This window comes from Pelophylax lessonae, assembly GCF_965119305.1.
Source record: "Pelophylax lessonae genome assembly, chromosome: 3".
Lineage (NCBI taxonomy): Eukaryota > Metazoa > Chordata > Amphibia > Anura > Ranidae > Pelophylax > Pelophylax lessonae.
This window is the reverse complement of record NC_138770.1, coordinates 181,399,442-181,471,530: the sequence shown is the minus strand read 5'-3', so window position 1 is coordinate 181,471,530 and position 72,089 is coordinate 181,399,442. Positions and strand designations below refer to the sequence as shown.

Here is a 72,089-nt window from a genome sequence, read left to right as displayed (position 1 = left end):
AACCATCATGGTTGGGGGTTACAAAGTCATATTTCCCTCGTATATGTTCCTTTTTGGAGAGTTTCTTGGGTCTAGTTCCCTGTGTATCCCCTTGATGGTAATGGCCTTTTCTATTCTGACCTTGGGAGTAGTGTTCACCGGATACAAAGTCCAACGCCCCCCGTCTCCAATTAAGTTCCCGCCCTTGTGCATAGTCACATTTATCCCTTTCAAATTTTGTGGATTTCTTGCCGATAAGGTCAGTCTCGTACTCTATCATCTGCTCATTGACCATGGTATCCCATGTGTCAAATGAGGTCAGATCAGTAAAGGATGCAAGTTCTTCTTGCAAACTGACAATATCTGCTCTAATGTCCACAAGAAATCTCTCCCTCTGTAGAATAATTAATTGTAGCCATGTTTTATTGAACTGGCGCATTTCCTCTATCCATCTATCTCGAAGATCTTTATCAAGGAAGTCACAGACTTTAGTTATTCTCAAACCTCTCGGTATTCTGTTCACTTCCATATATTTTTGTAGGATAGTAATGTCCCACCATTGGGTCATCTCTTTTTCTAACAAGTGTTTCAGACGATAGAAGGCCGAGACCATTCTATCTTCCCTATCCAACACGACTGGATCCAAATTCTGCTCATTCTCATTAGTGTCACATGTCTCATATGAGTCAATACTGCTTAAAAAACCTTTGGCTAAAGACGAACGTCTCAACAGTCTTTCTTCAATAGATAAAACCATTTTCCTTGGAAAAACACAGTACCTCAATCTTCTTTCCAAAGATGCGTACTCAGCTGCTGGAGTCCCCAAGAGAAAAAAGTATGTATTCAAGTAAAAAACAAAACCTCCTGCGCTTAAGTGCTGTCTGATGGAGTAGAAAGAGGTGCACTACAAACTCAGATGTAAAGAGAGCTGTTTGGTCTTGCTGCCCCCTTCAGGATCAAGGGTATCCAGAACCACTGGTAGAGAAGACAAAAAAAGAAAAAAGAGGGGCGCACCGACCTAGTGCATTACCATAAAAACTTTTATTAAAATATTAAAAGGTGTACAATATACTCACAAGACTGGTGTGGTACAACACACATCAAGAATAGCATATACAGTCTCCAAGGTAGCCAGGTCCCAATAGTGACAAATGGGCATACAGATAGTCGCATGGGGCTGCTGTGGCTAGGCTGACGCGTTTCAGGGGCGAGCCCCCTTCCTCAGAGCCAGAAAAGATGCTGCTAGATCACAAGCCGAACGGTCAAAGACTAAATGGAAGTAGGCCCCACCTCTTCCTGCTCCACCCCAACCCTAAGGGCGGGACAGAGGGGAGGGGGGAAGTGAGAAAAGGGAAGAAGAGGGGAGAAGAGAAAGGAGAAGAATAAAACGGACACAGCAGCAAGAAGGAGAAGGGGGGGGAAAAGAAAAATGGGGATGCTGGGACAGGGAAAGAACATGGAAGGGGGGAGGGGGAGGGGAAGAGGGGAGGACAGAGAGGACACTTGTCCAGTCCGAGCCAAAACACACCCACCTTCCAAGGCCAGCTCGGACTATGTGATCAGCGGCAAAAGAAATATAATAGATAAAATAAATATACAGCAAATGAAACACTTGTTCGAACAAGAAAGGAGATAACAAATCAAATGTGACGGGTAATGCATTGTGGTCAGAAGTGGTATACATATATACGTATATACATATACACATGTAATAACTACACACGTATATATATACATGCACACATACATACATATACATATACATGCACACATATACACTCACATCAACAGTCAGTACTTTAGGTCTCTATTGGATCAGATGAGAACTCCACTGCTTATCCTGTGCATATCCACTAGCAAGCAGAGCAGTGTCAGCCACCCCTGGCCTACAGCCATGCAGGGGGGACACTACCCGTAGGAGCAGAGCGTATACAGCTAGCCTGGCATGGTGCAAGAGGATCTCGCTGGCCTCCACACACAAATAGTACCTGTGATCATGATGTGAGGAGGGTGCCGCTGGCCGGGACTAAAAGGGGTCTGCTGTATGTTGAAACATCCCTATTTGGATGGCTGCGTCCCTTCTCTGGGACGCACGCCAACCCGTACCCGGAAGTGAGAAACCGGAAGTGCGGGTGGATGCGTTTCACCCGCATCACTTCCGCCATCACTACGGGGCGCCGCTCGGACCATTTCTCTGCAAGTCATTAGCTGTGCCAGCCAGCAGTGGACATGGACAGAGCGGCGCTTACCCGACTCCGCCCTCCTCCTTGCGTCTCTAAGCAAGTGGCTACAAGTGCATATGTATATATATAAAATGTCCGTGGTGAACAGGCAGGCTGTTCAAAAATAAGGGCAATGATGGCACCATTTGCATAAGCTTGCAAGGTACATATAGCATGATCAGGACATATTGACAAAAGAATATATATAATAATAGTAGTGATAATAATAAATAGAGGTAAATGATTGATTGATTGATAACATGATGCAATAATACAACAATACCACTGAAAGATAATACTACATAAAGGAGATTTTTTGGGGGGGGGGGTGGATGAGAGTGAACCACATCTGAAAAATATATATAGTATAATACATTATAATGTAATATAACATAATAATGGTGCCAACAAGCACAAACGCATATAGATTTATGCATACGTTTATGTTTAGGCATATACCTTCTATCTATATCTCTATCTATATTTGTTTTTTGTTTTTTGTGTGTGTCCCGCTCAAAATACATATACGGTGCAAGAAAAAAGTGCCAATGTGCCATCACTGTCTATAAGCAGGCCGCAGAAGGAAAACAGTTCCCCATGCGGACATGCATAATGTGGGAAGCATGCACTCAAACCAATACCAGCTGGTCTTTGTGTACATATGTCAATGCTAATACTAATGGCCAAAAATGGGCTGTTACAGCCATCCAACCCAAGAGGCTGTACCACAGAGGAACAAGGGAGCAAAGGAGGGGGGGGGGGGGGTTTAGGGGGGTGGATAAAAGGAGGGAAGAGATTTTATCACACCACTGTGTGCAGCTCAATCTCCTCATTTAACCCTTTCGGGGCTAAAGACCCCAGGGTGAATATCCAATAGGCCTCTCTGGTGCAGAGCCTTTGGTACTTGAGGCCACCATCCAAATCTTTGTTGATGGCCTCTATCCCAAAAACCCTCAAGCCCTCAACGCTACTATTGTGTGCATCCAGAAAGTGCCGAGGAACAGAATATTTGTCTTTCTGCAGAGTAATGCCACTTTTATGCTCACTAATTCTTACTCTCAAAGGTCTAGTGGTGCGGCCGACATAGAGGAGGCCACAGGGACAGAGCATCCCATAGACCACATGGGTGGTGCTGCAATTGATGAACTGATTGATTTTGTAGGTCTTTCCATCAATAGCTGCAATATCTTTTTTCCTGTGGCACATGTGTACGCACGTGCCACAGTTGTTGACACCACATCTGTAGCACCCCTTTTGGTCAAAAATTCTGCCCCAGGCCCCATTTAGCCCATTGGTCTTCCTATCTCTTCTAACCCTACTAGGGGCCACCATGCTTCTAAGGTCCCTGGGTTTCCTAAATATAAGGTTTGGGTGTGGGGGTAAATGGTCTTTTAGCACAGGGTCCTGTTGGAGGATTTTCCAGTTCCTCTTCAGGACTCTCTTAATCCCCCAGGCAGGCCCATCATCGCCGGCATTGATAGCCTATCTAGCAACCTGGGTTGTTATGTGGATCATTTCCTACAAGATCTAGTCACCACACTACCTTCGTATGTCAAAGACTCTGGTCATATGCTGGACATCCTGTCATCATACAAATGGCAGGATGGTTACAGATGGCTGTCTCTGGATGTCACGTCCTTGTATACGAGTATAGGACATGTCTTTGGCCTGCAGGCGGTGCAGCACTTTCTAACTAAGGACCAAGCATTCCATCATGCCCAAATTCAGTTTCTGTATAGTGGCATTGAATATATGCTCACGCATAATTATTTCACGTTCCTTGGGAGCCACTACAGACAAATCAAGGGCACAGCCATGGGGGCCAGGTTTGCCCCAAGCTATGCCAACTTATTTATGGGATATTGGGAAAGCCAATTCATTTGGGCCAACAATCCCTTTGGGGCAAACCTGGTCCTGTTCGCACGCTACATAGATGACATCCTAGTCATCTGGGATGGATCCGATGAACAGCTGCAGCAATTTTTGCTTTACTGTTCGGATAATCCCTATGGCATTGCTTTCACTCATGTGCTGGATGATGAGTGTTTGATATTTCTGGATCTTGAGCTTCGGGTGGACAACGAAGGCTTGATCTATTCAAAAACACACTTCAAGCCTAGTGCTGGGAACTCGTTTCTCCATGCCCGTAGTCATCATCACCCCAAGTGGATCAGAAATGTCCCTTTCGGCCAGTTCTGCAGACTTAAGCGGACATGCACACGTAAGGTTGATTATGAGGAACAGGGAGCCATTTTAAGTAAGAAATTTGAGGAAAAGGGATACAAAGCCGAACACATAAAGGAGGCCTATAGAAAGTACTTGTCCTTGTATGACGCTTTCCCGGTGGATACAGCGAAAGTGGGAAATCATGGAACAGAAGGGGTGTTACAAGTTAGATTCTGCACTAGGTTTAATAACCAAGCCCCTGTTATACAGAAAGTCCTGAAGAGGAACTGGAAAATCCTCCAACAGGACCCTGTGCTAAAAGACCATTTACCCCCACACCCAAACCTTATATTTAGGAAACCCAGGGACCTTAGAAGCATGGTGGCCCCTAGTAGGGTTAGAAGAGATAGGAAGACCAATGGGCTAAATGGGGCCTGGGGCAGAATTTTTGACCAAAAGGGGTGCTACAGATGTGGTGTCAACAACTGTGGCACGTGCGTACACATGTGCCACAGGAAAAAAGATATTGCAGCTATTGATGGAAAGACCTACAAAATCAATCAGTTCATCAATTGCAGCACCACCCATGTGGTCTATGGGATGCTCTGTCCCTGTGGCCTCCTCTATGTCGGCCGCACCACTAGACCTTTGAGAGTAAGAATTAGTGAGCATAAAAGTGGCATTACTCTGCAGAAAGACAAATATTCTGTTCCTCGGCACTTTCTGGATGCACACAATAGTAGCGTTGAGGGCTTGAGGGTTTTTGGGATAGAGGCCATCAACAAAGATTTGGATGGTGGCCTCAAGTACCAAAGGCTCTGCACCAGAGAGGCCTATTGGATATTCACCCTGGGGTCTTTAGCCCCGAAAGGGTTAAATGAGGAGATTGAGCTGCACACAGTGGTGTGATAAAATCTCTTCCCTCCTTTTATCCACCCCCCTAAACCCCCCCCCCCCCTCCTTTGCTCCCTTGTTCCTCTGTGGTACAGCCTCTTGGGTTGGATGGCTGTAACAGCCCATTTTTGGCCATTAGTATTAGCATTGACATATGTACACAAAGACCAGCTGGTATTGGTTTGAGTGCATGCTTCCCACATTATGCATGTCCGCATGGGGAACTGTTTTCCTTCTGCGGCCTGCTTATAGACAGTGATGGCACATTGGCACTTTTTTCTTGCACCGTATATGTATTTTGAGCGGGACACACACAAAAAACAAAAAACAAATATAGATAGAGATATAGATAGAAGGTATATGCCTAAACATAAACGTATGCATAAATCTATATGCGTTTGTGCTTGTTGGCACCATTATTATGTTATATTACATTATAATGTATTATACTATATATATTTTTCAGATGTGGTTCACTCTCATCCACCCCCCCCCCCAAAAAATCTCCTTTATGTAGTATTATCTTTCAGTGGTATTGTTGTATTATTGCATCATGTTATCAATCAATCAATCATTTACCTCTATTTATTATTATCACTACTATTATTATATATATTCTTTTGTCAATATGTCCTGATCATGCTATATGTACCTTGCAAGCTTATGCAAATGGTGCCATCATTGCCCTTATTTTTGAACAGCCTGCCTGTTCACCACGGACATTTTATATATATACATATGCACTTGTAGCCACTTGCTTAGAGACGCAAGGAGGAGGGCGGAGTCGGGTAAGCGCCGCTCTGTCCATGTCCACTGCTGGCTGGCACAGCTAATGACTTGCAGAGAAATGGTCCGAGCGGCGCCCCGTAGTGATGGCGGAAGTGATGCGGGTGAAACGCATCCACCCGCACTTCCGGTTTCTCACTTCCGGGTACGGGTTGGCGTGCGTCCCAGAGAAGGGACGCAGCCATCCAAATAGGGATGTTTCAACATACAGCAGACCCCTTTTAGTCCCGGCCAGCGGCACCCTCCTCACATCATGATCACAGGTACTATTTGTGTGTGGAGGCCAGCGAGATCCTCTTGCACCATGCCAGGCTAGCTGTATACGCTCTGCTCCTACGGGTAGTGTCCCCCCTGCATGGCTGTAGGCCAGGGGTGGCTGACACTGCTCTGCTTGCTAGTGGATATGCACAGGATAAGCAGTGGAGTTCTCATCTGATCCAATAGAGACCTAAAGTACTGACTGTTGATGTGAGTGTATATGTGTGCATGTATATGTATATGTATGTATGTGTGCATGTATATATATACGTGTGTAGTTATTACATGTGTATATGTATATACGTATATATGTATACCACTTCTGACCACAATGCATTACCCGTCACATTTGATTTGTTATCTCCTTTCTTGTTCGAACAAGTGTTTCATTTGCTGTATATTTATTTTATCTATTATATTTCTTTTGCCGCTGATCACATAGTCCGAGCTGGCCTTGGAAGGTGGGTGTGTTTTGGCTCGGACTGGACAAGTGTCCTCTCTGTCCTCCCCTCTTCCCCTCCCCCTCCCCCCTTCCATGTTCTTTCCCTGTCCCAGCATCCCCATTTTTCTTTTCCCCCCCCTTCTCCTTCTTGCTGCTGTGTCCGTTTTATTCTTCTCCTTTCTCTTCTCCCCTCTTCTTCCCTTTTCTCACTTCCCCCCTCCCCTCTGTCCCGCCCTTAGGGTTGGGGTGGAGCAGGAAGAGGTGGGGCCTACTTCCATTTAGTCTTTGACCGTTCGGCTTGTGATCTAGCAGCATCTTTTCTGGCTCTGAGGAAGGGGGCTCGCCCCTGAAACGCGTCAGCCTAGCCACAGCAGCCCCATGCGACTATCTGTATGCCCATTTGTCACTATTGGGACCTGGCTACCTTGGAGACTGTATATGCTATTCTTGATGTGTGTTGTACCACACCAGTCTTGTGAGTATATTGTACACCTTTTAATATTTTAATAAAAGTTTTTATGGTAATGCACTAGGTCGGTGCGCCCCTCTTTTTTCTTTTTTTGTCTTCTCTACCAGTGGTTCTGGATACCCTTGATCCTGAAGGGGGCAGCAAGACCAAACAGCTCTCTTTACATCTGAGTTTGTAGTGCACCTCTTTCTACTCCATCAGACAGCACTTAAGCGCAGGAGGTTTTGTTTTTTACTTGAATACATACTTTTTTCTCTTGGGGACTCCAGCAGCTGAGTACGCATCTTTGGAAAGAAGATTGAGGTACTGTGTTTTTCCAAGGAAAATGGTTTTATCTATTGAAGAAAGACTGTTGAGACGTTCGTCTTTAGCCAAAGGTTTTTTAAGCAGTATTGACTCATATGAGACATGTGACACTAATGAGAATGAGCAGAATTTGGATCCAGTCGTGTTGGATAGGGAAGATAGAATGGTCTCGGCCTTCTATCGTCTGAAACACTTGTTAGAAAAAGAGATGACCCAATGGTGGGACATTACTATCCTACAAAAATATATGGAAGTGAACAGAATACCGAGAGGTTTGAGAATAACTAAAGTCTGTGACTTCCTTGATAAAGATCTTCGAGATAGATGGATAGAGGAAATGCGCCAGTTCAATAAAACATGGCTACAATTAATTATTCTACAGAGGGAGAGATTTCTTGTGGACATTAGAGCAGATATTGTCAGTTTGCAAGAAGAACTTGCATCCTTTACTGATCTGACCTCATTTGACACATGGGATACCATGGTCAATGAGCAGATGATAGAGTACGAGACTGACCTTATCGGCAAGAAATCCACAAAATTTGAAAGGGATAAATGTGACTATGCACAAGGGCGGGAACTTAATTGGAGACGGGGGGCGTTGGACTTTGTATCCGGTGAACACTACTCCCAAGGTCAGAATAGAAAAGGCCATTACCATCAAGGGGATACACAGGGAACTAGACCCAAGAAACTCTCCAAAAAGGAACATATACGAGGGAAATATGACTTTGTAACCCCCAACCATGATGGTTGGGCCAATGACGAGGTCAGCATGAGACAAAACAGTGTGCCTGATGACAACCAGCCCCGAAAAGGGCAAAGAAACAACAATAATAACAGGGATCAGGGAAGTCGAGGACAACCCAGTAGGGCTAAAGTTACCCAAGCCCCTCAGAAGGTTCCCCATCCCCAGTCTACTACTCCATCAGGAGACAATCTGTCAGAGAGCCCTGATATGCCTAGCAGTAGTTTGGGAGGGGGCCCCGGGTTAGTGGCTCCAGATACCCCAAAAGGCGATGAGGCATCCACCAAAACTGTCTCAGGTCCTTTTTTAGGGAGAGGAGCTGCGGGGAACCGAGTACCCGCAGCGAGGAGAACAATACCAACAAGGAGCACAACAAGAAATGGTCAGAGCACACGAGGCGGGGGAGAAGAGGTGGGAAGAAACACAAAAGGAAGGAGAAGACACTAGATGCATATTCCACAATTAAAATTTTCAATCTTTCACAATCAGTGTTTTCTGATGCAGAGTTGGATCTACTTAGGAAAGGTCTAAATTTTGCTCCAGAAAACCCTCCAAACCTGTTCGAACTATTCATTGATTTGAACAGATTTGTGAGAAATTTAACCATCAAACGCTTTTTTGCGCTTAAGGATAAAGATGGGAATGGAAGGGAAGTTATTTCATCAACCCCTCCCCCTCTTCCCCCCTCCATCATGCCTCCCCCCTCCCCCCTCTATTGTGGCCCTGATGATGTTTCAGCTCTCGCTGCTTTAGAAGCACTGTACGACGAGGGCGCCATAGAGGGTTTGGAGAACTTAGAGTCATTATATACTATGGACAATGCAAGAATTGTCCAGACCACCTTTAGACCACAGTCTAAGTTCTATCCACATTGGACAAAAGGGAATTTCATCTCCACCTTCTATGAGCTCGTCCTTAGTGAATTTAGGTCTTTGTGTGGAAATCTCCCCAAGAAAAAATCTATGGGTAAGACACAATCGAACCTTGATCTTAAAGGCCCTCTGTCAGCACTTAAAGATAGAACGGAGGTTGTCATCAGACAGGCGGATAAAGGAGGAAGTCTGGTTATTCAAGACAGGGAAGTCTACATAAAGGAAGCTGAGAGGCTCTTGAATGACACCACCACTTATGAAAGACTCCCCTGTGATCCCACTACGAGGTATAAACAAGAACTCCAGGTGCTCCTGGAAGAAGCTCTAAAGAGTGAAGTTATCACTAAAGATGAGTATTTATTCCTGTTTCGCAAATATCCAGTCACCCCTCACTTCTATCATATCCCTAAAATCCACAAAGACCCTCTTAATCCCCCAGGCAGGCCCATCATCGCCGGCATTGATAGCCTATCTAGCAACCTGGGTTGTTATGTGGATCATTTCCTACAAGATCTAGTCACCACACTACCTTCGTATGTCAAAGACTCTGGTCATATGCTGGACATCCTGTCATCATACAAATGGCAGGATGGTTACAGATGGCTGTCTCTGGATGTCACGTCCTTGTATACGAGTATAGGACATGTCTTTGGCCTGCAGGCGGTGCAGCACTTTCTAACTAAGGACCAAGCATTCCATCATGCCCAAATTCAGTTTCTGTATAGTGGCATTGAATATATGCTCACGCATAATTATTTCACGTTCCTTGGGAGCCACTACAGACAAATCAAGGGCACAGCCATGGGGGCCAGGTTTGCCCCAAGCTATGCCAACTTATTTATGGGATATTGGGAAAGCCAATTCATTTGGGCCAACAATCCCTTTGGGGCAAACCTGGTCCTGTTCGCACGCTACATAGATGACATCCTAGTCATCTGGGATGGATCCGATGAACAGCTGCAGCAATTTTTGCTTTACTGTTCGGATAATCCCTATGGCATTGCTTTCACTCATGTGCTGGATGATGAGTGTTTGATATTTCTGGATCTTGAGCTTCGGGTGGACAACGAAGGCTTGATCTATTCAAAAACACACTTCAAGCCTAGTGCTGGGAACTCGTTTCTCCATGCCCGTAGTCATCATCACCCCAAGTGGATCAGAAATGTCCCTTTCGGCCAGTTCTGCAGACTTAAGCGGACATGCACACGTAAGGTTGATTATGAGGAACAGGGAGCCATTTTAAGTAAGAAATTTGAGGAAAAGGGATACAAAGCCGAACACATAAAGGAGGCCTATAGAAAGTACTTGTCCTTGTATGACGCTTTCCCGGTGGATACAGCGAAAGTGGGAAATCATGGAACAGAAGGGGTGTTACAAGTTAGATTCTGCACTAGGTTTAATAACCAAGCCCCTGTTATACAGAAAGTCCTGAAGAGGAACTGGAAAATCCTCCAACAGGACCCTGTGCTAAAAGACCATTTACCCCCACACCCAAACCTTATATTTAGGAAACCCAGGGACCTTAGAAGCATGGTGGCCCCTAGTAGGGTTAGAAGAGATAGGAAGACCAATGGGCTAAATGGGGCCTGGGGCAGAATTTTTGACCAAAAGGGGTGCTACAGATGTGGTGTCAACAACTGTGGCACGTGCGTACACATGTGCCACAGGAAAAAAGATATTGCAGCTATTGATGGAAAGACCTACAAAATCAATCAGTTCATCAATTGCAGCACCACCCATGTGGTCTATGGGATGCTCTGTCCCTGTGGCCTCCTCTATGTCGGCCGCACCACTAGACCTTTGAGAGTAAGAATTAGTGAGCATAAAAGTGGCATTACTCTGCAGAAAGACAAATATTCTGTTCCTCGGCACTTTCTGGATGCACACAATAGTAGCGTTGAGGGCTTGAGGGTTTTTGGGATAGAGGCCATCAACAAAGATTTGGATGGTGGCCTCAAGTACCAAAGGCTCTGCACCAGAGAGGCCTATTGGATATTCACCCTGGGGTCTTTAGCCCCGAAAGGGTTAAATGAGGAGATTGAGCTGCACACAGTGGTGTGATAAAATCTCTTCCCTCCTTTTATCCACCCCCCTAAACCCCCCCCCCCCCCTCCTTTGCTCCCTTGTTCCTCTGTGGTACAGCCTCTTGGGTTGGATGGCTGTAACAGCCCATTTTTGGCCATTAGTATTAGCATTGACATATGTACACAAAGACCAGCTGGTATTGGTTTGAGTGCATGCTTCCCACATTATGCATGTCCGCATGGGGAACTGTTTTCCTTCTGCGGCCTGCTTATAGACAGTGATGGCACATTGGCACTTTTTTCTTGCACCGTATATGTATTTTGAGCGGGACACACACAAAAAACAAAAAACAAATATAGATAGAGATATAGATAGAAGGTATATGCCTAAACATAAACGTATGCATAAATCTATATGCGTTTGTGCTTGTTGGCACCATTATTATGTTATATTACATTATAATGTATTATACTATATATATTTTTCAGATGTGGTTCACTCTCATCCACCCCCCCCCCCAAAAAATCTCCTTTATGTAGTATTATCTTTCAGTGGTATTGTTGTATTATTGCATCATGTTATCAATCAATCAATCATTTACCTCTATTTATTATTATCACTACTATTATTATATATATTCTTTTGTCAATATGTCCTGATCATGCTATATGTACCTTGCAAGCTTATGCAAATGGTGCCATCATTGCCCTTATTTTTGAACAGCCTGCCTGTTCACCACGGACATTTTATATATATACATATGCACTTGTAGCCACTTGCTTAGAGACGCAAGGAGGAGGGCGGAGTCGGGTAAGCGCCGCTCTGTCCATGTCCACTGCTGGCTGGCACAGCTAATGACTTGCAGAGAAATGGTCCGAGCGGCGCCCCGTAGTGATGGCGGAAGTGATGCGGGTGAAACGCATCCACCCGCACTTCCGGTTTCTCACTTCCGGGTACGGGTTGGCGTGCGTCCCAGAGAAGGGACGCAGCCATCCAAATAGGGATGTTTCAACATACAGCAGACCCCTTTTAGTCCCGGCCAGCGGCACCCTCCTCACATCATGATCACAGGTACTATTTGTGTGTGGAGGCCAGCGAGATCCTCTTGCACCATGCCAGGCTAGCTGTATACGCTCTGCTCCTACGGGTAGTGTCCCCCCTGCATGGCTGTAGGCCAGGGGTGGCTGACACTGCTCTGCTTGCTAGTGGATATGCACAGGATAAGCAGTGGAGTTCTCATCTGATCCAATAGAGACCTAAAGTACTGACTGTTGATGTGAGTGTATATGTGTGCATGTATATGTATATGTATGTATGTGTGCATGTATATATATACGTGTGTAGTTATTACATGTGTATATGTATATACGTATATATGTATACCACTTCTGACCACAATGCATTACCCGTCACATTTGATTTGTTATCTCCTTTCTTGTTCGAACAAGTGTTTCATTTGCTGTATATTTATTTTATCTATTATATTTCTTTTGCCGCTGATCACATAGTCCGAGCTGGCCTTGGAAGGTGGGTGTGTTTTGGCTCGGACTGGACAAGTGTCCTCTCTGTCCTCCCCTCTTCCCCTCCCCCTCCCCCCTTCCATGTTCTTTCCCTGTCCCAGCATCCCCATTTTTCTTTTCCCCCCCCTTCTCCTTCTTGCTGCTGTGTCCGTTTTATTCTTCTCCTTTCTCTTCTCCCCTCTTCTTCCCTTTTCTCACTTCCCCCCTCCCCTCTGTCCCGCCCTTAGGGTTGGGGTGGAGCAGGAAGAGGTGGGGCCTACTTCCATTTAGTCTTTGACCGTTCGGCTTGTGATCTAGCAGCATCTTTTCTGGCTCTGAGGAAGGGGGCTCGCCCCTGAAACGCGTCAGCCTAGCCACAGCAGCCCCATGCGACTATCTGTATGCCCATTTGTCACTATTGGGACCTGGCTACCTTGGAGACTGTATATGCTATTCTTGATGTGTGTTGTACCACACCAGTCTTGTGAGTATATTGTACACCTTTTAATATTTTAATAAAAGTTTTTATGGTAATGCACTAGGTCGGTGCGCCCCTCTTTTTTCTTTTTTCTTTTTTTGTCTTCTCTACTATGTGACCAGCCCTGATTGGACACGGATGGTCACATGGTAAAGAGCCTACGTCAGTAGGCTCTTTACCGAGATCGGAGATGCAGGGGCTCAGACTGACTCCTCGCATCACCGATCGCCGCTCTACGCGTCCCCGGGGGGCACGCAGAGCTGTATTATCCTGCCGCCGTCATATGACGTCCGGTCAGGATAATACAACCACATTCCCGCCGTCATGCAGGCGGCGGGAAGTGGTTAAGCATTTCTTTCTTTTAATTTTGATGATTATAGCTTACAACTAGTGAAAACCCAAAATTCAGTATTCCAGAAAATTCGAATATTACATAAAAATTACAAAAAAAAAAAAAAAAAAAAGGACTTTTAATACAGAAATGTTGGCTTACTGAAAAGTATGTCCATGTACAGTATAGTATGCACTCAATACTTGTTTGGGCTCCCTTTGCATGAATTAATGTATCAATGTGACATGGAGGTGATAAGCTTGTGGCACTACTGAGGTATACTGGAAGTCCAGGTTCCTTTGATAATGGCCTTCTCTCCTCGTCTGCATTGTTGGGTCTGGTGTTGTTCATCTACTCTTCACAATACCTCACAGATTCTCTATGGGGTTTAGGTCAGGTGACTTTGCTGGCCAATCAAGCTATTGATACTATGATCATTAAACCAGGTATTGGTAATTTTGGCAGTGTGGCCAGGTGTCAAGTCCTGCTGGAAAATTAAATCAGCATCTCCATAAAGCTGGTCAGCAGAGGGAAGCATGAAGTGATCTAGAATTTCCTAGTAGAGGGCTGAGCTGACTTTGGACTTGATAAAACACTGTGAACCAACATCAGCAGATGACATGGCTCCCCAAATCATCACAGACTGTGGAAAATGTAGCATTTCATTTGAAAATCAAGGTCCCAGAGTCTGGAGGAAGAATGGAGAGGCACAGAATCCAAGTTGCGTAAGGTCTAGTGTAAAGTTTCCACAGTCCATAATGATTTGGGGAGCCATGTTGTCTGATGTTGTCCCTGAAATATGATGCTAAAAATGTCACCTACTAATTTTAATATGTACTAGATAGTGGTGTGTTGCTGTAATTGTCTGCTGCACATTAGACAGTCATGGACCCTCGTGGCATTATGCAATCTTTGGAGTTGTTGGTGCGTAGGGTATTCTTTTGTGATGAACATAAATTGCATAACAATTCCCTTTGTTTAACCTTTAGAAATGTAGCAAACGCTTTTCCTGCTTTTTATTTCATTACACTTTTTTTTTTTTTTCTTTAGGAAGAGTTGGTATGGTGGGTGACATTGTCACTCGCCTGCAGTGAGTCAACTACCGGTTGCTGCCCACTGGCCTGAGACTTATGCATTTATAGTCACATGTACCATTCTCCTGCAACTCTATGATCGGAAAAAGAACAAAGTCCAGTGCTTAGTTTAGAAAAAATTAAAAAAACAGGAAGGAAAGAAGAATTGCTGTCATTTTAGTCATCATTTAGGGTAAAGTTTCACAACATTCCCATAAGAGAGAACTAGAAATGCATCTTGCTTCCAAGATCAATGTATATGCCAAACTATGCACTAAGAGGAAATATGAAACCCTTGTTAATAAGAACTTTTACGTCCACAATAACTCCTGCTTAGTTGAGTCATAATGACAAGTGTACAGTGCTTTATGTTCACGCGTGCACTGATCACCTAAAGAAAAGATGTGGCATTTATAGAGCAGTTGTTGGGAACAGTGATTAAGAAGATACAAGATCATTTTTTACCTCATTGTTCGAACCTCTGTGTTTTAAAATGCTTTCTAAAAAAAAACTCAAATTGTATACTAAACGCAAAGACGTGAATGGTGCCTTTATTTGTTTTTTGGGAGGTTTTTTTTTTTTGAACCTCTATTAACCAGTTGTAAAATAATTTTGCATTGCCTTACTTTAAAGTGACTTTATCCCTTCTGAAAATAATGAAAGCCAGGCTGATGAAAGTCCTCAGTTATGCCTCGTACACAGGCACCGATTGTTGACGACCGATCGGCCGTCTTTTGTCCAGTGTTGTTGTGTTGGTTGAAATGTGCTCTAGACTGCACACGAATTTTGTCGGCCAACAACAACCAACTGCAGAAGTGAAGAAAACTGGAAATTCCCCTAGAGGTGGGATTTTTAAGGCAGAAACCAGGACTCGAGTCATTCAAAAATTGCTTTATTTTAAGGAAAGATTGACATAACATATAATGACAATAATCCGAAGGACATAACATATAATGACAATAATCAAAGGACACATGGAACAGTATAAAAGAATGAAAGATATGGTCATAAATACGTCTTGACAGAGGAGGATTGTCTGAGATGGCTGAAGAGGATCAGACGCGTTTCGGTTTTTCCTTTTTCAAAAGTCCAATACTAAGAGCCAGATCTCAGACTAGGAAATGCAAAAGATGGTAATTAGCACTCCAAAATTGACATTCATGAGAGTTAATTTTTCACAATAGTAAAAAGAATAAGCACATATATCTGTTTACATACACATATTATCCATAATATTTGCTTTGTCAATACATCAGAAAAACAAGGGAGTCAATGGAGTAAAAAAATAATGAAGAAATGCATACCTAGATGAGCTGTTCTCTGTAGAATGATTATGACTGACCATGTGGAGAGTTAAAATCCTATCAGGAGTGTGGGCACATTCGTGCCAGAAGACCACCATTTAAAAAAACATACTTGTTTGTAGTTGTCTAGTATAAGATTTGTTTGGCGGAATCACCCCAAAAACTTAAATTTGCTGAGTAAGAGATACAAGGAAAACAGTAGGGGGAAAAGATGGAAGCCCCCACCACGGAGTGGTCTCCCAATATTTCGGTCCTCGATCACCACAAGGATCCCATATAAAAGGAGGTCCGCAAAATGGGGTATCTAAATAGAAAGATTTAGAAAAAATTGTATAGCACCAAATAGGAGTAATTCATCAATAGTGGTGAAACAGTATTACAGGAAGAGTTGGTATGATTTACCGTATTAGTAGAGGGAGTAATGCTTGTCTTCCCGTGACTTAAGATGGTATGTTGCTCATACTGGTGATCCCCAAAAATGGGGGCACGTGTTCTATAAATAGTCAAGAAGGAGAAGCACTCTTAAGGTGTAGTTTAACTCCTAGAAGTTCTAATAATAAAAATAAAATCACCTCCAATGGTGCCATATACATAAAACAAAGAGTGATGAATAAATGGTCCCCAAAATATGGGAATCAATGTTGAAAGGAATAGTGATACCCCAGATACCTGTAGGTAGTGTCAACGATCAAAGAACAAGAATGCCACCAAAGAGTAAAAAATATAGAATATGGAAAGTGCATGGACATACATATAGTTAGATAAAGTATGGGAAAGGTCCCTAGTATGCTTGAATAAGGAGGAATCCAAGACGATCATTGTCATCCGAAAGAAAAGGAGGCAGACTTACCCCTGTGATCCTCAATATGCTGGTAATGGCGGTGCGCTCTGTCATGTTGAGCATCCGCCATTAAGTACGCCCGCGCCTGCGCCGTGGACCACTGCAGAAGTGATGTCATGTTCTGGTTTACTTTTCTTGTGTTTTTTCTTCTCTGAGCATGCCCAGTCTTGCTCATCCTATTTTTGTCTGCTGAAATCTGTACTGACTGAAGAACAATCGGCCGTTCTGGTGACGGCCAACAAAAATTTTATAGCATGCACACCAGATTTTTTTCGGCCAAAAAGTCGCAGTCGGTTGTCGGAAGCATCATACTAACAAGCCGACAATCGGCCGATCGGACGTTGGCCGAAAATTCGCGGCCAACAATCGGTGCGTGTGTACGAGGCTTAAGGCCCCTTTCACACATATGGTCCGTTCAGTTCAGTCACGTCAAAATGTATCAGTTTTTCATCCATTTTTCATTTTTTTTTTTTTTACATCCAGTACCAATGAAAAAACGGATGAAAAACAGACCGTTTTGTTTACATCCGTTTTTCGTCCAATCCGAATCGGATGAAAAGTAGGACATTCATCCGTTTAAAAAAACGGACATTGACGGAAGCGGATGTTAACGGATGATCATCCGTTTTTCCATAGAGATGCATTGATGTCCGTCTTTCATCGGTCAACGGATGGATGAAAAACTGACCTATGTTTTAAAGGGGCCTAAATGCTTACCTATCCCCTTGTTTCTGCCACCAGTCTCTACTCTCGATTGGGGTCTAGGAATCATCTGCCTCCTTAATCATGCTTTCAGGTGTGTCTGATGCTCAGTCCTGTGGATCCTTTTGCCAGCCGCTATATAACGAATGTGGATTGTAGTGACATAAGACTGGTTGCTTGGGCAGTGGGACAGGTAAGCATTACCGGGCAACAGCTATAATAAGATCCCATGTAATCATCATCATTGTAGGTAGTAGGGGCTGAGATGTTAGTAGACTGGAGTGGTCTACAAAACTAATGGGTAAGTCAATCCTATGGCTAATGGACTGCCTACTTGCTCCTGGTCAGTAATATAACTGGCAATGAAGGTTCATTTTGCACTTGTGCAGAATTTTCGTTTTAAAGGAATTTCTTTATTTAGAGCAAAAACAGTGTAAACTTTTATATTCATTTGAGTCTTCTCTTCTCATCTGGTGCTCTGAAGTTCCTTAGGCAACTTCTTACCTTTACTAATCTACCTTTTCTCTTTGTTTGTTTAACGTATATCTAAACTCAAAAACTCAAAGCTTAGTTTTTTTTTTTTTATTTATTTATTCAAAAGGAACAATGAAGATATTCCATTACATGGTTTCAAATACAGTCCACGTTATATAACATTTGACAGATGGTTATTTCTAACATCCTCTATCATATCAGTTTTAATCAAATTTACTGGACTTAATTATTTCAGTTAACTAAGGTCATCGGAACTCTCCCTTGTCCCTAATATTTTCTATTTTTTTAAACAAAGAAGAAAAAGCAAAAAAGGGGAAAAGAAGAGAAAAAAAAAAAGGGGGGGGGGGACTTTGTGAGTTTGTGAAAATTAAATCCAATTGTGACTTCCACACCTTCTTGTGAAATAAAAAAAAAACCCCATTTGTGAGGAAAGGAAAAAAAAAAAAAAAAAAATTTTTCTCTTTTTTTTTTTTTTTCTTTTTTTTTTTAAAAAGGGGAGGGGGGTACTCATTAATGTAATTATTATGCTCTTCTTGCTGTCACAGTGTCATATACATGTCTCTCCCTGTGGGTTTCATATCCCCCAAAGCTTAGTTTTTTAGCAGGGAGCATCGATAGTTTAAAAAAACTATTAGATGGGCACCTTAAAGACCACAACATACAGGGGGTATACAATGTACGGTTAATTGCTTGGTACGTCTAGGGTGGTTACCGAAGGCTCTATCAGTCTCCTGATTCCTCACTGCCATCTTTATTGCTCTCCTCCTCCACCAGAAGCATCAGTTTGTGGACAGAGCCTCAGTGTCATCACAAACAAATGAGGGACAGAAGTGGTCCAGGGGTGGGACCATGTACTGAAGCCTGTTGAACGATTAAAGTTTTGCCTTTGAACACATCGGTGTGTGGCTTTTACTTTGGATTATACTGAGCTACGTGTGGACTTATGGACTCCAAGCCAGCACCTGACCCCAGCATATAAGGGGAGCACTCAGAGCAATATATTTTTCTTTGACTTTACAAACTGTTTCAGAAAACAGCTCAGAATAAAGCATGAAGACAATTGTTTGGCTAGATAGAGGAGTCAATTCCTTCCTAGATACTCATACTGTGCAAATTCACAAATTACTGTATATTACATATGACAAATTACAAAACCATATGTGCTCTGTTGGAATAACACCTGTTTTTGATGTATAAAAATATAAGAAAAATATTTAAAAAATCTTTAGCTGGTAAACATCATTACCGTGAATACCCAATTTAGTTTTGGTGCAGCCTAAATAGGGCAAAAAGAGTGTAAACTTTTACATTCATTGGAGTCTTCTCTACTCATCTGGTGCTCTGAAGTTCCTTAGGCAACTTCTTCCCTTTACTAATCTACCTTTTCTCTTTGTTTGTTTAACGTATATCTAAACTCAAAAACTCAAAGCTTAGTTTTTAGATGTGAATAGTGTAGGCAATGTTTAAAATCCCTTTTTTTTTCTCCTGGCGGTGCTCCATTAGGGAGTGTTCTCTTCACTTCCTGTCCAAGATATATAACAGAAAGTGAGGGATCTCTCCCTGAAGTGAAGGGATTCCCTTTTTCGAGAGCTGTAGCCCCTGTGCCTATGTGAGAGCCCTCCTTCACCTACTGTTCTATGACCACTTTAAAATTTTAGATTTTTGTCTTGGGATAGAAGTCACCAGAACATATAGAAGGTGAACCAACCCAGCAGACAGAAAAAAATAAATAAATCTGTTGATTTGGGATTTTGAGTAGGTAACATTCCCTCCACCTATTCCAGAACAAAAATGTAGTTAAAGTGGTAGTAAACTCACCCTCATAAACTTTCCTTTTTTAAATCAGTAGTAAACACTGTACAAGTCGCTGTGTGTAGATGTCTCTTAAACTGCTTTGTTTCCTTGTAATCTGTCTAGTTAATTTTCTTGAAGTCAGCGGCGTATGCGCTCGCATAATTCCCTCTTTTCAAGCTGCGCTCATTGTGCTGTCAGTCCATTCAATACTATGCAGTGGCTCCATCATTCCCTCTTTGCGGCACTGCACTGAGATTCCGCGACATTTGCGGGACTTGCAACGTCACAGGGTGTGCAAACATCAGGATAGCATGGCACACAGGAGTGGAGATCAGCTGCATCTGCATCACACAACAGACTGCACATGCGTGAGATTACAGCAAGGAAACACAGAAAGGGTGAAAGTATAAGGCAGTGTGGACTCTGAAGGCCTTACTTAACATGGCACTGGCTTCTCCTGGTAAGCAAGAATGAGTTGGAATGTTTTTTTTTTTTTACACTGGCTTTATTAAGAAGCAGTATTTGAGGGACAGAGTTTTTCTACCGCATTAAATGCACAGACCAAGATTAACCCTATGAAATATAACCGCATGCGATTCTAATCCTTCCTTACTCGACCTAAAAAAATAAATGCAGCTAAGCAAATTGGGGAGCAATTTTGAAAGGGGATCAATAAAGGGACACTCCGTTTATTCCCAAAGAAGGTTCGCCAGGATAAGTTTCATTACCTGTCCACTGCTTGATGACTGAAACTGTTGCTCCACTATCAATTAAAAAATACTCTTCCCTATACCTCGGTGGGTGTCTATCATCTGCTAAAATCACTTTTATCATGGGCTTTTCTTCTGCAGTGTAGGTTAAATCATACATGGCGACGGAGTTTGGGCACCTTCATTGTGGGTTAGCTGTATTCATTCCCCACTGAATGGGATACTTTGCCTGTGTTTGCTGGGTCTGGGCATTGGCTGGACCTGATCTGGGGGCGGGCGGGGGTAATCTCTAACGAAATGCCCTGGTTGTTTGCACCTGAAACAGACGCGTGGACTTTGTCTAGGCCCGGTGTGCTGCTGAAAGCTGCGCTTGTCTGTGTATCTACCCCGATTTTCATAGTGGGGACGGGACTGGGAATAATGTATACCTTGAGCTGAATACTTGGTGGTCTGCTTGTGGATCTCAAAACATCCTGCAGAGTCCTTTGCTATGGCTTGCTTCATGGTTTGTGCTGAGGTTAATTCTGGCTACTTATCAACGATCATTTTGTAAATTCTAGCAACTTCAGGCAGCAAATTTGCAACAAATGTCTGTGTATACACCAACCCCATTTCATCAGCAGTTGCTAAACCTGCCTCTTCTACCCAAGTCTTCCTAAATCTTTTTGCAAAATCTGACACACTTTCTCCAGTTTTTTGTTTACAAGTTGTGGCTATTCCAATGTCTTTACGATCACCATGCATCCTTTTAAATTCTGCCAATACCTGTGTCCACATTTTGTCTATCTGGTCAGAGGTCCTTAAGGGATAATCGACAGGTGTGATATCTGCAATGGGTATTTTAAGAGTGTCACATTTTCCAAAGTCAAAACCTCCTTCTGCTGAATCCTGATACCCTGTGACCCCTTCCAGGATTAATCTATAATCCTCTACAGTAAACTGTTGGCCTTTACACATTCTTTTCAAATATGATACAGTCGCAGCAGGTGTTTTCCTGGGGTCAGGGGAATTATTAATAATATCATTTAAAACAGTAGACGACAGTGGCTTCATTATCATTTGATTTCACATTATAACAAACGGAAATGCTTCAGTTGCTATGGGGGCGGTATTTGTTTTCACTGCACGTGGATACATTACTCTACTGGGCTTTTCAGGCTGGACAATAGGTTGATTAACATACTCAGAGACATCCTGCATTTCAGGTTCTGTAGAACCGGAATTTCGTGGGACAATTACCTCTGAGCATATTTCATCATCTGATTCTGGTGTTAATTTAATTAAGACAGGGTATAATGGCACATAAGGAGGGGGAGCGAGAGCTGGGGACACAATGGGGGCTCTGACCTGCTGTTTCTCATTTACACTGCTAAGATCAGTCCAGAAAGTTTGCACTGATAACCATGCCTGTCCACATTTTCTCATATATGCTTTGTCCCACTTTGGGTCTCCCTGGTACCATGGAAAAACATCTATCTCATTTATACATAACCCTTTTATCATAGCAACATGAAATTCTGAAAAGGATCCTTCCCTTGGAAATGGATCACTACATCTCATTCCCTCAGTCCACATTGACATATTTTCTACCGTGTTTCCCCGAAAATAAGACCGGGTCTTATAATAATTTTGGCTAAAAAAAACACACTAGGGCTTATTTTAGGGGATGTCTTATTTATTTACGGTATGTAAAAAGACTATCTTAAAACGATTGTAACCCTAAAATGAATAAATATCCTGATCCTTTAAAGCATGGTAGACAGCACAGTGCTTGTGTTGTGTCATTAACCCCTCTTTATGTTCTAAAAAACCTGGAACAAAATAATAAAATTAAAAAAAAAGTTCTCTCCCCCTCTCTCCTTGTCAGCTCAGGAGTCAGCATTATGACATTCTGTAATCCCAAAAATAAACCTTGGATAAAGTCATTGTAAAAACATGTAATCGATTTTGTAAAAAGATTATGTAATGTGCAGTGTGTCTCCTTTTGTAACTTTATTGTGGAAAATACCTTATTTACAGCGCCGCTGGGCGCTCACGTGACCCTCCGGAGCTCTACTTTCCTTCTCCGAATACTGCAGAGGGAAGGGCTGATATCAAGGATTTTACTAGGGCTTATTTTCAGGGTAGGGCTTATATTGGAGCCATCCCTGAAAATCATGCTAGGTCTTATTTTTGGGGTAGGGCTTATTTTCAGAGAAACAGGGTACTCAGGGGTCAGTATAAAATGAACCTAAACACCTCCGGACAAACATTTTTGGTGTTTCCCCCAATTCATTTTTGGGGGTCACTTCCACCATAGAGTGGTTTGCAGCAGACTTAGGAACATGACTTTCAGTTCTAAACTTATATTTCATTTTTCCCTTGGGATTCTATTTACCTTGAGAATTGCCCATTATTCTAGGCTCAGAATATAAAGTGAGATTAGCTGAGTTTGAAGGTTTATATATACAGTGGGTACGGAAAGTATTCAGACCCCCTTAAATTTTTCACTCTTTGTTATATTGCAGCCATTTGCTAAAATCATTTAAGTTCATTCTTCTTCCTCATGCATGTACACATAGCACCCCATACTGACAGAAAAACACAGAATTGTTGACATTGTTGCAGATTTATTAAAAAAGAAAAACTGAAATATCACATGGTCCTAAGTATTCAGACCCTTTGCTGTGACACTCATATATTTAACTCAGGTGCTTTCCATTTCTTCTGATCATCCTTGAGATGGTTCTACACCTTCATTTGAGTCCAGCTGTGTTTGATTATACTGATTGGACTTGATTAGGGAAGCCACACACCTGTCTATATAAGACCTTCCAGATCACAATGCATGTCAGAGCAAATGAGAATCATGAGGTCAAAGGAACTGCCTGAAGAGCTCAGAGACAGAATTGTGGCAAGGCACAGATCTGGCCAAGGTTATAAAAAGATTTCTGCTGCACTTAAGGTTCCTAAGAGCACAGTGGCCTCCATAATCCTCAAATGGAAGACGTTTGGGACGACCAGAACCCTTCCTAGAGCTGGCCGTCTGGCCAAACTGAGCTATCGGGGGAGAAGAGCCTTGGTGAGAGAGGTAAAGAAGAACCCAAAGATCACTGTGGCTGAGCTCCAGAGATGCAGTCAGGAGATGGGAGAAAGTTGTAGAAAGTCAACCATCACTGCAGCCCTCCACCAGTCGGGGCTTTATGGCAGAGTGGCCCGACGGAAGCCTCTCCTCGGTGTAAGACACATGAAAGCCCGCATGGAGTTTGCTAAAAAACACCTGAAGGACTCCAAGATGGTGAGAAATAAGATTCTCTGGTCTGATGAGACCAAAATAGAACTTTTTGGCCTTAATTCTAAGCGGTATCTGTGAAGAAAACCAGGCATTGCTCATCATCTGTCCAATACAGTCCCAACAGTGAAGCATGGTGGTGGCAGCATCATGCTGTGGGGGTGTTTTTCAGCTGCAGGGACAGGACGACTGGTTGCAATCGAGGGAAAGATGAATGCGGCCAAGTACAGGGATATCCTGGACAAAAACCTTCTCCAGAGTGCTCTGGACCTCAGACTGGGCCGAAGGTTTACCTTCCAACAAGACAATGACCCTAAGCACACAGCTAAAATAACGAAGGAGTGGCTTCACAACAACTCCGTGACTGTTCTTGAATAACCCAGCCAGAGCCCTGACTTAAACCCAATTGAGCATCTCTGGAGAGACCTAAAAATGGCTGTCCACCAACGTTTACCATCCAACCTGACAGAACTGGAGAGGATCTGCAAGGAGGAATGGCAGAGGATCCCCAAATCCAGGTGTGAAAGACTTGTTGCATCTTTCCCAAAAAGACTCCTGGCTGTATTAGATCAAAAGGGGGCTTCTACTAAATACTGAGCAAAGGGTCTGAATACTTAGGATCGTGTGATATTTCAGTTTTTCTTTTTTAATAAATCTGCAACAATGTCAACAATTCTGTGTTTTTCTGTCAGTATGGGGTGCTATGTGTACATTCATGAGGAAGAAGAATGAGCTTAAATGATTTTAGCAAATGGCTGCAATATAACAAAGAGTGAAAAATTTAAGGGGGTCTGAATACTTTCCGTACCTACTGTATATAGGGATGGGGAGGTCAGTATTTAGACTTTATTGGAAAACCTAGTTTCCAACTTATGTGGTTTCCTGCGTCTTTATAATCAGATTTATATACACCCAATTTATGGTTTGCTGTTAACTATCCTTGATGGGCAAGTTTATACCTTCAAGCTCAGCTTAATATCACATACAATCTACATATACATCTATACAATGGCATGCAATCATATATAACGACTAAATACACTTAAGTGTCTATACAGCAAATATACAAGGTTTAGAGGGAGAATTCACTATCGCACACAGTACTGCTTTGTAACCGGGTATTAGACCCTGGGCATCAGACCCCTTATTTTCTTTAGGAATATCAGATTCCTGGGAGGCGCTAAAAATAGCGCTAACCGGGTGCCGTTAATCCGCTTTGACAGTATAAGGTGGCAATAATAATAATAAAAAATAGAAATGCTCACCCAATACTGTGTTATGGCAGATCCCAACTTCTTGACACCAAACTGTTAGCTCGTCCACGTCAAGAGACAGGTATAAGATGATTTACGACCCTTCAGTTGCTAACTCCCCCTGTGTAGTGAATTCTCCTTCTGCTGGCCAGGAGATGCGACGACACATAGCAACTTAAGCTTAGCGTAGACACATCTGATTTATTTCAACTTTCGCTCACATTTAAAGGAAGTTTGAGCGGCAACTGCTTTAAACCGGTTACAATTCATGGGTCAACATAACAATAGAACATATCTCCACCAAAAACAATACATGAAAAGGCCCTTGTGTTCCCCATACATCTGTGTCAATGTGGAGTCTCGTGTCTGAAATTGTGTTTTGTGGGAAAGCCTCTCCGTCTGTGTTCAGCTGTCTGATGTGTTAATGTAAGCAATTGTCAATTGTGTTTAGGTGTTGTCTGTAATCTCTATGTGAAGCCTAACTTGTTAAGTGCCCAAAAATGAATGAATGAAAAGGTGTTTAAAATGTAAACACCTATCAATGTCTTGTCGTCTATATGCAAAATACAACTGCCAAGTGTCCAGGGTGTATGAATGAGGTGTGTTAGTCTGACTCGTTAATATGTAATTGCAAGGGACCACATTCCATTGGAAAGTGGGCATGAGCTAAAATTTATTATGAAATATAATATTTCAGTAAGGCACGTTGATACACTCTTTCAAATGCCAATCAGGAATTTAGGGGAGATTCAAAAGGAGTGGACTACAGCTAATGTCAGTGCTTCAAGAGCCACCACACACAGAGGTATCCAGGACATGGGCTACAACTGTCACATTCCTTGTGTTCTACCTAAGCTAAGGAGAAAAAGGACTGGACTGTTGCTCAGTAGTCTAAAGTCCTCTTTTTGGGTGAAAGTAAATTTTGCATTTCATTTGGAAATTGAGGTACCAGAGCCTGGAGGAAGAGTGGAGAGGTACAGAATCCAAGTTGCACGAGGTCCAGTGTGAAGTTTCCACAGTCAGTGATGATTTGGGGAGCCCTGCCATCTGCTGGTGCTGGTCCACTGTGTTTTAGCAAGTCCAAACTCAGCGCAGCCTTCTACAAGGAAATTCTAGAGCGCTTCATGCTTCCCTCTGCTGACCAGCTTCATGGAGATGCTGATTTCATTTTCCAGCAGGACTTGGCACCTGCCCACACTGCCAAATGTACCAATACCTGGTTTAATGATCATGGTATCACTGTGCTAGATTGACCAGCAAATTCGCCTGACCTAAACCCCATAGAGAATCTGTGGGATATTTTCAAGAGGAAGATGAAAGACACCAGACCCAACAATGTGTAGATGAGCTAAAGGCAACTATCAAAACAACCTGGGCTTCCATAACACCTTAGCAGTGCCACAAGCTGATCGCCTCAATGCCACACGCCAACATTTCTGTATTAAAAATCCTTTTTTTTTATTGGTCTTATGCAATATTCTAATTTTCTGAGATACTGAATTTTGGTTTTTCACTAGCTGTAAGCTATAATCATCAAAATTAAAAGAAAGAAATGCTTGAAATATATCACCCTGTGTGTAATGAACCTATATAATATATGGGTTTCACTTTTTGAATTGAATTACTAAAATAAATTAACTTTTTGATGATATTCTTTTTTTTTTTTCTTAAGATGCACAAGTATGTGCAGAATTGCTGATCCTGACTCAGCAACAGAGGAATGCTCTGTTTACCTACTGATGAGTATTACCTATTATGACACTCCACTTGCGTTAGAGTGACATATTATTGCATTGGTATTCTTTAAGCATCACTTGAACCTTTCTTCGTTGGGGATAACTGAGGTATTAGACAAAATATAGTTCACTTTTCACTGGTGCTATAAGACAACAAATCATTTGTTTAAAAAAAGGTGCAAATGGAGGAAGCCATATTTTGACAACATGCTTTGTTTGGTCTTACATTCTACACGTCATTTTCATGTTATTATTTTTTTTTGTTTTTTAATTAAAAATGCCAACTTTTTTTCTGATAGATATAATGTGCTCTTGTGTGAAAGCAGTGACATTACTGTCAGAAATTACTTGGATTGTTCCTGCCATATTTAGATGTAGTGTTCCATGTGCATAATCTATAAAGAGAGACCAAAAAGAATTGTTGCCTCATTTTAGCTGCAGCATTTTTATATTTGTTAATGGCTCGTGTGTTTGACTATTCTATAATAAAAGGGATTCCTTATGTTCTTTGGCCTGATTTTTTTTTTTTTTTTTTTTCAAAACAAAACCCTAATGATTGTGGAAGTGTGTTGCAAATGCTCCAAGCTGAACTTCTTGTAGCTTGATAAGTGCACACCTTACATTTAGGCTCCATTCACACCAAGTAGGATAGAACCGCGGCAAAATATGTGATGTGTTTGCGATGCCCTTATTTCTTAATGGCACCCCACACACGGTGCAATTTTGCATGGATTGTTGAGCAACAAAACACGCTAAGATCAAACGCTCCTGGTCCTGTGCCAAGATTTGGTACCTCAGCTTCTTTGGAGCGGAGGGAGGCCCATTCAAATAAATGGTGCCTCTCCAAAAACACTCCACAAAAAAACGAAATAAAACACGATGCAGCAGCTGTCCTTTGCTACACTCAGGTGTGAATTTGAGCCTTATATACTGTACATGAACTGGTTTACCTGCCAGAAGATTTATAATTGTGTTCAGTCAGTCTTGTGATCCAGGCACTATAGTCTGGCTTGTGACCTCACTTTTCTTCAGTGTAGTTAACCCAACCAACTTGGTCACTGAACTACCCTCAGCTTTAAATTGGACAATTAAAGGAGAAGTAGCACAGTGATAAGATACACACACTACACACAAAAAAGTAGAGGTATAAAGACAAGTTTATTCATAGGACACATAAAACTGTAGATAGACTTGTTTATTTTCCTAATGTGATTTACTATATAATTATGCTTAACTTTTTAGAATGGAGGTCCTTCTGCATCCCTAAGTTTACTTACTGTGAGGAGACGAAGCACATTTTTGTATCAGTATCAGCCTAAAGAAAAAGCTAAAGATAGACACTCTAAGATATACCCTTAATATGACATGATTATGTGAGAAAAATGGCTTAAAAGAGGTGGGAGTATGCCGGTAAAGTGACTAATGGAAACACTGAGATAAAAACCTGATTTATACTCAACCACCCTACATAACAGATATTAACTATGAATGTACCAATACTCACTGGGCTGCAAAAAATTAATCTTTAATAATCAAAACATCACAGGACAAAGAGTCTGTGCAATAATGCAAATCATTAAGATGGTGCCAAAACTCACATCACACATACCTAAAAATATACACACAACCACCCCTAGCATTCCATATATTCCAATGGGCCCATGTGCATAAATGTGAAAAAACAAACAAGGACAAATAGTAGAGTGTTCAATGAATTGGTGATGGTATCCCCATACTAGGGAGAGGGGAGCCTCGTATGCCTCCAATCAGTTTGTCCCTTATCATCATTAAGTTCCTCCCCTCTCCCTAGTATAGGTATACTATCACCAATTCATTGAACATTCTACTATTTTTTCTTTGTTTGTTTTTTCACATTTATGCACATGGGCCCATTGGAATATATGGAGTGCCAGGGGTGGTTGAGTGTATGTTTTTAGGTGTGTGTGATGTGAGTTTTGGTACCATTTTAATGATTTGCATTTTTGCACAGACTCTTTGTCCTGTGATTTTTTGATTATTAAAGTTACATTTTTTGCAGCCCAGTGAGTATTGGTTATATTCATACACACTATCTGTTATGTTGGGTGGTTGAGTATAAATCAGGTTTTTATCTCAGTGTTTCCATCAGTATCAGCCTGCAATCAGATATTAGAAAAAATGGTAGCCTATAGGATTTATTACATAGCAGCACATGGTTTTATTTTAACTGTTATCTTCCAGTAGGACCAAGTGAAAGATCATGGCGGATAATATACTGTAACTCATTCTAGTATAGAAGTGCTGAGAGCTTAAACTGTGCTAAAACCCCAAATTCGAATAAGGAAATTGTACAGAAATTGTAGTTGGTAGCAAGTAATTATTTTGTGTTACATTAAAACAAACCTACAACAAGAAATATACAGTGAGGGAAAAAAGTATTTAATCTCCTGCTGATTTTGTACATTTGCTAACTAACAGAAATGATCAGTCTATAATTTTAATGGTAGGTTTATTTTAACAGTGAGGGACAGAACAACAACAAAAATATCCAGAAAAACACATTTCAAAAAAGTTATAAATTGATTTGCATTTTAAATAAGCGAATAACTGCATGAGTGATGTAACTACAGAGACATAGGATCCTACATAGCAGGATCGTATAGTTTCTGCCCTTACATCAGGGAGAATGACAGATGGCTGTGTTTACATCAGCCGCCTGCCCTTCTCCCTCTCCTGAACGAGATCGCGAGTCACCGGCGGCCATCGGAGCTGCCGGTCACTCGCACGGGGAAGCCCGTGAACGAGCGGGGGCGGGAGCACGCCTCCGGCGGCGTGCGCTCGCCCACCACAGGCTCCTGGGCGAGCGACGTAGTACTACTTCGGCTTGCCCAGAAGTGGCTAACTGCTGCAGTAAATATACTGACGGCAGTCGGCAAGTGGTTACTTATCAAAATACCAAATTTTTATACAGGTCCCTCTCAAAAAATTAGCATATTGTGATAAAGTTCATTATTTTCTGTAATGTACTGATAAACATTAGACTTTCATATATTTTAGATTCATTACACACAACTGAAGTAGTGCAAGCCTTTTATTGTTTTAACATTGATGATTTTGGCATACAGCTCATGAAAACCCAAAATTCCTATCTCAAAAAATTAGCATATCATGGAAAGGTTCTCTAAACGAGCTATTAACCTAATCATCTGAATCAACTAATTAACTCTAAACACCTGCAAAAGATTCCTGAGGCTTTTAAAAACTCCCAGCCTGGTTCATTACTCAAAACCGCAATCATGGGTAAGACTGCCGACCTGACTGCTGTCCAGAAGGCCATCATTGACACCCTCAAGTAAGAGGGTAAGACACAGAAAGAAATTTCTGAACGAATAGGCTGTTCCCAGAGTGCTGTATCAAGGCACCTCAGTGGGAAGTCTGTGGGAAGGAAAAAGTGTGGCAGAAAACGCTGCACAACGAGAAGAGGTGACCGGACCCTGAGGAAGACTGGGGAGAGGGAAATGCCAAAATGCCTGAAGTCCAGTGTCAAATACCCACAGTCAGTGATGGTCTGGGGTGCCATGTCAGCTGCTGGTGTTGGTCCACTGTGTTTTATCAAGGGCAGGGTCAATGCAGCTAGCTATCAGGAGATTTTGGAGCACTTCATGCTTCCATCTGCTGAAAAGCTTTATGGAGATGAAGATTAAATTTTTCAGCACAACCTGGCACCTGCTCACAGTGCCAAAACCACTGGTAAATGGTTTACTGACCATGGTATTACTGTGCTCAATTGGCCTGCCAACTCTCCTGACCTGAACCCCATAGAGAATCTGTGGGATGTTGTGAAGAGAAAGTTGAGACGCAAGACCCAACACTCTGGATGAGCTCAAGGCCGCTATCGAAGCATCCTGGGCCTCCATAACACCTCAGCAGTGCCACAGGCTGATTGCCTCCATGCCACGCCGCATTGAAGCAGTCATTTCTGCAAAAGGATTCCCGACCAAGTATTGAGTGCATAACTGAACATAATTTTTTGAAGGTTGACTTTTTTTGTATTAAAAACACTTTTCTTTTATTGGTCGGGTGAAATATGCTAATTTTTTGAGATAGGAATTTTGGGTTTTCATGAGCTGTATGCCAAAATCATCAATATTAAAACAATAAAAGGCTTGCACTACTTCAGTTGTGTGTAATGAATCTAAAATATATGAAAGTCTAATGTTTATCAGTACATTACAGAAAATAATGAACTTTATCACAATATGCTAATTTTTTGAGAGGGACCTGTATTTGTGATCTTTTAAGCATTTCTGGTTCATAAATGGAACTATAAATATCTGTCTTATCAGTTTTTAGCTGAGGAGACAATCTTTGATTTTTTACAGCAGGGGTCTCCAAACCTTCTAAATAAAGGGCCAGTTTACTCTCCTTCAGAATTTAGGGGGGCCGGACTGTGGTCAGTGGGAGTAGAAAATGTCCTGGCATAAGTGGGAGCAAACAATGCCCCATCATTGATGTCAGTGGGAGGCATTGTGCCACATCGTTGGTGTCATTGGGAGAAAAAGTTTCCCATCAATGTTGCCATTGTGAAGAATAGTGTTAAATTCATGTTAAGCTTGAGCCATGAAATAATCCACGCCAATCAGGTTTGCATTCGTCTCCATATGTTTACTCAGAATATATGCCATACAGCGGTTCACACCATCCTTCAATGGATGTGTGACACAGATTAAATTTGCTACAGAGTTTTTATAATACATAAATGGGCACAAGCCCAAGTTACAGATTATACAAAGTTTCACAATATTGCACAAGATTTCATAATACAGTCTAATTACACATACGGTCATCCTGACATTATAATGACGTCGAGTGAAAAGTTAGTCTAACAATTAAAAATTATTGATTGGGGGCTTTTTACATTTTACGGTAATAAGGGGCTTGTTTTCATAAACATCTCTTTCCGGGAATCTTATCATTTTTGGAAGAACATTTCATGTTATACTTGACACATATTCATAATAAAGACAACATAACAAACAGACTCAGACTGAAATCCTAAAACGTATTATTTTGAAAGTATATTCAAGGATTAAGAGGGGACTCTAGACTGCCATACTGAATATGGATATATGAACATATAATATAAAAGTCTTTAAGAGTCCTCAATATGTTCTCATCTTGACAGTCCCTCCTGAGTTTAGAATTCATCTGTGTCTTTTCTTTTATACTTTTAAACTTCTTCTGTGTCTTTAAGTTGGTTTTCGGGTATGCGGGTAACCATCTCATGGGCCGTCTTTATGTGAGACCTCGAGAGCTCAAAAGAACCAGTATTAGTAAGAGCAGTAGCCATTTTCATACAACATTTGCATAGCATTGGTACACATTTAACTACCAGTATAATCAATACTATAACTCCAACAATATACAGGATACCATGCAATATACCTGCGAACCACCCTCCAATACCAGTAAACCAGTTGGCAGGATTTAGCCAAGAAAGCCAGCTTTCCCAGCTACCTCCAATCCAAGCGGTTTCGGTATGTTCCTTACAAAAATAAAGCTTTAATTGCTGCGCCCTTTATACATGTGAAATGATTGCATCTTCAGCTTTCGTATCATTTCCTATGTAATTGCAGCATGAGGTTCCCACTACGGTACACATTCCTCCCTGACTAGCAGTAAGGTAATCCAACACCAGCCGGTGTTGCAAAACCTCCTTTTCAATCATTTTTAATTCAGTGGCCATTAATATGAAATTTCTGTTATACAGAGCAGTTATGTTAAACCATTAAATCAGCTAAATCTATAATAAAACTGAAAGCCTTTTTAATACAACATCTATTCACCCAAGGTATAGAAAATATTGGTCTTATCTCTCTATCATGGGACTCAATATTAATATCATCATCATTTCTTTCTGGGCCTTCATTCTGGGTTGGAATAGGTGTTAGTATTTCAAGATTAGTCTCTTTTTCAGTGTCATCTGCCATTTGTCCGAGGGTAGCCTGTACTGGAATATCCTGTTCAGTGAGGGCTCTTTTGAAGAAATGGGCAGGGATTTTATGCAGTTGTGTCTCTTTAAACTCATTGTGACTCATGTACCATGTAGCAGGCACATTAATAACTTCAAATTATTCTTGGCGATGTGTGAAATCATGCAATTCCTGATATCGATCTGTACTCCACATAAAATCTTTACCATCAAACCAATACCTGACATCCGCATTATCCATGCACTGAGAGTCTCCAATTGCTCGATCAGTATTCTTGAAACCTTTCTCAAGTAGTTCTGGCGGATAAATACGGGTAAAGTTAATACATACTGCTGGTATTCTCATTGGGGCCTTGGTAAATAGTAGCAGTGAAATGGCCTTGTCAACCATCTTAGCACTGATATTGCTGAAGTGAGCACCATCCTCTATCTCAGCTAGGGTACTGGGTATACCTAGTAAGGGCAAAGTCTTGTGTGAGATAGGTGAATGTGTGCATATCCAACACTTAGTGATTTCCAACTTCTTGGCAGCTTGCAACTGCATAGCCACAAAGGAATTATAGAAGGGTTGTCTCAACTTAGCATGTGAGTCTCTCTTCAGCCTTTGATCAAATCCAGACTCTGGGGTAATGTGTAACTTTTTAGTCATTACAGTAGCATTGAGGAAAATGGTATCATGCGTCTCACCTTTTTTTATCATGTGAGTCCATTCATACATCATGACCGTGATCCACACCAAGGCTCCTCCACTTAGGATAATTCCTCAGAAATGCATATCAGCTCTAGGTACTGTAAGAGACATTCTTCTGTATTCGTAGTCTTCTGGCTCGAGCCTGAGTCAATGATGGAGATGATCTAGAAGGTAAAGGTACAGAAAAGTCCTTGCCAGCAGTACACTGGCCTGTATGTTTGTTCAAAGCCACTGCTTTCTTACAATGGGAACCATGCACCCAATACTTGTAGTCTCTTAGCTTTACAACTGTGGGAAACACAAGAATAATCTGGAACGGTCCCTTCCACTTAGGGGACAGAGTAGTCTTTGGGGTGTGATTCTTGATGTACACCCACTCTCCAGAATTTAGTCCATGAGTCTTTTCACTTAGGTCCACTGGTTGTCCTGCTTTGGAAAAAGTATCAGAAAACACATTTGTGTTAAAGTCACTGTTTCTGATGTTACAGAAGCTGTAGGAAGTCTTTTAGGAGGGCGCCCAAACAATACATCTTCTCCTTAGGGGTAGTCCTGATAGTTGCTAGGGCTATAGGCAATGCTTCTACCCATGTGCTCTTTCCATTAGTAGTCATCTTGGCCAGATACCTCTTGGGAGGAATAGTGCCCCATCATTGGTTTTAGAGAAAGGAATTTGTGCCCCATCATTGGTGTTAGTGGGAGGAATAGTGCCCCATCATTGGTGTCAGTGGATGGAATTGTGCCCCATCATTGGTGTCAGTGGAAAGAATTGTGCCCCATCATTGGTGTCAGTGGATGGAATTGTGCCCCATCATTGGTGTCAGTGGAAAGAATTGTGCCCCATCATTGGTGTTAGTGGATGGAATTGGGCCCAATCATTGGTGTTAGTGGATGGAATTGTGCCCCATCATTGGTGTCATTGGAAGGAATAGTGCCCCCTCATTGGTGTCAGTGGAAAGAATTGTGACCCATCATTAGTGTTAGTGGATGGAATTGTGCCCCATCATTGGTGTTAGTGGTTGGAATTGTGCCCCATCATTGGTGTCATTGGAAGGAATAATGCCCCATCATTGATATAAGTAGATGAAATTGTACTCCAAGGGGCAGATAAAAACAAAAAGCAAAGGGCCGCATGTGGCCCCTGGGCCACAGTTTGGAGACCACTGCTTTTTCAGCTTGAGGAAGACTGTGTTAGGCATACAGGGTTCATTTCATTGCTGGCCAGGATGACCAGAAGCTCGGAGGGCAATACATCTACACTACAGAAACAGATAAAGACATTTCCCTTACTGCATAGGCTGCAAAGGGCATCTGCAGCTACTGATAGCAATTCTGAAGTTTCCTCATGCACATCTGGAATCAGCTGTTCTTGAATGTCATTGGCGGGGGGGGGGGGGGGGGTTTAAAATAGAAATGAAAGGCAAAACATTCTTGTATAGATAATAATAATAAAAAAAACTAATAAATAAATACCTTTTTCCCTTATTTTAAAAGTGATCATACTCCCACTGTTCTCTGAATGGTTGTGCAGTGGGGTGGTGTCAGGACAAGTCTGATCATTGGAGGAGAGTACATAGCATAGCTAGAGAACTGACCATGGTGTGTTCTCCTGCTTAGTGTGGTCAGTTTTTAATAGGAACGTAAGGGGACTGGCAGGAGCAAAAGGAGTTTGACACAAAGGAAGCAATAATACAAAGAGAATTGGAGACTTTCTCAAACAAGTACATGGTACAGCAGGCACATATGAGGAACAGGAAGTGTTGGGGTCCGGCCCCATAGCATGACTATTGCCACTGCTCATCCCTGCACAGCTTCTGGGCATGCCCAGAAGCTGTTTAGCAGGGAATGACGCGCCTGCACCGGAACTGACGAGCGGGGCCGGTGCAGGCGCATTGACTCCTCAGCTCCCAGGAGTCAACGCAAGCAGGAAGTGACGGTGTGGACTGCGGCCGCAGAGGGAGGAAGTAGAAGGATGGTAAGTATGCTTTCTTCAAAAACAAGGTAAGTAAAGGAAAAAAAATCGGCACTATCCATTTGTTTTTTAGGGGATTTAAAGCAAGCGGATGGCCCAAAGGTGTTTTTGAGGCCGGAACTCTGCTTTAAGAATTTACAATGTCCCCGAAGCACAGCACAACTATTGTCCAGCAAGCTGGTTCTGTCACTGCACTTGAACTGGTTACTTACTGTAGGGACCGGCTGAATTTCTGTCAGTGTGTGACCGTTCTTGCTTGGCAGAAGTCAATCGTTTGATCCACTTCTGTCTAAGGGACATGTTAGAAAACTTTTGTCAACTCAGTGGCTGCAGCCAATTGATCAGTGTATACGGTCAGTGCTGGGTCCCACTGTCAGAATACATTGTCCCAGTGGGGAAGAATTCCTCCATCTACCTTGTTTGTGTGGATAGAGAAATCCAATAGTTTTTTCACTCAGTCCACTGGCTGCTAGACCGCTAGTTACCCCCTGATTTAGAGGGACCATTAGAAGTTCTATATGACCAAATAAAAGAAAACGTTCCACCAAATTCTAAAGCATTCAATGATTTACTTTATATAGGCATATAATTCTCATTCAGTCTCGTGACTTTTTTACAGTCCCGTCGTTTACTTGTGTACAGTGTAAGATTCCTCTTTTTTGGCTAAATTTGGCTGTTGTGGTCAAGTCTCAATGCATATATGAAGGAGGTAGAGGGAAGTTATTGAACACACTGTGATTCTCTGGGATTTTAAAAGCTTCCAGACTAATACTTTCCAGACGGTCCATGCTGACAATTAGTATTGAAGAAGCTTCATAGCAAGTCCTTATCAAGAGGTAAGAAAAAATATATTTGTTGGTATACCATTTTGTGCTTACTATTAAATAACATTAAGCACTACCTGTCCTTCTCAAACCATATACAGTACAAACCAATGTTTAGTAACTAACGCTTGATGTGGCTTGTCTTATCTCAGCTATGCCTTGGAAAACCAAAACCATCTAGAGGGCTTCGTTCACACTTGTGGTTAGAGAGCAGGAAAAGCAAGTGGTTAAGCTGTGGTTTTGGAGAGTTTGATTTCTCTCACCTACCTCTGGAAGAAGCCTCCAGAATATAGGGCAGGGAGATACAAATAGCCAGCATGAATACCTATCATGCTGCAGCCAGTCCCTGGACGGAGGCACCCAGAAGGTGGCTGGTAAGGTGATAAATGTTCAGGAAGCCCTGCCGAGGATTCTTTCCTCTTCAGGAAGGGGTCCTTTCCACTTTGGGGGGGCTGGAGCCCCTGGGAGATAGACAGAGAGACAAGAAATTGCAGTCTGGGCATCAGTAGCTTCTGGGCTGAGGGCTTGGAGAAGATTGCTAGAGAAATATTTGCTGGAGAAACTACCTGTGGGTGATGGGTGGCAGACAGCTCCTGGGACACTGTGAGTAAAGACCCTGCTAGGGACTATTGGTTGTACAAGTGCCAGAGGTTACTATATGGATTGGGACTGCTACTATAGGGTCCTAGATATACTGGCCATTCCCTGTTATCGCCAGGAAAAGCTGCTATTAGAAGATTACAGAGACAATTGTTATCCTATTACTTGCTAATCTATTAGAGCAGTGGTCTCCAAACTGTTGCCCAGGGGCCAGATGTGGCCCTTGCTCTTGCTTTTATCTGGCCCTTGGGGCACTGTTTAATCCACTGATACCAACAATAGGACATAATTCCTCCCCACTGACACCATTGAAGGGACACAATTCCTCCCAATTACACAGACGATGGGGCACTATTACTACCAATGACACCAACAATGGGGCACAATTTCTCCAAATGACACCAACAATGGGGCCCAGTAACACCAACAATGAGGCACAATTTCTCCCACTGATACCATTGATGAGGCAATATTCCTCCCACTAATACCAATAAAGGGGCACATTTACTCCTACTGAAAAAACGTTGAGGCTCAGAATGAACACTTAAAGCGGTAATAAAATGGTGCGTTTTTTTTTTTTTTCGTACCCTGAAAGGTAATATCATACTGTGCTAGTGTGCATCGCACATTATGATAAACTTACCCGAAAACAAAGTTTTCCAGTACACATGGGCCGAATATCGGGCAGCATTAGCAGGTTCAATAGAAACTGTGCGACATTTGGCCAGTGTGTACAGCAGCCAGTCCCACAGAAGCCGGCCTGTCAAAGGAGAATGACTGGAAAAGGTCTGTCGATCGGCATCCAATCAGCACTTTCAGCCAGCCAGGGTGTTCTGGTGGGGGTGTCCCCTTGTCAGAACACAATAGCACAACAGGGGAGGTCGCTGCACTAACATCGGATTGTTAGTACAGTGGCTCTTCCCAAGCTCTTCAGTTTATTTTCTGTTCAACTCAGCCCATTGATTTAAATGGCACCCGTTCCAATCTATGCGACTTTAAAAAGGTGCCTGCACTACATTGATGCGACTTTTGATGCAATTTTGATCTAGAAAGTGTAAAGCTGCACTCAAAGTCGCACTCTGAATCGCGCAACTTTGGGGTCGCAATAGTGGTAAGGTAGAATTAGGCCACAGCTCTAAACACTACTTACACATAAATGAGGGTGGGAAAAGGTTGGTAATGGCGCTAACTGTTGTGAAAGGAATAGCACTAGATCCTATCGGTGTGTAAAGGTAGTGACCATACAATAAAAAATCCAAATGATGTTAAAGTGCAAGTGCCAAGTGACAGGATCTATATTGGGCTGGGAATATATAATGCCCACAAAGTGCTCAGTGCTGTAAATAAACGTGCGGCGTATCAAATATAGGTGCAAATCTATTTATTAAAGTGCAATATTGTGCAAAAATACAATCAAAGTAGGAGTGTTGTCCAAAAAATATATCAAGGTAAAAACTCTAAACACTACTGTGCTGAGAGCAGTGCTAGTGTAAAAGAAAAAAGGGTGGTGGATAAACTAAGGTAAGTGACAAAGTGCTGGTACCCGTGAAACCACCAGGTAACGCACTCACCCTTTTATTTTAACCCTCAAAATGGGGTATTGAATGCAGGCAGGAATGGTCTCTCCACATGCAGCGGATATGAAAAACTTCGGGGTTCAGTCTTTGATGGTTGGTCAACCCTTATGAGGATTTACCGGTCAGTGCTGTATTTTGGCCTAGGCTGACAAGGCCCAGGCCTAGGACGGCACTTTGCAGGGGGGCAGCAAAATAGCCACCCTCGCCTCCATCTGAGACTCCATTAGCCACTGGTTTCTAGAGCTGCCTGGCATCTAGCAATCAGTGATGTTACACCTTCTCCCACCCCCCTCCCTCTCTCTCTCTCCCCCACCTCCTCTCTCTCTCTCTCTCACCATCGCTCTCTCTCCATCGCTCTCTCTCTATTCCCCCCTCTCTCTCTATTCCCCCCTCTCTCTCTCTCTTCCACTCCCTCTCTCTCTCTCACCCCCCTCTCCCTCTCTCATCCCCCTCTTTCTCTCTCATCCCCCCTCTCTCTTTCCGAACACTCCCTCTTGCTCTCCCCCTCCAACACCCCCTCTCTATCTCCCAACAACCCCCCTCTCTCTCTCTCACCACCTCTCTCATACCCCTCACCCTCCCTTACCCACCCCCCTCTCTCTCTCCCCCCCCCCTCTCGTGAGATCTCAGGGGTTCTTGCTGGGACTTTTAGTCCTTCAATTTTGGAGGGAGTCACATCTGTTAAACAGGAAGGGGTGGGGGCAAATTTACATAGGAGGGGAGGGGGGCGCCCAATTTTAGTTTTGCCTAGGGCAGCTCAAAACCAAAATACACCACTGCCTCCGGTGGTGGGTCCGTTCTGGGTGTTGCTGCGTATCTCTCCCACACTGTGAAGTTTTTCATATCCGCTGCATGTGGAGAGACCATTCCTGCCTGCATTCAATACCCCATTTTGAGGGTTAAAATAAAAGGGTGAGTGCGTTACCTGGTGGTTTCACGGGTACCAGCACTTTATCACTTACCTTAGTTTATCCACCACCCTTTTTTATCTTTTACACCAGCACTGCTCTCAGCACAGTAGTGTTTAGAGTTTTTACCTTGATATATTTTTTGGACAACACTCCTACTTTGATTGTATTTTTGCACTTTAATAAATAGATTTGCACCTATATTTGATACGCCGCGCGTTTATTTACAGCACTGAGCACTTTGTGGGCATTATATATTCCTAGCCCAATATAGATCCTATCACTTGGCGCTTGCACTTTAACATCATTTGGATTTTATATTGTATGGTCACTACTTATACACACCAATAGGATCTAGTGCTATTCCTTTCTACCAACCTTTTCCCACCCCTTTCTTTAGGGGTTGGTCGGAGGCAGCTTTACACCTGTATACAAATAGATTTCTTATATACCCCTTAGCGCGGGTCATTCCATTTTGTCATTCAACTACTTACACATAGTGTGCGTTAACAGTGGCGACTGTACTCTGCACAAATCAATGGCTGGCATCCCTGCTGTTCACACGTAACCTCTCATCTGAGCAGTTACATGTCTGTGAATAGACCATCCCACAGACCCCGGATGCGGACTGTGAGCCTCCAGGGTCAGCGTTTCTGTGGGATTCTGGCTGTACACAAATGGACCGCAGTAAATTTGCCAGCTTGTATGCGGCCATAGCACACAGTGTTGCTGCTACCCAGGCTGTCTTTGTGAATATAGCCTTACTGTGTGAGTCACTAGACAGTGCATTTCAGGGTTGTGCTTCTTTCCCAAGCCTAAGATCTCAGACCGTGCAAGGCTCTGTTTACACGGGGATGCAGAAGTGTTCTGTTCCTTCCTGCGTAGGCAGTCCTTTCGGATGTCAATAAGGACGCAGTGGCTACTTATCGTTGTAGGTGCAGGTACATGTGAGTGCGGGTCCTCAAACACAGACAGTGTAAATTAGGGGACACGCACCCACAAAGGTGTCAATTTGGAGTAGCAGCTGGCACTATGCAGCCGCTGCATTCCAACTGACATGAATAGGACCATTCACACAGCGACGTACAGAGCATCTATTCATCCCTAGGTAGGTAAAAGGGGCCTCGCACAGGCCTAATGGGTGGATGGGCTAGACAGATTTAAATACTGAGGGAGGAGTGGGAGTACAGGTGGGTTCAGGAACACGGTAATTGCCATGAAGCATTCGCACAATAATGTCTTGTGTCTCCAGTAAAATATAACTGTAAGGGAATAGTAAGCAAAAATATATGTATCATTTTAACCACTTCTGGACCAGAAGATTTTCCCCCTTAATGACCAGGCCATATTTTGTGATTCGGCACTGCGTTAATATAACGAACAATTGGGCGGTTGTGCAACGCTGTACCTAAATAAAATTGATGTCCTTTTTTCCCACAAATAGAGCTTGCTTTCTTTTGGTGGTATTTGATCACCTGTGCGATTTTTATTTTTTGCGCTATAAAGAAAAAAAGAGCGACAATTCTAAACAAAATAAAATATTTTTCACATTCTGCTATATAACATTCCCCCCAAAAAATTTGAATTACAAAATTTTTTAACATTTTAGGCCAATTTGTTTTCTGCTACATATTTTCGGTCAAAAAAATCACAAAAATGGCGCTTTTCCACTGCATGGAACTGTACCGGTTCGGCACGCTTTTGTGCTTTTCCACTGCTGGTACCTCATGGTATAGGGTCGGAACGGTTCGGTACGGTACGGTATAGGTTTGCTTTTCCACTGCATGGAACCGAACGGTACGGTACGGTACGGCTCTGAAAAAACATTACCTACTCGATTGTGGTTCCAACAGGTACCAAACTGGTACCATATCCCACAATCCTTTGCATGCAGTCACTACTAGCCACTGATTGGTCAGAGAATCCCACCCACCCTGTTGTTATCCCACCCACTTAACTTTAGTACTACTTTAGTGGAAAAGCAAACCTATACCGTACCGTACCGAACCGTTCCGACACTATACCATGCGGTACCTGCAGTGGAAAAGCAAACCGGGCCAAGCAGGGCCGAGTAGAGCCGAGCCGGTACGAGCCGGTACTTGCAGTGGAAAAGTGCCATAAGTGTATTTTGATTGGTTTGTTCAAAAGTTATCGCGTCTACTAATTACGGGAAAGATTTATGTTATTTTTTTTTTTTTTTTTTACTAGTAATGGCGGCGATCTGCGATCGCTAAAAATATGCACTGTTACTATCATAATGAAACTGGCAGGGAAGGGGCTAACAGTGTGGGTGATTAAGGTGTTAAATGTGTACCTAGGGGCATGTTTCTAACTGTGGGGGGGCGTGGCTTGTGAAATGATTATAGAGACCTGTGATCCTATATAGAAGGATCACATGAGCTCTGTGATCATTCCAGGGAGAAGAACGGTCAGCTGTGTTTACAACAGCTGACTGTCCTTCTCTCTCAGCGGGGAACGTTCGCTGGTGTCAGGTGGCAATCGGAGCTGCCTGCCCTGTGAATCGGCTTCCCCGCTGCAGGAGCGCGACCGACGTATACGTACGGCGGTTTGCGCAGGAGCGGCGGGCAATCATAAAGTGGTTAAAAAAAGGTTTACTGTGCAGAAATTATAAATAAAAAAAAGTTTACTAATCCATATCTAAGTAGTAAGTTAAAGTGATTGTAAAGTCTCTTTTTTTCTCCTAAAAAAATAACAAACATGTTATACTTTCTTCCTCTGTGCAGTTGTGTTTGCACAGAGTGGCCCCAATCGTCCTCTTCTCGGGTCTCTCTTCTGCGATCCCGGGCCCCTCCCTCCTGTTGGGTGCCCCTACAGCAAGCAGCTTGCTATGGGGGCACCCGAACTGAGTCACAGCTCCCTGTGTCCATTCAGACACAGAGCCCCGACCCGGCCCTGCCCGCTCTCTCACCTGATTGGCTAGCTGACTTTGATTGATAGCAGTGGCAGCCAAATCTCAGCCAATTAAGAAGGAGAATCTCGGATGGCTCAGACACACGTGGACATTGCTGGACAGAGAGGGGGCACAGGTAAGTATTAGGGGGGCTGAGGGGGGCTGCTGCACACAGAAGGCTTTTATCTTAATGCATAGAATGCATTAAGATAGAAAAACTTTCTGACTTTACAACCACTTTAAAATAAACTTAATAAAGCTAATAAACTAATAAAGCCGGTAGTGTCCATTATTGGCCAAAAGAGGGTGATGTGGCAGCAGTGATTCAGAAACACTTTAGATACAGTGAAGCCATAATAGCCATACAAAAAAAAATATAAGAAGTAACTTTTAGACCCCTATTTATTTTTGTGGAGCATCTGATGGTGTTTTTATCAATAGTTAGATGCTCCATAATCTATCTGAAAGAAAAAGAAAAATGTTGCTAAAAAGATTTAAAAAAGTATGTACTATCCCGGGAAGGACATGGGCTCTAATCACAATATAATAACGTCCCCAAGCCTATGGTATTACTATGTTAAAGTGGTTGTAAACCTCAAACATGAAATATGAACAAAGCATATCCCTCTATAGTGTGTACTTGTCTCAATTGAGAGCACTAAGTGTCATTTCTGTTCTCTGCTATCAGCATGACTCCCATCTGATAAGTTTTCCTGACACCAAGAGAAAAAAAGGTGACAGGGGAGGGGCCACCTGCACACAGCCTGTGATTGACATCCTCAGCTCTGCTCCTGTGTGCTGTGTGAGGGGGTGTGTGTCCCTTCCCTCCAATCAGCTCTCAGAGCTCTCCCAACTGAACTCTGCAGCGTGTAACTTCAGGTCTCTGCCCTTTTTTCTGACAGCTCTGACAAGCTTTAAAAAATCCTTTACTTTGGACAGATGAGAAGACTGCAGATAAACAGGTATAACTTACGTAGGAGGATTTGTCTCATCTCTGTGTATCACCTGAGGCCAGTCACTGGGTAAATGTAAGGGTTTACAACCACTTTAAGACCCCATTCACACTAGCGCGACTTGTCAGGCGACTTGGTCACCTGACAAGTCGCGGTGGGTCGCCTGCCATTGATTAGCACAGGACCCGTTCTAATAGGAGCGACACAAGTCGCTCCGACTTAGAAAAAGGGTCCTGTACTACTTTGGGGCGACCTGGAGGCAACTTGCATTGACTTCAATGATGTGAAGTCCGTGCAAGTCGCGCAGAGGTCGCCCCATCAAGTCGTGTCGCCCCTGTCTGAACAGGGTCTAAGGGTGAATCTCCAATATGTTTCCAGGTGACATAGCTTGTGAAGTCTCTGTGTTGGCGAGCTGCAAGGTGGGATGGATTCTATGACACATACTTTGAGACCCCCTCCAGTGGATTTTTTATTTTGAGGGCAAAATGTTGTAGAACGCTATTTTCAAAACTTTCTTGAACCTAAAATTTACAAATACATCATCAGACTCGCTATAGAAAAAATTCACTGTGTTGTCACTATCAGAAAGCCCACCCTGAGAAATGGCATGCAGTTAGCGCTGGAGTGGATACATGTACGAAGAAATAACTGTAAAGGGGCTATAGGATATCAGCAGCACTCATATGCAAATAAGGGTGACAAAAGGGCGAAAATGCTATTTTATTTTTTAGGTGTCATTTGATTATGATACACAGTGCTTAAATAATCTAAATGCCATTCATTTAGGGTTTATATCCACAATAGCTGTTATTGTTATTAGTAACTCTTTCACATAATGTATCATCTTTATATTAGGTATAGCAATCCTTTTATCATGTTTATATTTCAGATTTGTCATTCTGAAGATGTGTGTAGGGAAGTGCTCCCAATTTAACGGGCTCTGCCTAACTATCCTGGCCCTACTATCTATAACATTGAACCTTTTCCTCCTCTTCCCCAACCTTGATGGGTCCTATCTGAGAAAAGACCAGATCAGCAGCCATGCTAGGAGATTGCCAGGAGTTTGGGCTGGTGGATTGATGGTAAGTGGTCTCAAATTGATCTAGAAAGCATCATTTAAAGGAAAACTCCACTGCTCTAACAACAGGTATATATTATTTGATGGGAATCACCAAGGGAATTGCAGGTCTGCCAAGATGCAGGTTTTCAATTTGAATAATTCATTGATGAATTGTGTGAATATAGCAGATAGCATAGCATTTTTTTTACGTGTACTGAGAATAGAACCAGGTACGCATCTGCCAAGAAGTTTGCCAAAATGGTTGGAAAGTACATAACTGATCTACTGTAGATCTCGATCTCTAAAGTGGATTTTCACTTTAGACAATGTTACTTGGGGCTTTCATGAGCAATTTAGTAGCCTTGGACAACAGAAAGTTCTCAGCGTGCCAGTATAACTCTTACATGGAAACATTTAAGGAGGAAGTAAACTGAGATAATAACGTGTAATAATGTGTACTCAGATAATAACACCGTGGTATTAAAATTGCGTTAGTGAGGTATTTATAACAGGATGCAAATATGAGCCAAATGAAAATTAAAATCAAACAAGTGAAAAATAGAATCAAAATAAAAACAAACAAGTCTAAGGAATTATGCTTAGCCCAGGAGAAAAGATACAAACAGTCACTTTATTTCCAATCTGTAATTATCAGTGAAGTTGTTCCTAAATTTAAGGAAGAGGTTAAATTAGTGAAGTTTCAATCTGCCCAGAGAGTTTGTGAGAATTGCTTTGTGGTACCAGTCCATGTACCGAAATGGTGTCATGAATTGTGTTATGTCCAGAGTTGACAGTGTTCTCTCTATAGGTTTCCATCTTGTAAAGAAATGACTGGTAGGGCCAATTGATTTTATTATCGTGTCTAGCCTTTCGATATGCAATAAAGCCTTCAAACAATTTTTAACAGTCGTTATCGTCGGTGGAGTGGATAAGTGTTTTTGATATATAACACTGCAAGAAAAGCTAATTGTAGTGTGGCTAATATTTTTTCCTATTTTTTACCCTTTTTGATAATTGATATACTGTAGAGCTGTCATGTGACCCAGCTCTTTCTCAGTCTGTCTGTAAGGAAACATTAGCTGGAGGAGCTTCTAGTCCTCTGTTGCTTGTCACATGTTAAAATGTTAAAAAAAAAAAAAAAAAAAACAGCCTTTGAAATACAGAGAAAAAATACATAAATATTTTAAAATAATTGTATTAAATTGTCATACAAATATGTATTTATTTTAACTCACATTTTTATGACTTTTGTGCAAAAACATGGCCCGGGCTATCTAGGTGGAGGTTTTACCAATCGCAGCCTGTTCCACACCCCTCCAGCCTTTGTCTATTGTTTGTATGTGAATTACAGGGAGGTGACACCTCCATCAATCAACATGTATCTCAACCACATTGTGTTTATTTTTTTTAGTGGGCATGGAGGAGGCTGGAGGGAGTGTGCTGTCATTTATCTGGAGTGTAAACGCCCACATGTGTGACTCTGTAGTCATGTGGGTTGCACAGATAAGAAAAGAGGAAATGATCAGCTTAGAAGGGAAGGGAACTGAAACTGGTGCATGCTCAGTAGATGTGGCAGCAGCTGGTCTACGCAATCTCAGGCTGCATTGCAAAATAAACAAGGAAGGAGGTCCAGCCTAGGAGTATAAATAGAATGTTATACAGACGCTTTAATGATTATATTAATTTTTTTAATTCAAGGTGCTTCTGGTGGGTATACAATCCACAGTTGTGGGTTTTAAGGTGAAGAGACTCTCCTGCTTTGGAACTTGCTGTCATGTAAGTGTTTAATGGAATTTGTAAATCTAACACTACCAGTGTCCACATATTTTACGTATAATTTTTTAGTTCAATTATTACCACTCTGCATAGGCAGTTGCATTATGAGGGGTGTGACAATAAGGACTTCAATGTCCTTTCATTCCGGGAAAGTGCTTTCATACATGAGATTCTTAAGCTGGCTATACGCTCTATCAGAAAACAGTGGCTGCCTCTGATTGGCTGAAAATTGTCTGTCTGGCTCCTTTGATTTTTCAATGAAAGGGTGTCGGGCAGGAGAGTGGCGACAGGGTCATCAGGAACCATCCAAAATTTGCATAGTTTTTTGCCCATCTTCTAAGCCTATGGCATACCTCCCAACTTTCGATAGGAACTAGGGACTCCTATTAGCAAAAGTATGTAGGCATAGGACACCTCCCGCCACGGCCCCTTAAAGGAGAATTATACAAAAAAATTATTATTTAAACCCACAAGTGCTTTTTCTTACCACTACTATTCATTTATACTGGCTTTTGAAATTTAAAAATGCAGCAATTTAGAAATTGGGTGAAAGGTTTAGCACCGGGAAACACATTTTGAAACATAAAAAGTGCATTTTATATTCAACTGTATAGATCAGACCACAATAAAGGACAAATGAGGAGGTAAGAGGGACTGAGGGACTATGTTTCAAATCTGGGACAGTCCCTGAAAATCAGGAACAGTTGGGAGCTATGGCTTATGGTAGGGATGGCTCTGCTTGCTGGACATCAGAAATTGATCCTGCTGATTTACATGTTAGGCCAGGCTTGTGGAACTCAAAAAGCATGGAAACACAGAGAGAAATGGAGCTGTAAGTGAACTGTGCTGGACAGAAGAATGCAGATTTCTGTACCACGCCACCGTTTTATGTGTGCCCATTCAGAGACACGCACCTTCTGGTGCAGAAAACAGCAGGAATTCACACAGCTGTGAGCAAACCCCAAATGTGCTTTTGTTGTTGTTGTTTTTAAAAGCAGCTTTTTTAAAAATCCGCTAAAAAAGTGCAAATAAACTGACATTACAATACGTTTTATTATATCGTAGTTCACTTTTATTCTGTTTGCTTGTTTCTCCAGATGCTGTTGTCTGGTATTTTTTCCATTCTAGCTATGGCTGGAGCTGCATCTTCTTTTTTCATCTCTGCTGCTGGATTGTTCAGTGGTCCATACTGCTTGTACCGGGTGGAAGGTGAAACAACACAGGAGTGGGGTTACCCTTACATAACCATTGGAGTTCCAGGCTTCAACACTAGGTACAATTGTTACCTTTTTAGATACCAAGCCTCAAATTTCTATTACATGTTTTGAGCCACTGGAGTAACAAAGATGTTACAATTGCCAGTAGACCATTTCTGCAATTGCACTGTTAGCTGGGTCTGAACCCCCTTTTCTTCTATTTTAAAAGGTTAACTCCCAAAAAAATAGCAAATAAAAAAACAAATAATATATACACTTGCTATACAAGACATATTGTAATTGATCTCTATAAAAAATTACCTTTTCTTTTCAAACGTCAGCGCTGTCATTTTCTGTATAATGAAAAGCAATATGGAAACCTGGAGGTGTTCAGTACACAGTCGATGTACAGAACATCCCCACGAATATCATTTTCTGCTTGTGTCATTGGTTCACTGTTTTCCCAGAAGTGTACAGTAGGATACAGGTCAGGTTTTAGGCATCCTCTGAAGCAAAAATTAATTTTTGGTAAAATTTCCCAAAGGGGTAATTACTTCTAAAGAGATGCAGAGACTGCAACTTTCCTCATTAGAACACTGCAAGTACATCAGCTGTTTAGTAATAAAAAAGCCACGTCCAGCCATAGTAGCTGTGAGCCCCTCTTTTACAGGCTACTGACAGCTAGAGCTGGACTGCGCACGTGTGCCTTTTGCCTGCACCTAAATACTGGGGTCTCATGCACCAGGGAAAAACACCCAGCATGCCTGAGACCCTGGTATAAATATCCGGTGATCCTGCCATAAAGGTCTTTGTAGCACTTACAGTACCTCTCGAAAGGACCACTCTTCCATTCCCTGATTCCGAATGACAACGACCCTTCTGGCAATGCCACACCCTCTGACACAAAAAAGGTTGAAAAAGGCCCCTTTCACAGGGGGCGGACTTGCTCGACGGACTCTGCTAGCTCAGCGGGGATCGCTCCATTGTTCCCCGCTGAGCAGCCGGATGAAGGGTCTGCCTCTGCTCACTGTGCAGAGATGGACCTGTCAGAGTCCCGCTCTCCTCTATGGCAGAATTTCCATTTTCATCCGATCCCATTCGATCTGACCCGCTGGACGGATGACGAACGTATTGCCACCTGTCTGTTTTAAGCGAAACATGTCGGACCGGATGACAGACAGATGTCAGTGGACACATCTCCGCTGACATCTGCCTCTCCATAGAGGAGAATGGGTGACCTGATCAGGTCCGCCTGAAAAACGGACAGACCGACCTAATCGGTCCGATCGTGTGAAGGGGCCTAAGGAGCATTTATTTGGGCTACACACCCAACAAGGCAAGAATAACAAAAAAAATTAAAATAAAGTCGCAACAACAAGAACAGTTACAAGGTAAAACATAATTGTACAATACAACGGTAACGATTACTCCCACAAGAGCCGCTGGATATGGTAGGTTTTGTGTTCTGCCATGACTCTTAAAGCTGCTTGGACTTCACTGACATACCTGCGAAACCTAAACATTAGTATGCTATCACTCTACAAAAACGTACAGAAAACAGGCCACAACCAACTTGTAAATTAACAGGTTTAAAGATGCTGTACTAGATAAAGTGAACGCTAAGGCTGGCCATAAATTATAGAATTTCTTGTACAATTTTCCTTTAGATTTACCAAAACCATATAATATGAGGTCAAACCTAAACACTTTGTATGCAGTCAGGCAGGCCTTTGCATTACATAGTTGAAGGTAAATCTAAAGGAAATTGAATAAGAAAATTGTATACAATTGTAGCCAGCTTTACCCAGAAGATGGCAATCAACTGAACTATAGTAATAATAAACCAAATTATAACATGTGCCAACACGGCTAAAGTATTGGTATCAATTAACCCAGGGGACAAGCGGATGAGTCCACACAGAGATCCACTCAGGTCACTCTGCAGACAGCAGCCCAGCTATGAGCAGGGGGGAGGATAACACAACTGGTGGCCACCTGGCTACCCAACAAAACAATGTATCCCTGTACCTGAAACCTAAATACTGGATAGGGGAGGGTGGACTCCTCACTAAGGCCAGCCATAGGTTATTAGGGTGTGAGCCTCAAATAGATCAAACATTTGAAAGTTTTGGGGGTTCCATCATCCTAACAACAGTAGAAACAGAAACTAGGGGCGACCTCCACTATTCCCCTAGGAGGGGAAATGGACTATCTCAGTACCCAAAAATTACAGTAACATAATGAAAAATTGAATTTTACTTATACAAAATTGTTAAAAAGAAGCACATATCTATATATACAGTATGAATAAAAGCAACATTTATAGTAACATCTTGAAAGCATGTATTGTTCCAAGCTGTTTTTGCTGGTGATATAAAATCCTCAGGTAAATCTGAGGGCATACAATGTAATCACTCCTTCATGTACAGTAAATCCTCTACATGTTTTGTGGCAATAACCGCTTCTTCAGGAGGAGTTATATAAAGTACCATCATAACAGAGACAATGAAGCATAATAACAGGCTAACAAGGGGATAAGTAATGATGGTGAGGGGGAAGAGGCTATTAAATTGCTTACCAAGGACAGACCAGCAATGAGGGCCAGGGGCAGCAACAAGAACAAGTAAAAAAAGGTGTATTCCATGATCAGCATATAACTAGTCTCAATACATCCCGATCTATGGAAGAGAGGGAACCAAAACAATTAAAAGAACAAAACATGTATAGCACTGCCCCCTAGATGACAGCTGAGAATTACACCTTCTGGATTCCCCTGGGTTACCCTTAGCAACGAACAGCAGATAACAGCATTAAAAGTTCTTGGCTCAGTCAATAATCAATCCAGGGGATGTTGGTTTTTGTGGTTTTATTGAGAACTTGGATAGGAGAAGGGATGAGTGGGATAGTCCAGCTGTTAACTATTCACAATCTGAGGAACAGCTTACTTTAGAATGCGGCAAGGCTGCTGCTTCACTTTGCCACTAAATTAAGGTACTTTAAATGTTCCTGTGCAAATATTCTCTTCAGGGTTCTGAAACTGGCACACCCTTTCTCTCAATGCCTGTGTGCTGACACCTGTCCGCTGACCCTAGCTTCTGGAGTGGTCCCCTTCCTGGCAGACCCTCGGGCAAGTTCATCTGTACTCACAGACACTGTGTTTCCAGAGTCATCGTTACCTCCAAACTCCACTTGTCAGCATACACTGGACCTCTGTGTTCAGCCACACCTTCAGGTTCACCAGGCCGACTGCCTGTGACCACCTTTCCCAGCTGCAGAAGGAGAGACAGCCATACCCTCCTTCTGGGACTTGACTTCCTGCCCAAAGACCCCCTGCCACATGTGCCCTTGTCTTTTATAGCCTATCCCAGGATGCACCACTATCTGTGCCAACACACTGAGACAGCTGAAAAAGCCTGTGTGTCACTGGCTGGGTTTCCTCCACTGTCCAACAGTCCTCCCCATTGGATACAGTGGGGACACTCCCTCAGACCAGATGAATCACACATGGGCACATGCAACAGGCGTAACTAATAATCAGGCTCCCCTGATAAGCAGACTATACTTTAAATGCCTAGCACCTATCTAGGAGGGTACTACATCCACCCCCCATCAACAATGAGCCATGTCCCATTGGCTCTGGGGCAGCTGCCCCCTACAAACATTCCTACCAGAAAAACCTGAGAGTATCCCACAAACTTGGAGAGGGGGAAAAGGGAAGGACAAATTTACATGGAATAAATGACATGAAAAAGAATGGTGGGAAACTGCCAGAAAGGGAATTTTAAGGTAATTCAAAGCAAATAACAGTTATAGTTTATAAATTGTAGGGGTGCAGGACTGTAAAATAGTAAAAAGTATTTAATTGAGCTTTAAAACAGCTTAGTCGCCTAACTTAAAAAAAAGACGCTTTTACTATATATATATACTTACTTTTTTCGTTTAGAGAGTCGCTAGAATGCTAACCACTGAGCTAATACTTATACTACCTTAATGCTAGTTAATTATATAAAATATTACAATTTGCATTAGTTCTTTCCATTTACAGCTGTATAACGAATGTTTTGCAGCTCATCAGTCTCCTTACTCAACATCTCCTCAAGCAAGATGACCTGCTTAGAACCACCAGATATAGAGACCTGGAACTCCCATTTCTTCATATCCTTGTGTCTAATTAACACATTTCAGCTTGTCCTGTGCCTCTCCCAGTTGGTGAATGCCATCTTGGGCATGCTTGTTGGAAATTGTGACCGGAAAAAGGTTTGTATAAGTAAATATAAAAAAAAAAAAAAAAAAGAGCTTGTTCAGTTTTCTGCAGTCCCCTTGCTACTGTAAGATGAAGCTTCACTTTAAGGAAAAGGAAGCTTCATCTAAGTTTGAGGAAGCTTCACTGACTGATAGAAAGGAGTGGGAGATAGAAGAGTGCACCCTAATGTGCCAGCTTTCTAATAGGAAATTGCTAATTGCACAATAAAATTTCCAGGTTTAGGGGCTCCCAGGAAAACCTGGAGGAGAACTGCCCTTCTTAATGAATACTATAGGTCTAGATAAGTTGTTGATAGTACAGGTACACGTTAAAGACCAGTTTTAATACCTCATTTTAAAATGGGATACACTTCTTAAAATGTTCTTTTACTCATGGCATTTTTTCAATGTATCATGTGAGTGAATTTAATGTAGAGGAAAAAATGTCCCTGCCTGCCCTTCTTCTATATGACCTGTCCTCTACAGGGGTAAACTATGCAGCATTGGAAATCCACGTGTGATGCAAAACATGATACCTGCCTGATCAGAGGCTGCATATGTGATCATTCAAGTGGGGGAAAATTCGGGGACCCAATTTAGGCAGGGACACACTCCTAAATCAGGGACTGTCCCTGGCAACTGTGGAAATCTTGTCACCCTAGGTTATAGCCCCCCATGATCCAAAATGGAAAAAAAAGTTTTGTCTTTATTTCTACTTTAAATATCAGAGCCACTATCTGGCTTATGCAGATTTCACCTTAGAGGTCAAACTCTCCAAGGCCCTGGGCCTAGGCACATGGAAAAATGCAGGCATATTCCTTCATGGGTAGAAACCTAAGGTGTTGGCAGCTGGAAGAAAAGAGTATAAGGCTTTGGGAAAAAAAACTGCAACTGTCCCCACATATGGACATGTGGTTAGGTTTGGCTGAATTGGAAGTTATACATCAACCTTGCTTGCTTGCTGTCTCAGTGAAGACTGAGATACCATTTGAACCTTAATTGCTAGGGGGGCTAAGCTCTGCAGAAGTCCAGTCGTCACAGTCTGTTATTCTGAAGTAACCATAAGAGACTATTGAGGGAAATCTAGAGGATTTTGAAGCCTAGTCTAGAGTATGAGCTTCAGTGCACTGTTCTGATATCCTAATATGCACTGCACCCTCCTTCCCATGTTGCCATATGCATTAAACTTTTTTTTCTAATTTAAAATCTACTTAGAGTGTTCATAATGTAAATGGTAGCAATCTGAAGATTAACACCCCTTCAAATTATGACAGTCTAGTTACCAATAATGCTACATGTTTAAGAAACAGGTGGCTAAAAAGTGAACTGTAAACCATCAAAATATTAATTTCACTTATCTAAAATTTTATTCTTCACATACATGAGCTGGATGACAAATCTATAGAGAAATGGCACACAATAATAAAGTTAGCTTGTTTGTTCTATTTTATGAAGTTTTACAATTCCCTTTCTTTTTGTCTTTGTTCTTTGGATGATGGAGAACATTGGGTTTAAGTGGCAGGTTCTGGATGACCTCATACAAGGTGAAGATACTAAAAGATATCTGCTCATAAGGAGAATTTAAACCATTTTCATATAGACAGGCAAATGCAGCTATGGGAGGTAACCCCACAGACTCATCTTCACCAGAAGGAAACCCTATATATGATAAGTCGGAGTAGGCACTGGGTCCCTCATAGATGACCCAGGGTCCTCTCCAGCTGTCAGCATCCTTAGGATAGGGACTGAGGTAGACTCCTAGGTTTAACCGTGAGTGTGTACTGGTGGGATGGGAGTACAGCACCCATGTAGGTGTCTGAAACTTTTGCCCAGACTTGTGATATGTCTTGTACTGTAACTTTAACTTGTTTGGTAACCCCATGTTAGCATAACAAGTGTCTTTGCATACATCTTCCCATATAGTCTGTCTGTGACAAACCAAGCTTCCACTGCTGAATTGCCATTGTTGTAGATTGTTTTTAAATGTATTTATGTTGTCCTGTGCTTGAGGACCTTTTGTATTCCATTGTTTTACATCTGACAGTTTAGCTAACACCAGTGAGCTCTCAGCCTGGCAGGAAACTGGATTTTTGAGATTATGTCTTGATAAAAAGCCCAGAGGAGCTGGGAAACCAATGACACTGCCATGACACCCATTAGATGTTTCAGCTAACTTCTCAATTAGCTGTCCAGGCTGGAAGACAATGCCACCATCAGAGCTAAGAGCTTGCACCCGGAATCCTAAAGAGCTTCTGGCATTGCAGTACAGGATGTTACTTCCATCTTCTTCATCCACTGACACCAGCTGGCATTCCACTGTGTGCAGGTTTGGGATAAGTTCTCCAACTTTCCAAGACTTTCCATGGTCGTCACTACGAAAGGCAAAGGCTTGTGGTGTAGTGCGGCAGAGCTTGCCAAAGCAATTTCGGCAGTTGATATGATAGGTGTAAGCAGGAACAAGGAGACGCCCAGATTTTAGCTGGATACCATGTCCTGGTCCTAAAGCAAAGGTGGCCCACTCTGAGAAAAACAGGAATACTTACACATATTAATCTTATGCATTATAGTGCAGTGATAATTTGCACCAAAATGTATTTATACAGTCATATCCATAGTATTAAAGTAGTTCTAAAGGCTAGACATTTTTTACCTTAATGCATTCTCTGCATTAGGATAGAAATTGTCCTTGTATTTGTATCACCCCCTCTCCCTCCTATATACTTACCTGAGCCTGATCTCGATCTGCACCCATCAGCAGTGGTTCTCTCCTTTCTCTCTGCTCACAGAGGCAGCAGCGGGAGCCATTGGCAGCAGTAGCTGTGTTGTAGGTGGCAATGTTGTGATAGGATAAATTGATAGGATAAAATGGGATAATGGGAAAGGAAATCAAAGGTATGTTCATTTTCAGAAAATATGAGTTTTAAGATGTGTTCGCTGAATGCCCAATGAGATTGAGTATGGAGTTCCACAGAAAGGATGCAGCACAAGAGAATCCCTGGAGGTATGAGTGGGAAGTGTTGACCATGTAGGAAGGAAGATGAAGTTTGAGAGCTAAGCAAAGGTGCTAGATGGGTGTACACATAGAGAATAAGGCAGGCCATACATTATGCAATTTTCTTTCATTCAACCATGGCTGTCTCCTTATACATGTCTCCAGTCCCTAACTACTCCTATAGCATGTTCACAGCATTTGATTATCTCCTGCGGCATGTCTACACTCCCAGGCCATCTCATGTAGCATGCCTGCAGTCTTTACTCGTCTTTTGTAGCATGCCCATAGACTCTAACCATCTCCTGTTGCATATTTGCAGTTGTAGCTACTTGGATTCTATAGGGCTGCGATGTTTGCACTTTGGTTATCATTGATTATGGAAAGTAAGGACCCTGTTTTCTTCAAATTCTGAAGTATTTCTGTTTAAAACTGCACTCCAGGCAGATTTAAAGACATCAATTATTATAGCTCTATATTTATTAATACACAATGAAATATCGACTCACAAGCCACTTTATCAAGTAAATCTTGTACCAGGTTGGACCCCCTTTTACCTTCAGAACTGCCTTATTTCTTTATGGCATAGATTCAACAAGATGTTGCAAACATTCCTCAGAGATTTTGGTCCATAGTGACATGATAGCATCACACAGTTGCTGCAGATTTGTTGGCTGCACATCCATGATGCAAATCTCTTCTTCCACCACATCCCAAAGGCACTTTATTGGACTGAGATCTGGTGACTGTGGAAGCCATTGGGGTACAGTGACCTCATTGTCATGTTTAACCACTTCCCGCCCGCCCTATTACAAATTGACGGCGGGAATGTGGTTGAGTTATCCTGACCGGACGTAATATGACGTCGGCAGGATAACACAGCTCTGGGCGCCCCCCGGGGCCGCGCAGAGCGGCGATCGGTGATGCGAGGTGTCAGTCTGACACCCTGCACCTCCGATCTCAGTAAAGAGACTACTGACATAGCTCTTTACCATGTGATCAGCCGTGTCCAATCACGGCTGGTCACATCATAAACAGGAACAGCCGTTGATCGGCTTTCCTTAGTTCGTGCCTGACAGGCACGAGTAAAGGAGCGCCGATCGGCGGCTCCCCTGACAGGGGGGGGGTCGGCACTGGTAATCAGATCATTGATTACCAGTGCAGACCCTCGGGGGGGGGGGGATGCCACTAGATCCACCAGGGATGCCCACTATGACCCCAGGGATGCCCACTATGACCCCAGGGATGCCCACTATGGCCACCAGGGATGGGAATCAGGGCTCAGGAAGCCCCCCATTGCCCTCCCCATCAGTGATGCCCACCAGTGACCTCCCTATCAGTGCTGCCCACAAGTGCCCATCATTGCCATCCTTTAGTGTTGCCCACCAGTGCCCATTATTGCCCACCAGTGCCGCCTATCAGTGCCCATTAGTGCCCATCAGTGCCCACCAGTGCCGCCTATCAGTGCCCATTAGTGCCCGTCAGTACCACCTATCAGTGCCCGTCAGTGCCGCCTATCAGTGCCCATCAATGCCGCCTATCAGTGCCCAGCAGTGCCGCCTATCAGTGCCCACCAATGCTGCATATCTGTGCTACCTATCAGTGCCGCCTATCAGTGCCACCCCATCAGTGCCACCCCATCAGTGCCACCCCATCATTGCCTCCTCATCAGTGCCTGTCAGTGCAGTCTCATCAGTGCTCATCAGTGTAGGAAAAAACTTATTTATTTACAAAATTGTATAACATAAACAAAAAAACTTTTTTTTTTTTTCAAACTTTTCGGTCTTTTTTTATTTGTTTAGCAAAAAGTAAAAATCGCACAGGTGATCAAATACCACCAAAAGAAAGCTCTATTTGTGGGGGGAAAATGACATAAATTTGGTGTAAGTACAGTGTTGCATGACCGCGCAATTGTCATTCAAAATGCAACAGCGCTAAAAGGGGAAAATTGGCCTGGGCAGGAAGGGAGGGAAGTGCCCTGTATTAAAGTGGTTAAGAAGCCAGTTTGAGATGATTTTCGCTTTGTGACATGGTGCATTATCCTGCTGGAAGGAGCCATCAGAAGATGGGTGCACTGTAACTGTAGTCATAAAGGGATGGACATGGTCAGCAACAATACTCAGGTAGGCTGTGGAATTTAAATGATGCTCAATTAGTACTAAGGGGCCCAAAGTGTGCCAAGAAAATATCCCCCACACCATTACACCACCAGCCTGAACTGTTGATACAAGGCGGGATGGATCCATGCTTTCATGTTGTTTACGCAAAATTCTGACCCTACCATCTGACTGATGCAGCTGAAATCAAGACTCGTCAGACCAGGCAACATTTTTCTAATCTTCTATTGTCCAATTTTGGTAAGCCTATGGAAATTTTAACCTGTTTCCTGTTCTTTGCTGACAGAAGTGGCACCTGATGTGGTCTTCTGCTGCTGTAGCCCATCTGCTTCAATTTCAATGTATTGTGCGTTCAGAGATATTATTCTGCATACCTCAGTCGAGTGGTTATTTGATTTACTGTTGCCTTTCTATAATCTCGAACCAGTCTGCCCATTCTCCTCTGACCTCTGAAATCAACAAGTCATTTTCATCCACACAATTGCCGCTCGCTGGATATTTCCTATTTTTTTCGGACTATTTTCTGTAAACTCTAGAGATGGTTGTGCGTGAAAATCCCAGTAGACCAGCAGTTTGTTAAATACTCACACCAGCCCGTCTGACACCAACATTCATGCTACATTCAAAGTCACTTACATTCCCTTTCTTCCCCATTCTGATGCTCGGTTTGAACTTCAGCAAGTCGTCTTCACCACGTCTAGATGCCTAAAGGCATTGATTTGCTGCCATATGATTGTCTGATTAGCAGTTTGTGTTACTAAGCAATTGGACAGATGTACCTAATAAAGTGGCCAGTGAGTGAATTTTTTAATGCAACTCATGTAAGTACCTGATTTTACCTTGGCATCGTCTTCTTATAATCCTATGCACAACAAAGCTCAGACTGGGAGTGAAGGAAGTTGTATGACTGAGTTGTGCTGCAGTACTAACTAGGAGCATGCTAATAGGGGGAGAGAACATAGTGACAGAGAGATGAGCTCACCTGTTTGGTTAGTTTTCATTTCACTGTCCAGTCAAAGGGTGGGGAAAGGACAATACCTGTATTCGTAACTTAACTGCAGCAGAAAACCTTCTTCTGCTCAAGCCTTCTGCCCTGGCAGTTATGTAAATCTAATAACTGGATTAACAGAAATAAAAAAACCTTTGATAGCTATTTGCCTGGAGTTCAACTTTAAAACATCACATCTTGGTAAATGTCTAATACTGCTCAAAGTATTTATTGTATTGACATAGGATTTCTGTTTTGTACCTTTTAAGGACTCCCCAATCACCTTGTGAGTTAGGTCTGTGACATCACTCCAGCTTCTCCCTTGGTCAGAGCTTGTTATGTAGCACAGCCGTGCCAGGTTCCGACCAGTGATGATCTGGTAGGATTCCGTTGTGCTGCCCAGGACGGCAGTGAAGAAAAGGAAGGTCTGCCCTGTGAAGTCATCATAGATTGGGCATGGATTCATTGAGCGATGTCCAGGCAGGCGGGCTCTGTCCACTGTAATCATGTCCTCCCACTGTGGGAATATTTAATTCACTGTCTTTATGTAATTATAAATTGTTATTTAATTCAGTTATTAAATTATTATTACTAGCTTTGTAACGTATCTAGTACAACATTGCTCACCTTTGTATGACAATAAACTTGGGGTGCCTCAGCTGCAGGCCATTGTTCAGTGAAGCAAAAGATAACTTGCCACAAATTTGTGGCAGTGTTCAATTGTAAGTCTTGTTAACTTTCTGCACATTTTTGCTGGCAAGATGTACACAGAGCACTTGAAGCACAAGTTCTAGTTGACACTTTTTAAATTTGTAGAACATTTGCGTGGCAAGTCTCTAGCAAGAACAAAGTTGCAATGGTGAGTCTACAGCAAGAGCTCTGCAAGTCAGTGACCCCTGTGTTGGAATGATTTGTGCACAACATAACTGAACCAGAACTTGCAGCAGACTTGCAGAATGTTTGCAAAGAAAGTTGACCTGAAGTCATGCAATGCAAACTTGCAATTATGCAACAAACTTATGAAGCCTGGCATGCCTAGCAATAGCTTAGCAAGTCATTTTTAAACTTGCTGCTCAATTGCTTACTATGGAAAATTGTGGGTCACCATAGAGACTGCCCTGACTTCACTTCCTCTATCTTCTTTATCCTGGATCCATCCATGGGATCACCCCGCCCTCACTTCTCTCCCAAAATGTGTACCCCTCTTCTGTGATTATGGGATGCACTATTTAAAAGGACTCCATTTTCCTCCTATATAAGCCTCGTGACCACATGACTTGAGGCCTTCGCTTTACCAGTAAGGAACTCCTAAACCTTTTCACTGATGCATGAACTCAGTGTTTCAACTAGGGTTCAGGGAAAAAAAATTAAGATGGTGACGCATTGGTATACATCCCCTACCTTCCTACACAAAATAATCCCCTTGGTTTCGGATTCCTGCTAGTGTTACATAAAATAGTTACATAGTTACATAGTTACATAGTTTGCGAGGTCGAAAAAAGACACCAGTCCATCCAGTTCAACCTATGATGTGTGTGCATTTTTGCTGTTAACCGTACATTGTATACCCCTGTATGTTGTGGTCTTTAAAGTGCCCATCTAATAGTTTTTTGAAACTATCGATGCTCCCTGCTGATACGACTGCTTGTGGAAGAGAATTCCACATCCTTACTGCTCTGACAGTGAAGAACCCCTTACATATTTTAAGGTTAAACCGTTTTTCCTCAAGTTACAGTGGGTGGCCACATGTCTTATTGTATTCCTTTTCTCTGAATAGTTTGTTCCTTATGCTATGGTCGCCATTACAGTATTTGTACATTGATATCATATCCCCCCTCAATCTTCTTTTCTCCAGAGAGAATACGTGCGTGTAGTCTTTCCTCATAGCCGATGCCCTCCATTCCCCTAATTATTTTTGTTGCCCATCTCTGGACTCTCTCCAGTTCCAGCACATCCTTCCTGAGGACCGGTGCCCAGAACTGGACAGCACACTGCAGATGTGGCCGGACCAGAGTCTTGTAGAATGGGAGAATAATCTCTTTATTTATGGAGTGAATCCCGTTTTTTATACATGCCAGTATTCTGTTGGCTTTGTTTGCAGCGGCTTGGCATTGCATGTGAGGTGCTATGTTACACATCTGGTGGTTCTTTCTTCTCTCCTTTCTGGCTGCAGGTTTTTACAATATGTGACTGACAACTGACAAGCTTCTTCAGCTCAGGAACACTAGAAAATGCCTTCCTCCCCTGCTCACAGGAATTTGACCATTATGTCTCCACTTTTTGATCAACTATATGAGCACTGACCGCTTCAGAAGTCTAATGTAATGTTATCTATTATCCCATGGACTGGATTTAGGGGTTGTGCCACTCAGTGGCTATCATATTCCCCTCCTTACCCTTTCTTATCCCTTTTGCTATATGTTTCTACATATCTTTTCTCTGCTATGTTTCTCTTTTCCACTTGGCTCCTCACTAGACCATAGTTTTCACAGAAGCCTTGTTGAGAAACACTGATTTAGAGGGTGACACCACTCCTTTGGAATCTGCAGGTGTCCAACTCCAAACTCCATACCACTGCTCTGGCACTTATCTTCATGACCCCTCCCCTAAACTCTCTTCCTCCTAAAAGCCCATATAAGTACCTCTCCCTCGTGTCTATTAGTGCACAAAGAAGCTACTCCCACTACATGCCCGATTTCAACTTTTAGTTGGTGTGTAAGTAAGAGATTTTAAATACAGCTATTCTTAATACTAGCTGAATTGTTAAGACTTCATGAAATTTAAAGGAATACATAGAAGAATTAAAGGATGTACTATGTATTTGCTGAAGCTTCCTGTTTAATGGCCTTACTGCATGCATCAGAACATTATATTATCTACCAAACTACAAATATCTTGCTTAAGATGACTCTAGCAATGTAAATGTATCAACTGTCTATCTGACCTCCACATAGTTATGGTAAAAAGTACCCCGACGCAGTACTAGCAGATTGGCATGAGCATCATCCACACTCAACCTCTCTTCTGCAAAAGCCAGCAATGTTGACCAATGAGGGATGAAAAGTAGGGCGGGTATGCGATATGTGACTCCATTTTTTTCCCTCTCGAATAACACTGTGCGAGCAGGCACATGACGAGATCCCATGACACCTTTAAAATAAAAAACCAAATGGTTGTAAAAAATACAGAGGGCAATTTTGATTTAGTTCAGACATGTAATTTCTTTCACTTAGACTTCCATCCCCTTGTAAGATCAGCATTTATCTATACATTCTTATGTAGTGCTATCACCACAGAAGGGGTCTACCCCCGCAGAAATGATAGGTCCTCTCTTCTCTGCCTTGACTGTTTAAGCTGCTCTGTACCCACTAACACACCTGTATTAATTAAATGTTGGTATGCTACCACTCTATAATAACACACAGAAAATAAAACACAGGCAGCTTGGTAGTAGATTAGTTAGAAGTATTATGGCAAGGCAAGTTAGACAATGCATAAATCAGTAAACAGGCAATTGAACATATTTAAAGATGCTGTACTGGTTAAGGTGAACTCTGACCTATAATATAGCAATAACTAAATGCAATAAAGTTAAACCAAATTTCAGCTAATCTAAACCATGGGCAATATGATGGCATTAACTATTCCAAAGAAAAGTCCTTTAGTGCATAGAGCCCTAATAGAGTGTGGGTGTATACATTCCTGACAAAGAGTATCCATGGAGATGGCTCTAAAGTACCTGACACCTATTTATAAGTACTAGGCCAACTATTGTTGGGGCTTGTCTGTAAGGTGGTGCACGTGATGCTGTCCCTTTAAGGCTGTCCACACTAGAAAACTGATGGGCTGATAAATAAGGTGTTGTTTCTATTGCCATTAACTGTGGGCAGTAAGGGATTAAGTTTAGTTTTTCCGCTCACCATTCCTGATACCCAACGGATCCAGTCCGGAAAGTTTGGCAGCTTGTTGTCCCAGAAGGCTCAGTGTCTTAGTTCTGGTCCTCATTGGCTCTTTCCACTCTGGTGTCGGCACATACGGCAATGGGTCCTTCTAGCTCTGGTGCCAGCACAGGGAAAGACACTATCAGTGGCTCAGTCCTCATGCTCCCAGTTGTGAGTGCTGACACCATAGGCAGCAGATCCCCATTCTCTGGTCTCTGCACCTCTCTGCTATGGCCCCGGGTCTCTGCACAGTCTATGGTCTCTCCAGCATAGGGCACAGACCCTAGCAACAGGTCTGCACTCTCTGGCTCCCTGTACTAGACTCCCCAGAACTCCAGTTAATTTCCCAGAAAAAGTCCTCTTCTCTCCTACTCTATAGTACAAAGCCTTGGGCCCCTTGTAGTCCACATCTCATTCATATACAATTACTTGAACTATACTGTGCTCCTTGGGGACTACATTTCCCATGACCCATTGCAGAAGGCTCATGCAGGTGGGAGGGGGAGATGGGCAGAGCACTCACACACGCAGCCACTCGGATGCTGCCAGGAGAAAAGGGGGGACTTTGTTCCAACTGAGCGACAGTCCCTCCAAAATCAGAGACAGTTGGGAGCAATGCTCTATTATCCTCTGGTGTCCTCTCTTGTTTGTGTGTACCAGTATACGGGATCCATTACACTCTTCTGTTATCCTCATACAGTATGTCTGTATACTGTATTCCTTACACTCTTTTATTATTTTCTGGTACTTATACATTGTATCCCTTTCACACCAGGGGTGTTAGGGCTGCGTTGGGCGGCTATTCCAGCACAGTCCAACTACAAGACAACGCAAAATTCCTTGTCTCCTATGTGCCCGGTTCACACTACCACATTGCGGTGTTGTACGGTGAACAAAAGTATGGCAGGTCATACTTTTTTTTTTCAATGCAACGCAGTGCGAGGCAGTTGATTGCTTTTCACCACCTGAAGGCTCATACAACGTAATGAAATGCCACTCTGTGACATATCAATAAAGTTGTTTTTTTTTTTCTTTCAAAAAAGTAAATAGTGCAATGCGCAGTGATTGCTGTATCGGCACTGTATTGATGCTACTGCATAACACTGCACACCCAGAGGCTGGTGGAAATTAACCCTTACACTTTATGTTAAACATTATGTTTTCATTCAGATAGAGGGCTTAACCACAAAAGAATAACAGGTTCTTCTATCCACACAAATGAGGTGGATCAAAGAATACCCCTCTCACTGGGACACTGCATCGCTGACGCTGTCAGAATAGACTGATCGGTGGCTATAGCTACAGCTGCTGATCAATGGAAAGTTTCCCAACATTTCCCTTCGACAGGATTCAATTGAACAATTAACTTCTGTCGAGCAGGGGAGCCAATACTGATCAAGATTTGGACGGTCGCTTCTGCACTGGACAAACCTGGAACAGCAGATAGCCAGCTTTAGGCTGGGTTCACACTGCCGCACGGAGTGGCTCGCAGCAGGGGTGCGTCCCTGTTCACCATTTCAGGTCTAATTTTAGTCCCAATCTTTGGCTGAATTCAGGCCTGAAATGGACCAGAAGACGCACTGGACTCCTGTGCAATTCCCACCAGAGTCGCTCCGGAGATTTGTGAACTGGCTCTATAGGGAGCCAGTCACAATCTCCTGACATGCGAATTGGATGCACGGAGACCCTCATCCAATTCCCAATATTGTGAACCCAGCCCCATACTCTGTTATTCTCTGGTGTCCTCCCTTGTCTGCCTGTACTGTATCTCTTACACTCTTCCATTATCTTCCTTTACCTCTGCACTGTATTACTCACATTCTGTTAACCCGTGGGGTCCTGCGCCTCCCTGTGCCAGTGTACAGTATCACTAAGGGCCAGTTCACGTCTGTGCAGTGCATTTTTGGTGCATTGCATTTTACCCATGCATTCGGATAAAAGTGCATCAAGGATGCAACATGTAGGATTTTTTTTAATGCACCACACCTACAACAAACATAAAACACACAGGTATGAACAGGGCCTTACACTCTTCTATAATCATCCTATAACCCTACAACCATATTCCTTACACTTAATTATTCCATGGTGTCCTCTCTTGTTTTCCAGATTTTATTGCTTATAACCTCCTTTTATCCTTCTATACCTGTACACTGTATTTCTTATACTCTTTTAAGCTCTGGTGTCATCTCTGTCTGCTGGTACTAGTATATTATATTTCTGACACTCTTGTATTCTCTTCCTGTACCTGTACACTGTATTTCTTACACTCCTGTATTATCTTCCTGTACCTGTACACTGTATTTCTTACACTCCTGTATTATCTTCCTGTACCTGTACACTGTATTTCTTGCACTCCTTCCTGTATTCTCTTCCTTTACAATGTATTTCTTACACTTCTGTGTTCTCATCCTGTACCTGTACTATTTATTTCCTACACTCTTGTATTCTCTTCCTGTATACTGTATTTTTTAAAACTCCTGTGTTTTTTTCTTGTACCTGTACACTGTATTTCCTACACTCGTGTATTCTCTTAGTGTACAATGTATTTCTTACACTTCTACGTCCTCATCCTGTACACTGTATTTCTTACATTCCTGTATTCTCTTCCTGTACAATGTATTTCTTACGCTTCTGTGTTCTCATCCTGTACCTGTACACTGTCTTTCTTACATTCCTGTATTCTCTTCCTATACCTGTAAAATGTATTTCTTAAATTTCTGTATTCTCTTCCTGTACTTGTACACTGTAATTCTTACACTTTTTAGTTCTCTTCCGATACCTATACAATGTATTTCTTACACTCTTTAGTTCTCTTCCTATACCTGTACACTGTATTTCTTAAATTCCTGTATTCTCTTCCTGTACTTGTACACTGTATTTCTTACATTCCTGTGTTCTCTTCCTGTACTTGTACACTGTATTTCTTACATTTCTGTATTCTCTTCTTGTACCTGTACACTGTATTTCTTACGTTCCTGTATTCTCTTCCTGTACTTGTACACTATATTTCTTATGTTCCTGTATTCTCTTCCTGTACTTGTACACTATATTTCTTATGTTCCCGTATTCTCTTCCTGTACCTGTACACTGTATTTATTACGTTCCTGTATTCTCTTCCTGTACTTGTACACTGTATTTCTTACGTTCCTGTATTCTCTTCCTGTACACTGTATTTCTTACATTCCTGTATTCTCTTCCTGTACACTGTATTTCTTACACTCCTGTATTCTCTGCATGTATGCTGTATTTCTTACACTCGTGTATTCTCTGCATGTATGCTGTATTTCTTACACTCCTGTATTCTCTTCCTGTACCTGTACACCGTATTTCTTACACTTATATTCTCTCCCTGTACACTGAATTTCTTACACTCCTGCATTCTCTGCAATAATTCTTTGCAATATTTCCTGCCTATCACCTTGTACATTGCTTTCCTCTGTTAATCTATTTTCCCCTTAACCTCCAATAATTTACCTGTGTAAAATGCTCTCTTAAATTCTTCTGCCCGTCTCCATGCCGCTGGGCTCCAAGCACTCTCTCTTTATCCATTTTTCCAATGTTCGTTTTTCTTCCAGGGCTTTCTACCCTCAAACCTAGATGTGATTACACGCTGACAAAGGATATTACAAGTGACCCAGAAAATCTCCCCCAGTCAGCAGTCAGTGTTTGACACTGTGCTCCTGTCACAGTTCTATTCTTCTGACCATGCTGTCCCTCTGCTTCCACCGATTCTTTCTGAACAGTCAGTGAATATCATTGAAGCCAATCCAAAACAAAAACATAAACCCAAAGGTGGATGCGATGCAGTAAAAAAGAATGTGGACAATGAGACAAGCAAATCATTTTTAGTCCAAAAAAATGAAATGTTAAACCCTAACAACAAACTCCTCTTATTTTTTCCCTTATGATCTGGTAAATATACAATTGAAAGTGTTTACCTATATCTGTTAAATAGGTGCAAAAGTATATGTTGATCATATAAATCTATTGACAATCACAAATTCAGAACTGCCCAATATCCTGTTCATTCTTCCTTTGTTAGCACATCATTTAATTAGCCTAACTGTGCAGATTAGGACAGTGGAAGGCTGTGACATAAAGATCACATTCATGCTAGATATTGTAGTCCTCCTCTACAGTTCATTACAATATTTTTATTAGCGTTTTACAAAATATAGAAATTACAATTTAAACATTTTGCACAAAGAAATATCAGGAGGATATTGTATTCAAAGAAACTGAATAGGTAAATTAGAATCTGTAATGAAGTCTCAAAAGGACACTGAGGGATACACTGGAAAGGACCACATCAGGGAGGGTGATTCTTGGGGGGCAGGAGTGTAAGTATGCAAATTGAACATCACAGAACTACCTCCGCAGTGGGAGAACCAAGAGGCAAGACAAACATGAAAAAAACTTTACAAAGAAAAGAGCTTAGAGAAATAAGAGAAAAATAAAATAAAATTTAGTGGGGGGGGGGGGGGGGTTGCAAGGGGGGACCATTGGTCATTAGGATTTACAAGCTCAGGTAAGACCTATTATTCAGACCTACAGGGAGACCATTGTTTGGGACCTAGATAGTCAGTCAAAATTGGCTGGCATATAGTGTAAAATACAGGGCTCCCATATTTTAGAAATGTAGGCATCTTATCTACTGTAGCAGGCATTTTCTTATGTCAAAGTTAGTACAACTATTACTTTAGGCTCCCCAAAAGGAATAGTTGTTTTTATTTTATATTGGGATGTGAGAAGGGATGAGTGGGATACTCCGACCTTGAACTATTCACAGCTTCTGAGGACATCTAAATTGAGGATGCAGCATGGCCGCTACTTCATCCGGCCACTTGAATGAAGCTAGGGTAAATGTTCCTGTTTGTATTTCTCTTCAGGGTAGTCCCCCAGTACCCCCTTTCACTATACTGGCTGACACCCGTCCACTGACTACACTCTCTGGAGTGGTCCCATTCCTGGGCAGACCCCTGGGCAAGATCCTCTGTACTCACGATACTGCTTTTCAGATACTTGCAGTGCTCCATCTCCTCCAGTCAGCTCTCCTGGACCTCTGGGTTCAGCTCCACTCTGTAGGTTCACCAGGCCGACTGCCTGTGACTGTCACCAACTGCTGCAGAAGAAGAGGCAGCCGCCACCCTCCTTCTGGGGCTCTGCTTCCCACCAAAGACCTCTACCTCATGTGCCCCTGGCTTTTTATACCCTGCCCCACAATGCACCAAAACAAACAGTCTGTGCCAATCCCTGGGGCAGTATCAAAAGCCTGTATGTCATTGGCCAGGTTTCCTCCACTCTCCAACGTGCCGCCCCATTGGACACAGTGGGGACACTCCCTCAGACCAGATACATCACATCTGGGCACACTCACAGATACTCACCGATACTGCTCTCTGTTAAGCAGAGAGAATATAGATTTTACCTGCTGCTCCTCTGATAGGCAGACAGAGCCAAAACTATACTCACTCTCTAGCACCTATCTAGGAGGGTGCTACACCAATAATGAAAATTAGGAGGGGCAAGATAACGTCCTCAGATAAACCGTTGTAGGGATCCTTTATCCATTATTTGAGAGATACACTTGATTCCATATTTAGATCACATAGCCGTATCACAGTAAACACAGAACTCTGTGTGTGATTGGACACAGCTGATCAGCAGGTTTCAGCCAAAATCATTGGCTAAAAGATGTGTTGGACTTGAGCCCAGTGGCACATCTGTGCATGTGGGGGGGGGGGGGGTGTAGGGAGAAAGTTCTGCCTAGGTGAGAACTGTAGAAGTGCTGCTTTGCAGGACAAATAAGGTAAAGCAAAAATAATAAATAATGTCTATTAGTAAGAGATGAGGGGGGAAGCAGAGCAGCATAATATGACATTTAGGGTGAGGGGCTGTTTTAACAGCTTTTGGTCTTTAGGCAGAACAGCAGTACAGATGGGTTTACAGGGACCCACCTGCTTCTTCCTTCTCCACCACTGAGAAAAGTTTTTGTAGCCTAGGTTCACATTAGTGCAGTGTGATTTTGATCTGATTTTCAATGTGATTTTGTAGTGCAGCTGCAGTGCGACTTGGTGCATTTTTTGATACGTTTTAGTTTATACTGCATGTAACATGATCTGTGAATGGGGGAGTCTGATCAGTTATACTATTTTCTCCCCATTCACAGATGGTATGCATGGTCACCGGAGGGAAGCTCCTTCTCAAAGACAAGCCTCCACTCATCTTTGCGGGATCACAAGGCGTTGTCTGTAAATAGCTGTCAATAACAACACAGTGTTTAAAGAGACAATACCATGTATAAAAAAATAACATTTTATTTTTAAAAAGTTCAAAAAAGAAAACATTAAATACATTCTTTTAAATTTTTTTTTTTCATCCATTTTCCAGCCCCCAAGCGATGAGTTTTTGTCAGGTAACCAACCTAATTTTAGCTGCTAATTTTGGTCTTGGTATTTGAGTTATCGGTTCTTTTTTAAAACAAATGATCAAAGTATCACAAACCTATATACTATATCCACCACACAAAAGAGTGCTAGAGGAGGCAGAGATAATTTCTTTTAAAATATGTGGACACTTTGATCATCTATTCTGATTAAGCAGACATTGATCTTCAACACATTAAAGCGGAGTTCCACCCTAGAAATTTTTCTTAGCTAAAAATACCCCCGGGACAGTCAGGGCTAGTGCATTTAAGCAACGATAGCCTCTGAACTGCCCCCTGTTTCATTTACCATTTAGAAGAAATACTTACCTTGAAAATGTCTTGTCCAGCGCTGCCATCTCAGGTGGGGGCAGCTGAAGCTGGATCGTCCTCTTCGGTGACGTCAGAGTCCCAGAATGCCCTGCTTGTCATTTCTGGTGCAGGCGCGTCATCCCTGCACAGCTTCTGGGCATGCCCAGAAGCTGTTCAGGAGGGAATGATGCACCGGCACAGGAAGTGATGAGCAAGTGCAGGCGCATTGACTCCTGGGTTCGATGACGCTCATCTCCCAGGAGTCAATGCAAGGAGGAAGTGACGGCGTGTCCGCAGAGGGAGGAAGAGGAAGGAAGGTAAGTATATTTTCATTAAAAACAAGGTAAGTGAAACAAAAAAAATGTTTAATTATCCAATTTTTTTTAGGTTTTTGTAATCTAGCGGACGGTGAAAAGTTTTTTTTAAGGGTGGATTTCCGCTTTAACTTAAACCAGGGTTCCCCAATGTGGTCAATATTGACCATCAAGGATTGATCTAAGGGGTCAATAAAATTTCTGGGGGTCAGTATATGTCTGTGGGTCAATAGGTTTACCTGATATAACCCAGCATCAGATGGTCAGCCGCCAGTGCTTGGACTGGCTCACTGGATTTTTCAGTGGACTCTGAGGTAAAGTGCAAAAATTACATTTACAGTAAGCCATTTGGTGTCTCATATACTGTAATGTCCCATATACTGTACTTATACCACCACACACTGTCATACAGCATACACCGACTGAACTGGTGGAAACAGGAAGCAGCTAAGTGACAGAAGCAAACGAGAAGGAGCCATGAGGAGCAGAGTGGCCATCGCAGGAACTGGAGTGGCCATCAGAGTGAATAGAGCTGCGTGAGGGAAGATATGAGTGGGATCAGGGATCACTGGGCTGCCAGGATGCAGGCATGACAGGTGTGTGGTGTAAGGACACCATGAGGGACTGCGAGAACACAACACTGGAGCAGCCGGAGGTATGTGAGAAGGTGTAAAGCAGGCCATAGACGTTTCGAATTTCGTACGATTCATCGTACGATAAACGCAAGCGGCACTCGTGTACATCATCGAGTGTACCATCAATGTGATCCGAAAATCGTACGACCAAACACTAGTTTCTTCTGCCAGTATAGGAAGTGATGCAATGTTGTCTTGACCTTTTAACCACACCTCCACTGGGCACTCCCCCTACAGTTAAAACTCGGGTCGTGTCATTTGCGAACTGAACAATCATTTGTCACAGCATACGACTATTCTGAGAAAGACAATGCCATTCAAGAGGTATAATAGGAATCAGAAAATGGCAGCAATGGTTATTGCATTGATTGCTTTGGAGGAGGAGAAGAAAAAGAAGAGAAATAGAAGGAAGAGCAGAGTGTGGGCCAAAGACTGGCTCATGCAACGAGAGCAATTTTCCCATGTCAACCTGCTGACAAACCTCAGGGAAAATAATCCTGAGGATTACCGTAATTATTTGCGGATGACCCAGCAGTCCTTTGACATGCTGTTATCTCTTGTGCAGCCACATAACCCCAAAAAGGACACCTGCATGAGAAAATCTATTAGTGCAGAGGAGAGGCTCATGGCAACCCTGCGTTTTTTGGCAACAGGCAGGTCTTATGAAGACCTGAAGTTCACCACTGGAATCTCTGCCCAATCATTGGGAAGAATCATACCTGAAACGTGTGAGGCCATAGTGAAGGTGCTCCAGCCACAATATTTAAAGGTAATTATAAAAAGTACAACTGTAATTTTTAAGAATATTAATGCAAACATAAGTATAATTTTGAGAGTACATCAATTTTAATTAAATAATATTTAACTTCCTGTACACGGTTGTCAGAAAAATATGCTAGTTTCTAAAGCAATACATACCCATTTCAAAAACATCATTATGAAAAGATAACATTATTAAACAATAACCAATAAAAAAGGAACAAATACACGAAACAAAAGCAATAATATTGAGCAACATATATACAATTATTTTACAGATTGGTGTATTGGGAGCCATAAAACCAAGAACCTTGATGTGGTTCAGGACGCACTGACCAGCTTGGGTTTCCCTGTGATTGAGACATATTAGTTGGGTGCCAATATTGGCCAGATGTTACAGGTGGAGCAGATGTTACAGGTGTAGCAGATGGTACAGGTGTAGATGTACATCCCTGATACCCTATTAGATCTGTGTTATGTGTAAGATTTCCCTTTAGTCCAATGGCAATCATTTTATGCATTAAAGCTTCAAAAATGTCTCGTTGGTCCATGGACATCCTACGTAACTTGTGTGCAACCAGATGACCCACAGCATCACATTCATCATCTTTCTGCTTCATGATAGATGATGCATCCTTCAGCAAACTGGCAGTATCATAGTTGAGATTTCTCTTCTTTCCTCTTTGAGTTCTCTGTGTTGATGTTCCTGGCTGCTCTGATACTGGGCTTGGTGTATCCTATATGAAATTAAAATAATTAATATTAAAATATTATCAATAATTATCATTATAACATTTTTTTTTTCCAAAATTCTTTATTAGAAAGAAAACATACAGGCATACCACATATCAACAGCAAGTACAATCAACTGTCGAGTATAGCGAGCAAATAATAAAGTAAGGACAATACAAACAGCACCTCAAAGTGTACCAACATAGCACTAGTTCGTCTATAGAGCACATCTGAGACAAAATGTAAACCCTCCATGAAACCCACGGCCTTAGCTCTCTAGAGCGGGATATTGAACAAATAAATTCGCAGGGCACCTTCAGGCAGACCCCCCCGCCCCACCGGCATCCATCTCATGGCCGGCTACCGGGGAAGGGAGGCCCCCCCCAGGCGCCCCGGAATATCGCGGCAGGCTCCAGAGGGCTCACTGGTGGTACTTCCCCCAAAGGGGTGCCGCACCGCGCCACTCCCGGAAACCAACCGATCCACCGTACAGGAAGTCAACAATACATCAGCCAATACCCAGGAGCGGCAAAGAGGGAGAAAAACCTATAGACGGTATGCCTAGAGCCAAGAAAGAGAAGAAAAAGCTATGGAGAATAAACAAAGAGAAAAGAGAAGGGGGAAGGAGACCAGAGCGAGAAAGGAAGGGGTCAGGAAAGAGCCAAAGAGGGGGGTGGGGGGAAGGCCGGCCGACCCTCGCCCAGCGACCACTAGCGGGTAATCAACTCCGTGTATTCCGAAGTGTATTTAAATTCGTGCCAGTAAAACCAGCGTTTCAGGAACTTTTCTCGTGTACCGTGCGCAGTGGCTACTAGATCTTCCATATCGTTGAGACAAGAAACCTTGCGGAGCCACATAGCTACCGTAGGAGGCTGCGTCTGCTTCCAGAGCGGGGGAATGCAGCTTTTAGCCGCCGTGAACAGAAGTGGCAGAATCGACTTCCGATAGGACGCTCTCGGATATTCATGATGATGAAGGAGGAAGAGGGCCGGGTCCAGGGTGAGGGAATGGTCCGTAAATTTCTGGGCAATGCGTAGGACCTCCTTCCAGAAGGGTTGTAAACACGGGCACGACCAGAAAACGTGTAGGTAGGTGCCCACCTCCTCCCCACATCGCCAACAAACCTCGGGGCAGGTCGGAAACATGCGATGAAGCCTGGCTGGGGTATAGTGCCAGCGGGTTAAACACTTATAGCCTACCTCCTGATACCGCGAGCAACGGGAGGTTTTGTACGTGAAAAATAATATCCTCTCAACCTGATGGTCCGTAAAAGATACATTCGGGTCCCTTTCCCATTTGGCAATAAATGGGGGATGAAAAGCTTCGTCCGGCGAGGCCAGGGCCCGGTAAACCAGGGAGACTGTGTGGCGAAGGGGGGAGGTGTCAGAACACAAATCCTCAAAGTACGTGAGCCGTCTTGAAAACAGAGACGCTGAAGGAAGAGCTTGTAGAAAGGGAGCCAGCTGGACTCGTTGCCAAAAAGACAGGGAGGTAAAGGGCGCAGTGCAGTTCATGTAAGACTGTGAAACCCAAGTCCCAGCCC

The 72,089-nt window shown here is 42.6% G+C and overlaps 2 protein-coding genes across 2 annotated transcripts; one reads left to right on the top strand and one right to left on the bottom strand.

Annotated features, from left to right (window-relative positions):
• The first annotated feature begins 36,034 nt into the window (after positions 1-36,034).
• On the top strand, positions 36,035-57,827 carry TM4SF19 (transmembrane 4 L six family member 19). Its single transcript, XM_082252426.1, has 6 exons — positions 36,035-36,121; positions 43,948-44,140; positions 45,817-45,894; positions 46,992-47,167; positions 51,158-51,347; positions 57,696-57,827. Exons 2-6 carry the CDS (start codon positions 43,964-43,966, stop codon positions 57,714-57,716), a joined length of 642 nt encoding a protein of 213 aa, XP_082108552.1. The 5' UTR covers positions 36,035-36,121; positions 43,948-43,963; the 3' UTR covers positions 57,717-57,827.
• On the bottom strand, positions 52,738-64,881 carry LOC309551738 (sialidase-4-like). Its single transcript, XM_082252427.1, has 4 exons — positions 64,845-64,881; positions 60,371-60,576; positions 57,688-57,943; positions 52,738-53,852 (listed from the first exon to the last, which is right to left on the bottom strand). The coding sequence occupies exons 2-4, from the start codon at positions 60,569-60,571 to the stop codon at positions 52,780-52,782; spliced, it is 1,530 nt and encodes a 509-aa protein (XP_082108553.1). The 5' UTR covers positions 60,572-60,576; positions 64,845-64,881; the 3' UTR covers positions 52,738-52,779.
• Positions 64,882-72,089: the final 7,208 nt, after the last annotated feature.

What these genes read in the sequence shown, in the direction of transcription:
- TM4SF19 (XM_082252426.1), top strand. Translation starts at nt 43,964, where the DNA reads ATGTGTGTAGGGAAGTGCTCCCAATTTAACGGGCTCTGCCTAACTATC. An exon ending in GTTCCAGGCTTCAACACTAG is followed by an intron (nt 47,168 to 51,157) that starts GTACAATTGTTA and finishes AATGTTTTGCAG; the next exon opens with CTCATCAGTCTCCTTACTCA. An exon ending in GAAATTGTGACCGGAAAAAG is followed by an intron (nt 51,348 to 57,695) that starts GTTTGTATAAGT and finishes GTACCTTTTAAG; the next exon opens with GACTCCCCAATCACCTTGTG.
- LOC309551738 (XM_082252427.1), bottom strand. Translation starts at nt 60,571, where the DNA reads ATGGGATCTCGTCATGTGCCTGCTCGCACAGTGTTATTCGAGAGGGAA. An exon ending in TTTACCATAACTATGTGGAG is followed by an intron (nt 57,944 to 60,370) that starts GTCAGATAGACA and finishes ATATTCCCACAG; the next exon opens with TGGGAGGACATGATTACAGT. An exon ending in GATTGGGGAGTCCTTAAAAG is followed by an intron (nt 53,853 to 57,687) that starts GTACAAAACAGA and finishes TGTTTTTCTCAG; the next exon opens with AGTGGGCCACCTTTGCTTTA.